The 54,777-nt window shown below is 53.1% G+C and overlaps 3 protein-coding genes across 3 annotated transcripts; 1 reads left to right on the top strand and 2 right to left on the bottom strand.

Moving 5' to 3' along the window:
* Window positions 1-5,796: 5,796 nt before the first annotated feature.
* CLCN6 (chloride voltage-gated channel 6) lies at window positions 5,797-39,591 on the top strand. Its single transcript, XM_081087924.1, has 23 exons — window positions 5,797-5,896; window positions 6,683-6,742; window positions 8,481-8,546; window positions 8,865-8,930; window positions 11,903-11,969; window positions 20,317-20,423; window positions 20,908-21,034; window positions 21,882-21,949; window positions 22,970-23,028; window positions 25,336-25,468; window positions 26,010-26,123; window positions 26,696-26,862; window positions 27,399-27,519; window positions 30,066-30,192; window positions 30,433-30,586; window positions 30,711-30,870; window positions 30,959-31,065; window positions 32,205-32,391; window positions 33,397-33,554; window positions 33,741-33,897; window positions 35,730-35,837; window positions 35,956-36,081; window positions 36,781-39,591. Exons 1-23 carry the CDS (start codon window positions 5,810-5,812, stop codon window positions 36,859-36,861), a joined length of 2,607 nt encoding a protein of 868 aa, XP_080944050.1. The 5' UTR covers window positions 5,797-5,809; the 3' UTR covers window positions 36,862-39,591.
* Window positions 39,592-43,393: 3,802 nt separating this feature from the next.
* On the bottom strand, window positions 43,394-45,113 carry NPPA (natriuretic peptide A). The gene is made up of 3 exons (XM_081086698.1): window positions 44,805-45,113; window positions 44,389-44,715; window positions 43,394-43,880 (listed from the first exon to the last, which is right to left on the bottom strand). Exons 1-3 carry the CDS (start codon window positions 44,925-44,927, stop codon window positions 43,869-43,871), a joined length of 462 nt encoding a protein of 153 aa, XP_080942824.1. The 5' UTR covers window positions 44,928-45,113; the 3' UTR covers window positions 43,394-43,868.
* A 6,601-nt stretch (window positions 45,114-51,714) lies between these two features.
* On the bottom strand, window positions 51,715-53,169 carry NPPB (natriuretic peptide B). Its single transcript, XM_081085771.1, has 3 exons — window positions 52,950-53,169; window positions 52,495-52,732; window positions 51,715-51,920 (listed from the first exon to the last, which is right to left on the bottom strand). Exons 1-3 carry the CDS (start codon window positions 53,079-53,081, stop codon window positions 51,904-51,906), a joined length of 387 nt encoding a protein of 128 aa, XP_080941897.1. The 5' UTR covers window positions 53,082-53,169; the 3' UTR covers window positions 51,715-51,903.
* Between the last annotated feature and the right edge of the window lie 1,608 nt (window positions 53,170-54,777).

Here is a 54,777-nt window from a genome sequence, read left to right as displayed (position 1 = left end):
GAGGGCTAAGGTTATGTCCAACTCAGAATAAAGGCTACCTGATGGAAAGAGACTTTGACTTGGGGTGATGAAGACACAATACAAAGTACAGATGATGTATTATAGAACTGTACACCTGAAACCTGTATAACTTTACCTGCCAATGGTTACCCCAATAAATTTTAAAAAGTTTTTTTAAAAAGAGCAAAGGCTGCCTTCCAGGTACACCCCCACTAACACACACCACTGAGGTCAGTTAAACTAATTATAGTGACTGCTCAGCCACACATCCCAAGCCCTGAGCCACGGCAACCACAGGCAGGCCAGCAAAGGACATGGTGCCAGTGAGCAGTTTAGTGGGAAAAATAAGTCAAATACTTAAAAACAAAACACTACTCTTGCACAACTATGTACAAATAGTCCTTAAAATCAGAGGAACAATCAGGCCAAGTTCATTCCTTTCAGGGCACATCCACAGCTAAGCTGGTGTTCTTTTTTTTCTAATCCTATATAATAAAGAGGTAATATGCAAATTAAGCCTCACACCCTCACAAGATGGCTGCCTACAACCAGGCCAGCAGGGGGTTAGTGAGAGATGACCAAATGACTGAACAAGCAGGCTGTGTGGGGCAACCAGGCTGGTGGGGTGGGGGGGGCAGTTTGGGGCGACCGGGCCAGCAGGGGGGCAGTTGGGGGTGACCAGGCCAGCAGGGGGGGGCAATTAGGGGCAACCAGGCCAGCAGAGGGGGGCAGTTAGGGGCAACCAGGCCGGCGGGGGGCGGGGGGCAGTAAGAGGTGAACAAGCCAGCGGGGGGAAGGGGCAGTTAGGGGCAACCAGGCCAGCGGGGGAGGCAGTTGGGGGTGACCAGGCCAGCAGATAGGGCAGCTGGGGGCGATCAGGCCGGGAGGGGGGGCAACTAGGGGCAATTAGGCCGGCAGCAGGGGCAGTTGGGGGTGACCAGGTTGGCGGGGGGGCAGCTGGGGGCAACCAGGCCGGCAGGGGGGGCAGGTGGGAGCAACCAGGTTGGCGGGGGGGGGGGCAGTTGGGGGTGACCTGGCCGGCAGCAGGGGGGCAGTTAGGGGCGACCAGGCTAGCAGGGGGGGCAATAAGGGGTGACCAGGCCAGCAGGTGTGGGGGACAGTTAGGAGCGACCAGGCTGGCAGGGAGTGGGCAGCTGGAGGTGACCTGACCAGGAGCAGTGGCAGTTAGGGGTGATCAGGTCGGCACGCAGAGGCAGTGAGGGGCAATCAGGCCAGCAGAGGGGGGCAGTTAGGGGCAACCAGGCAGGCAGGCAGGTGAGCAATTAGGAGCCAGTGGTCCAGTATTGTGAGAGGGATGTCCAACTGCCAGTTTAGGCTCGATGATCAGGCCTAAACTGGCAGTCATACATTCCCCAAGGGGTCCCGGATTGTAGAGAGTGCAGGCTTGGCTGAGGGGACCTACCCCCCCCCCCCCGCACAAATTTTGTGCACTGGGCCTCTAGTACTATATAATAAAACCCTAATGTGCAAATCAACCAAATGGCAGACCAACCAGTCACTATGACGCACACTGACCACCAGGGGGCAGACGCTCAATGCAGGAGCTGCCTCCTGGTGGTCAGTGCGCTCCCACAGGGGGAGCGCCGCTTAGCCAGAAGCCAGTCCCCACGGGGGACATCTCCAGAGGGGTTCCCAGACTGCGAGAGGGTGCAGGCTGGGCTGAGGGACTCCCCCTTCCCCCACTGCACGAAATTCGTGCACGGGGCTTGGCCCTCGCAGCCGCAGTGTCTGCCTTGGCCCTCACTGCCTTGGCTTCATCTGGAAAGTCGTCCAGAAGGTCGTTCGGCTGTCTGGCCTAATTAGCATATTACGCTTTTATTATTATAGATTAGAGGCCCGGTGCACAAAAATTTGTGCACTCGGGGGGGAGAGGGGTCCATCAGCCCAGCCTGTGCCCTCTCGTAGTCTGGGACCCCTCGGGAGAGAACCACCTGCTGGCTTAGGCCTGCTCCCGGGTGGCAGAGGGCAAGCCCAATCCCTAGGTGCAGCCCCTGGTCAGGCTCAGAGAAAGGCTGATTGGGGAGTTGGGGCATCGCCCCCTGTCATGCACACAGCAGGGCGGATCGGGAGGTTGTGATGCCACCCACAGTCACGCTCAGGGTAGGGCCGATTGGGGGGTTGAGGCACCGCCCCCTGTCACATTCAAGGCAGGGTCGATGGGGAGGTTGCGGTGCCACCGCCTGTCATGCACAGAGCAGGGCCAATCAGGGGGATTGGGGCTCTGTACCCTGTCATGCACAGAGCAGGGTCAATCAGGGGGTTGGGGAGCTCCCCCCGTCACGCACAGAGCAGGGCCAATCAGGGGGTTGAAGAGCTCCACCCTGTCACTCACACAGTAGGGCCGATAGGGGAGTTGGGGCACCGCCCCCTGTCACACACAGAGCAGGGCAGATCAGGGGGTTGGGGCACCGCACCCTGTCACACTCAGGGCAGGGCAGATCAGGGGGTTGGGGCACCGCACCCTGTCACACTCAGGGCAGGGCCGATGGGGAGGTTATGGCTCTACCCCGTCACACACACAGCAGGGCCCGTGGGGGGGGGTGTGGGGGGGGGGGTTGGGGCGCCACACCCTGTCACACACAGAGCCACAGGGTGATCAGGGGATTGGGGAGCTCCCCCCTATCAGGCACAGAGCAGGGCTGATCAGGGGGTTGGGGCACCTTACCCTGTCACGAACAGAGCAGGGCAGATAGGGAGGTTGTGGCCCCGCCCCCTGTCACACACAGAACCGCAGGGCGATCAGGGGGTTTGGGCGCTGCCCCCTGTCATGCTGATCCCGGTGCCGGGAGGCATATTACCCTTTTACTATATAGGATAGAGGCCTGGTGCATGGGTGGGGGCCGGCTGGTTTGCCCTGAAGGGTGTCCTGGATCAGGGTGGGGGTCCCGCTTGGGTGCCTGGCCAACCTGGGTGAGGGGCTGATGGCTGTTTGCAGCTGGTCACACCCCCTTCAGGGTGGGGGTCCCCACTGGGGTGCCTGGCCAGTCTGGGTGAGGGGCTGAGGGCTGTTTTCAGGCTGGCGGGTGACTGAAGCTCCCAACTGCTCCTTTTTTTCTTTTTTTTTTTATTCTGGGTCAGCTTTAGCTCTGAGGCTTGGCTCCAGCTCTGAGGCCTCGGCTGCTGAAAGCAGGTATCTGGTTTGTTTGGGTTCTATAATTGAAACACTGTTTCAACTCCAGCTCTGAGATCCTGGCTGGCTGAAAGCAGATTTCTGGGGTTTTGTTTAGCTTCTATATTTGTAACAATGTTTCAAACTGCAAGCTCAGAGGCTGGCAGCAGCAGGCAGGGAACCGTTGGCTTCCTCCGTCACTGAAGCAAGCAAGCCTCATGTTCGCTTCAAGCTGCCTGGCTGCTGGCCGCCATCTTGGCTGGCAGTTAATTTGCATATCGCCCTGATTAGCCAATGGGAAGGGTAGCGGAGGTACGGCTAATTACCATGTTTCTCTTTTATTAGATAGGACTAGAGCAGGGGTCCTCAAACTTTTTAAACAGGGGCCAGTTCACTGTCCCTCAGACCGTTGGAGGGCCGGACTATAGTTTAAAAAAACAACTAGTCGGCTGCTAAGCAACAGGCAGCAGCGGCAAAAACACCCGGAGGGCCGGATAAATGTTTTTGGCGGGCTGCATGTGGCCCACGGGCCGTAGTTTGAGGACCCTTGGACTAGAGGCTCAGCGTGCACAAAATCGTGCGCAGTTAGAGTCCCTAGGCCTAGCCTGGCCTCCGTCACATGGCCTCTGCTGCCCAGTGACGCTACGTGAAGCTCCCTGCCCCGGGACACTCTGCGATGCTCATGGCCCCTCGACTGCTCCATGAGGCTCCCCCTGCCTCTTGATGGCTTCGCGAACCCCGCAACTGCTCTGCAAAGCTTGCTGCTGCCCCGCGAAGCTCGCTGCTGGACGCTCCATGAAACTCCCTCGCCCCGTGACTGCTTTGCGAAACTCACTGCCGCCCGGGTGACTGCTCCCCTAAGCCCACAGCCACCCCACGAAGTAGCCCGCCACCGCTGCTCAACAGGCCCCAGTCCCGCCCCACTGCCAGTCCCCCCTCATGGTGAGCGGCTTGGGGGCGGGGGAGGGGGTACCAAGAGGTGCTCCATGCACTTCATGGTGACCAGTCGCCCGTTCGGTCGTGACGGTACCTAGCTCTTTATATATATTAGGATATTTTTAAATGGATTTCAGAGAGGAAGAGAGGAGAGAGAGACATCAATGATGAGAATAATTAATCGGCTGCTTCCTGCACGCCACACTGGGGATTGAGCCTGTGACCAGGGTATGTGCCCTGATGAGAATTGAACTGTGACCTCCTGGTTCATAGGTCATTGCTCAACCACTGAGCCACACCAGCTGGGCTAAGCTGGTGTTCTTAACCACTCTGGGATCCTAGAGTCATGAGAAACTAATGAAATCCAGAGCTCCTCTCCCCTAAAACACAGAGGCGCCATCACCAGAAGTCAAGAAATCAAGTCCAGACTAAGAACACTTGCACCAACGTTTGCTCTCCCCAGGGATGCCCTGTTTTGGTTCTGACATAAAACTCCTGCTTCTCAGTGAGGGTGGCCATCGGGAGTGAGAAACAGGTAAGTGTGTCAAGATCTGCCTGGCTGGCCTTTCTGCTGGAACAAAATCAAGAGAGGGGGAGGAGACGGAACCACCTACAAATTACCTGCTCTTTCATTGGTTCCATAAAAACTTACTGCGTTCTTAGTACGTGCCAGGCACAGCCCTTTCCACCTTCTTTCTCGTGCCTCTACTTACCCATTTCAAGCTGCGCTCCCACAGCACCCTGGATTGTAATTGTGGGTTCACAGGTTTGTCTCCCCTCCTGCCGCTCCCCTGCCCCGCCCCCCAGTTCCAAGACCAGGGTGGGATCCTGCCTTTGACGGGTATCCTGATATTCCTGTGACTGGCACAAGGTAATGCGACAGCCAGCCCTGAGCGCCAACAGGCCGGGCTCTGTCGCTCTGATCTCAAAATAGCCTTCTGCCATTTACTAGACACTTAATCGGCGAGCGGTGGGGGCATATGGAGGCCAAAGCTGAGCGCAGCCGGACACGATGGGCCCGGGGTGGGGGGTGGGGTGCGGAGGACGCATGTGTGCCAGTGGCCCAGGGAGGGGAGGCAGGTTTAAAAGGCCAGAGCCGTAAAAACACCTCCCGCGCCCAGGGGGCTCCAGAGCCGCCTCCGCCTCTGGTGTCCGTCCAGGCCGGGACTAAAAGAGAGGGTTTGCTTCAGGACTGGGGGTGACAGCCTTTGGGGGTTACACTCGTCCCGCGAAAGAAGCTCACAGAGGTGGCGGGAGCCCCCGCCTAGAGGGGCAGACCGGCCTCACTGCCCCCCGCACAAAGGAAAGTCACGGCCCCAGCTGGTGGCCCCCGATGCCAGGTCTGTGTACCCCGCGCCACGCCGTCACTCACCCTCCCGTAGCGGGCGCCGCACAGCACGCGTGCCAACTAGGCTGCGAGGCCGCCGCGGAGTCGCTGCGAAGGGGGCGGGGCGCGCGGCCTTGGAGTCTGTTGCTAAGGGAGGCGGGGCCAGGGGGCGGAAACCACCCGGCGGGCGACAGGAAGCCCCGCCCCCAACATGGCCGCGCCCAGCGGGCCCGGGGGAAGCCGCTCCACCGCCGTCCTGTGACGCGGCCCGTCGCCCCACCCGTCTGCAGCCACTCCCCGTCTCGGCCGCCGAACTCGAGAGGGACACGTGACCCTGCGGGGGCCAGTCACGTGAGGCGCCGAGCGGGTGGGAGGGGGTTGGCACTGGGGGTCCGGAGCGGCAGCAGAAGAGGAAGATGGCGGGGTGCAGGGGGTCCTTGTGCTGCTGCTGCCGGTGGTGCTGCTGCTGCGGGGAGCGAGAAACCCGCACGCCCGAGGAGCTGGTAAGGCGCGGGCGCTGCGGGCTGGGCCGGGCAGTTGCTAAGGGACGGGAGAGGCGTCGCCGGAGGTGGGGCCGGGCGAGCTGGGCCCGCAGGTGGCAGCGTGTGCGGACGGGCACCGCATGCCGGGCTCTTGCAGAATCGGCCCTGCTTCCCGTGCCCAAGTCCGGAGGCTAATTCTCGTAACTCCTCCCGGGGATCTAAGAGAATCCGGGCCAGCTTCAGTGAATCCCATAGATTTCTTTTTTAAAATTTCCACCTGGAAGGAGTGTTGAGTGAAACGAGCATTTTCGGAATGAGCCCTTTCATTCTTGTCATGCCGCTGGCTTAGGTTCTCCAGCGCTTTTCTCACTCCGTCCCTAAGCCTGTCGGGGTCATTGACAAGCCAGCTTCCCCCTGCAAGGCATCCTGGGAAAACTGGAGGTGCTGTGTCCCCAAAGCTGACAGGTCCCTTCGGATTTCAGATTGGGCACCTTGTCAGACGGACCTGGATTTTTTCCCCGCTGAAGCTGGCAGTGGGCATCTTTGACGTGTCCGGAAGACAAGAGTGGTTATTTGGAGAATGTATCAATAGAGATGAAAGGCTCAGCTGGATCCCCACCCACATCACCCCCTATCCCAAAAGGATTTTGTGGGTTGTTTTTTGTGGGGTTTTTTTGCGATCTTGTTCCCATTGATGACAATGGTTCTAGACAATTTAGAAACCAGCAACAAAAGTCGGTAAACACTTCTGCCTCCTGTTCCTTTTAACCATTAAGAAGGTATCCCTTCTGTGGATCTGTTTTCTAGACCATCCTTGGAGAAACACAGGAGGAGGAGGATGAGATCCTGCCAAGGAAAGACTATGAGGTGAGCTTCTTAGCTGCTGTCTTGGTAACAAAAGCAGTGACTGACCTGGGCCCCTCAGAGGGGAGCTTTAGGATGCCAACCAAGGGAGTGGGTGAGAGGTAACTTCCCTCTAGGAAAGGGGCTGTTTAACAAGCCCCCTGCCGTTTTTAAATATAGTTTTATTGATTTTATTGTTTTCAGAGAGGAAGGGAGAAGGAGAGAAAGATAGAAAATTTTTAAGTTGTTATTCCCCCAAATCAAAGAGCAACATATACAGCAAAAATAAAAGGAAGTGAGTCATGGTAGAGAAGTGACAGCCCTGGCTGGTGCGTTTCAGTGGTTAGAGTGTCAGCTGGTGCACGGAAGGGTCTCGGGTTTGATTCCCGTCAAGGGCACAAATCTGGGTTGCAGGTTTGATCCCAGGACATGGTCAGGCATGTGCAGGAGGCAGCCAATCAATGTGTCTCTCTCACATTTCTTTTCTCTTTCTTTTCTCTTTCTTCTCTCTCTCTCTCTCTCTCTCTCTCTCTCTCTCTTCACCTCCCCGCTTCTCCTTCTCCCCTCTGCCCCTGCCCCCTCCCTTCCACTATCTGAAAATCAATGGAAAAAATATCCTTGGGTGAGGATTAACCAAAAAAAAAAAAAAGAGAGAGAGAGAAGTGACAATATCTGATTTTAATACAGACCATATGTAGTTCATTGATGTATATTTTACAAAGTGTTAGGCTCTCAGCTGATATATTTAAAAAAAAGAAAAGATTGATGTTCTGGCATTGCATTTGTTTCTAAATGCCCCTTTAGCTTTATTCAGGGTTAGGGCTAGTATATAATGCACATGCTATACAATTTACCTATTTAATGTGTACAACTCAGTGGTATGTTTAATATATTTAGAGTTGTGGAGCCCTCACCAAATCAATTTTAGAACATTTTTGTCACCTTGGAGAGAAACCCCGTACTCATTAGCAGAGTCACTGCCCATTGTCCTTGTCCCTGACCCTAGGCAACCACTGATCTACTTCCTGTTGCTATAGAGTTGCCTCTTCTGGGCATCTGAAAACCTTTTCATTGTTTGTGGAGTCATAGCATTATTAGGCAAAACCATCAAACAAGTAATTAACTGACCAGTCATTTCTATAAATATTTGGTATGAAGATTATTCATATTTTCAACATTTTAATTTTTTCCCCTGTTTGTTCCTAGAATGTGATGTCACTAACTTGATTAAAATATATATACACATATATAAATATATACTTGATCACTCATGGATGGGTCTGGTTTCTCAGCAGAATTTTTCGCTGTGTTTTATATATATCTCGATTTCAGAGAGGAAGGGAGAGGGAGAGAGACCGAAACGTCAATGATGAGAGAGAATCATTGATCAGCTGCCTCCTGCCGCCCCCTACTGGGGATCGAGCCCACAACCCATGTATGTGCCCTTGACCGGAATCGAACCCCAGACCTTTCTATCCACTGAGCCAAACCAGGTAGGGCTCTGTGGTGTGTTTTTTTGTAATCAGAAAAAAAAAAATTCTTTTTGCACATATAGAAAGTACCGTGTTTGCTGTGAAAATTTCAAACAATGCCCAGATACGAAGAACACCTCCTAAACTATCACCTCAGAGATAGCCATTATTAACAGTTTACCCAGATGCTTTTGCTTTATGTATGTTGACACAAAAAAATCTTAATTTTATTTACTCAAAATGGGATCGTGTACCATAGTATGACGTTTTTACTCCTGGCCCTCTTTCAGAGTTTGGATTATGATCGCTGTATCAATGACCCTTACCTGGAAGTTTTGGAGACCATGGATAATAAGGTGAGTCCCTTATTGATCTCTTGGGACTGAGGCGGTCTTACGATAGCTCCTTTACCTTTATCCCTTATCCTTTTAACCCTCATGAGGCAACAGCATTTATCCCTTAGACTGCTTCCTCCTGCCAACCCAAATACCCGCTGACCCACCCCCTTAGAGTCCATCATTCTTGCATTATAAAGCACCCTCCATATCAGGCATCATCTTTGACATTTTTGCTGTCCTTGTGAAATTCACTCTAAAACTGGTTGGCCAAGTTGTGTTCTTTCCCTGCTGCCAACATAATCCTGAAACTGAGTCATTTTTTTCCTGTGTGAACAGAAAGGTCGCAGGTATGAGGCGGTGAAGTGGATGGTGGTGTTTGCCATTGGAGTCTGCACGGGTTTGGTGAGCAGGCGGGGCATGAGGGGATGGCGGGCCAGAGGGCTGGAGCGGGTCAGAGGTCAAGCTCCAGCCTGACAAATAAGTTGTTTGTCATAACAGGGACTACCTTGTCTTTTTTCCTCTTTCTTTTCTTAATTAATAATCTGACACTTTTTTATATTTCTCTTTATGAAATGAAAGTAAGTCATACAACTTCGGTGTTCTTTAAAGCACTCGAAGGTTGGGTCAAGTTCTCTTACGATAAGCTATGGTCCTGTCAGGTGGACAACATGGAGGGGAGAGTACTCAGTGGATGTTGAGTCACTCTGTAGGGAAAAAGCAAAGTAATGGGAACAAAACTAACGCTTACGCCCTTGCCTGTAGCACAGCGTGCCAGTCACCAGGACACCGCTGATCTCAGTGACTGCTTTGTGCTGATCTGGGCTCTTCCCTGCACATTGCTCGTTTTTTCTAGAAGGTGGAGCTGGCCGGTTTGGGCAGAGGATTACACCTGAAAGCATAGGGCTCTGGGGTCAGCACATTCACACATGAATCATGGACAAGAAAAGATTATGAAACATTGCCAAAGATGATAGTAGCACAAGGTCTGGAACCATAGCTGCTGACTTACCATGGTAAAACCTGGCAGAGAAAACCTGAAAAAGGTAGCAGCCAGTCCAAACGAGACCGGTCCAATCTGATTCTCCATCATTGCTGTGTTAAATAGGGGGTTGTCTTGGTCCATTTGGGCTGCTATCACAAAAATACCATAGACTAGATGGCTTGAAACAGACATTTATTTCTCACAGTTCTGGGGGCTAGAAGTTCAAGATCAAGGGCCAACAGATTAGTGTCTGCTGAGGACCTGCTTTCCAGTTCAGAGATGACCATTTTTGCCCTGTCCTCACATGGCAAAAGGGAGCAAGAGAGCTCTCTGGCTGGGGTCTCTCTTTAATCATGATAAACTTAGTATATAAGATAATGCATATTTTAAGTATATTACATTATAATTCAACTAGAGGCCCGGTGCACGAAATTCATGCACTCGGGTTCCAATTGGACAACCAGACACTTAGCATATTAGGCTTTTATTATATAGGATATTTGTGTATACTACATAGTGTTTATTACTGTAAGTCTAGTAACCCTCTCACCATACAGTTGATCCCCTTCACCTATTCTGCACTCCCCCAGTCCCTTTTCCCTCTTGGGGTCTCTTTATAAGGGCACTAATCCTATTCATGAGGGCTCCACCCTCTTGGCCTTATCACCTCCTAAAGGCCCCCACCTCCAAATACCATCATATTGGGGGTTAGGCTTTCAACATGAATTTGGGGTGGGGGGCAAACACAAACATTCAGTCCATAATAAGGGAGATATATATATATTCCTAAGCAGCAGCCTATTTATCATCTTTCTCTAGAATTGACCACAAGTCTCATAATTAAGTATACATGATATACCCATAAAATGTAAACATGTTTTTAATATAATATAGCCACAAGGGCCGACCACAGTTTTTGTTTTCACGGCACTTGTCCAATTTTTACTGTAGTAAATTAGAGGTCAAGGAACATCTTAGTAGTTAAGACTAATGGCATTTAGAGGCCTCTTTGGTAACATTCTGATGGATACCAGTGTGGGGCAACTTGGGTGGATTTAATTGTTTTGTGGAAATTTCAGAGTGTGAATTTTGCTATATATGGTTCTGGTTGCAAATTTCCCTGTAATAGGCATAGTCATTAGCTATCTAGTTGTTAGTCTTTCTGCCACTTTCATATCAAACTCCTTTGAACTGCCATTTATCAATAGTAACAGCTTTACCTCCCACCTTCATGTTAAAGGCAGGCAGACCTGCCTTTATTTTTTTAAATATATTTTATTGATTTTTTACAGAGAGGAAGGGAGAGAGATAGAAAGTTAGAAACATCGATGAGAGAGAAACATCGATCAGCTGCCTCCTGCACATCTCCTACTGGGGATGTGCCTGCAACCCAGGTACATGCCCTTGACCAGAATCGAACCTGGGACCTTTCAGTCTGCAGGCCGACGCTCTAGCCACTAAGCCAAACCGGTTTCAGCCAGACCTGCCTTTATAACGTACTACCTGTTCCTCTTGCTACTGGCTCTCTTGTCCTTTGATCTGTCACCGCTTACTGCTTTAATGTTAAAAGCCTCAGCATTGGCTTGAGGGAAGTCTGAATCCTTTGATCCTGAATCTACAAAATCAGAAGTCTTTCCAGTTCTCCTTTAAGCCCAGAGCAGGGACTTATGAGAGTGGAAGAGTGGTTGATCAGGGTAATCACTGACTACATAAGACAGTTAAAAGTCAAAGTAGTGACTTATGTAAATAGAAATAACCAACTTGCAAAACCCATATACAGCTAAGTGAATGTCGTCATACAAAGTAATTTAAGCTAGCCCAGAGCAGATTGGCCCAGTGGGTTGGAGCATCATCCCATACACCTGAAGATGTTGAGTTCGATTCCCAGTCAGGGCACATACCCAGGTTGTGGGTTCAATCCCAGTCAGGGCCCATATGGGAGGCAGCTGATTGATATTTCTCACATCAGTGTTTCTCTCTCTCTAAAATCAACTTAAAAGTTTGCTGTTGATTTTCTCAAAGTAATCTAAGCTCTGTGCTTATATAGCTAAGCATCGCTAAAGACACAGTGGTCTTCCTTGGTCTCACATCTTTTTCTGCATAATTTTCTCTCTTTGTTTTACTTTGCTCCTCTCATAGCTGTACTCCATTCTTTTGTTCTTTAGTGGGCAGAGGGGCAAGGCTGGAGCGGGGCCCCTGCAGAGCCAGAGTGACTAACGAAAGCCCATCCACCCACTGCTGGCTGATAACGCAGGTGTGCGTGCGCAGCAGGCGTGCGTGCGCAGCAGGCGTGCGTGCACCGTGAATGCAGAGGGGAAAGCCTGTGCTTTTGAGGGCAGTGCCCGTAACACACCAGGAAGCTGTGTGACTGACGCTCCTTTGCTCTTCCCAGGTGGGTCTCTTTGTGGACTTCTTTGTGCGCCTCTTCACGCAGCTCAAGTTTGGAGTGGTACAGACATGTATCCTTTTCACGGTTTCTGATTGTGCTTTCTTGTCTAGAAATGAGTTGAACAGTAGACATGATCTGTGGAGAGCTATTATTAGCCATTCGGCTTTAAGGTGTTTATCATTGAAGGACACAGAACACTTTAATAAATCAAGAGATACGTTCATGGTTGGTAAGACATAAACCACCAAGATGCCTGCTTTCCCCAATCAGTCTATAAATTCAGTGTAGTTCCAATGAAAGTGCAATAGAATTGTTCATAGAACTTGAAAATTCTCTTCCTAAGTTTGTTTGGAAGAGTCAAGAGCCAAAGTAGTTGAAATAGTTTTGAATAAGCAGGAGACTTATATAATTTAAGATATAGTCATTGAAACAGTGTCACATTGGTGCAGAAACACCCAGACAATGGAGAATAGTGGAGAAGCAGAAACTGGCCTGTAGGGGTGTAGAAGTGCAGTGAATGACTGAGCCCGTGTGATAAATCAGTGAGGATAAAATGTTAATAAAAGATGCTGGAACATCGGTTAACCATCTGGAAAAACATATAATTAGATTCCTACTTTGTACTAAAAATTAATTCTAGATGGATTAAAGGTAAATAGGCAAAATGAAACTTTAAGAGACTGTATGATGTGAAGTAGGGAATCAGCTCTGGCTGGTGGTGCTTGGTGGTTAGAATGTTGACCCTAGCACTGAAGGGTCTCGGGTTCGATTCCCAGGCAAGGGCACGTGCCTGGGTTTCAGGTTCCACCTCTGGCCCCGGTAGGGGCTCAGGCTGGAGGCCACGAATCAATATGTCTTTCCCATCGGTGTTTTTCTCTCTCTCTCCTTCCTTCCCTCCTGTCTCTAAAAGTCAATGGAAAAAATATCCTCAAGTGAGAATTAACAAAATTTTTTTAAAAGGGTAGGGAATTATTTCTTAAAATGCCAGAAGACACACAGTGAAAGGGAAAAGATCAGAAAACTTAATCACATCAAAGTCAATATTCTATTTATACAAACAAATAAAACCCAAAACAATAATGTAAATGAAGTGAAAAGTCCACAGCCTCAACGAGGTTCTTCACTGTGCATTTAAGGAACATAATTTGTATCCAGAATAGAGAAGAACTGCAACCCTAAATAAAGCCCAACAGCCCAATAAATAAGCTGGCAAAGGTGTCAAACAGCCATTTTCAGGAGAGGAAACTGAACAGCCAATAAACCTGTGCAAAAGTGCTCCCTTCACCACTGGTTAGGGAACTGGAAATTAATAAACAGGACGCTGCTTCTTCCCATGACTCGTGAATGCCTCTCCCGGCTGTGGGCCTTAGACATGTACGAAGATGTGCACCGCAGCTTTGTGATTGCGAAAAGTTGGAATCACCCCAAATGGAAAAATTATGGTATTTTCATTTGATATAGAAGTTAAAATGACCAAACCAGAATTGTTTATCAACATGGCTAATTCTCAGAACAGGCATCAACTGAGAGAGAGGAAGTTGGAGTATATGCCTAAAATACAATACCATTTTTTTTATATATATTTTATTGATTTTTTACAGAGGAAGGGAGAAAGATAGAGAGTCAGAAACATCGATGAGAGAGAAACATCGATCAGCCGCCTCTTGCACATCTCCCACCGGGGGGATGTGCCCGCAACCCAGGTACATGCCCTTGACCGGAATCGAACCTGGGACCTTTCAGTCTGCAGGCCAACGCTCTATCCACTGAGCCAAACCGGTTTCGGCACAATACCATATTTTAATTTTGAAACAAAACAATAAGGATACATCTAAAAAACACAAGTGCTGCCGAAACCGGTTTGGCTCAGTGGATAGAGCGTCGGCCTGCGGACTGAAAGGTCCCAGGTTCGATTCCGGTCAAGGGCATGTACCTGGGTTGCGGGCACATCCCCAGTGGGAGATGTGCAGGAGGCAGCGGATCGATGTTTCTCTCTCATCGATGTTTCTAGCTCTCTATCTCTCTCCCTTCCTCTCTCTAAAAAGTCAATAAAATATAAAAAAATAAATAAATATAAATAAATAAATAAATAAATAAATAAATAAAAAACACAAGTGCTAACCTGAGACTAACAGGCCAAAGTGAAAGGCAACAAGCATTTATTCCAGGTTCAGAGAAGAGCTGTTTGGAAAGCCCTGATTCAGGCAGAAGCCCCAGTCGTGTTACTGTTGGGAGGTAAAGGCGAGGGGTGTATGAGAAAGGGAAGGGGGGCGATCACTTACATCAGTAGGAAGAAGTTTCTCTGGGTCCTGGTAAGCTAAGGAAGGGATGTCTTTAACGTGAATGATGCTCATGGTGTAATGTGTGCTTTCTTGTTATCTTTGTAAACAGTTGTTTGGAAACCTCTGCCTTAGGCCCAGTCCAAGAGTTAATTTGCCCGGTGGTAACATTCTTAGGGTTTGAGTAGTACAGCGGCAAGGCAGTTCCTCTGGGATTGCAGCTCCGACTCCACTTTAAAGTGATTCCATTTACATTTTCACAGAGGAAAGGATGCGCAATAATATCAGGGTAGTTAGTGTTATTTCCCAGAGGAGAGAGGGGCAGAAACATAAAGGTGTTTTTCTTAATGTTTTAATTTTTTTTTAATCATATGAGCATTTATTCCAATACTGCTGGCAGTACAGAAGAGCAGCAGGTCATCCACAAAAATCTGCTCTGCAGCCCCCATAAGCCAGCTGCTTATATAGGGCAGGACAGCAGCTTATACAGGGGGAAGCAGGGATTACAGGCATGGGGAAGTAGGAGGCTGGGGTGGGACTCCATTGTTTGTGCAACAAGGTTGTTAACCTTTCCGTGATAACAGGCAGTTCTTGAATGAGAATGGACCACATTCAAAGGTTGACTCCCAGTCCAAGGTTCACTCCCAGGTCCAAGGTTCACTCCCAGGTCCAAGGTTCACTCCCAGGTCCCGGAGGCACACAACTCCCAGCCAGGTCAGAATGTTCTTTCTTTAACCAACACAAGGCAGTCGTGGTTAACAGAGCGTGATTAATATTTCCCATAACCATAGCTAGTCCCCAATATTCTATCTTTGCCCCTAACACTTCCCCACTGCTATTTCTATCAGCTCATATCTATGAGATTAGTTTTAGATGAAAAGTCTCATTCTGCTGGAACTGCAGCTGCTTCTGCCTTGAAAGTAGTTCCCAGGGATGGGATACACGAAATAAATGAAGGATCTTGGATATGTTTTCTATAAACTGAGAATTGTCAGGAAGATTAAAAACAGCACATTCCTTTACATTCCTTACAACGTGGTTATGCTGCAGCAGCAAGTAATCTATTGCTGCCCGATTTTCTAGAACTGCCTCCCTGACCTGGTTCAGCTCTTGATTTATCCCATGTATAGCCCTGGAGGTGGCATTCAGGGCTTTTACCCTGCTGTAAGCCAGCTGGGCCACTTTTGCATTAAGGGAGCCTACCATTACCGGCATAACAAAAATGGTCAAAGCAATATAGGCAGCAGGCTCACAGGTGGAGACGGTCATTGCAGTCCGGTGCCTCGGGCTTGAGAAAGTCTCTTTTGGTTTAGACCCTGTGATGTTTCTGAGTCATAAAGACAGTCAGTCATCCTATGGAACAGGGCCCCCTGGTGCTGCTAACAGGGATAAATAGTTACCCACATATCAGAAACCCACCAGCCAGCATCTTAGTATGTCCATTACTATAAGGGAGGGTGAAATTATCAGAACAATTCATATTGTAGTTATTAGATACTTAAGGACAATAACTAGAACACCTGGTAAAAGTCAGACATTCACCACAGGGAATGACTGCAGTAACTTCTAGAGGAAACATCCCTGCATCCTTTTCCCAGACAGTGGGTCCCAACATATAAAGGTCCCCATCTGTGACTTTCTCCCCAAAATGAATAGTCTATATATTATCAGTAGGTGTCCCAGCTCCTCCTCAGCAAGATGTAAAGGTCAGATCTATATAGGTTCCTCCACTGCCAGCTTCAGAGCAGTTGGCGTGGTGAGGAGTACGCCTCAGGGTGTCGTCCATTTCTCCTCCAGTTGGCCCATCGTCCTTGCTCTGCTCAGGTCTGTCTAACTGCCTACCACATGCCCTCAAGGATCTTGGCTCCCAATTCTTCCAGAGAAAAGGGGCACAGGGTCTCTTCTGTAACTGCTGCATGCTGAGGAGGGGCGCAGTTTTTCCTTCAGAGCCAAGAGCTGCTTGCTCTCTGTCAGAGGGACAATGACGACTGGGCACGGAAGGAGGTGGCAGGGTGTCTAGAGGTGGTATTCCCTGAGTGTGAGTAGGGCTTGTCAGCTGGTGGAGTCAAACTGTGTTATAAAAATTAATATTACTGCGCAAAAGTTAGAATAGCAAGAATTACGTCAGTAGTCTGGTAAAAGGAAAAAACATTTCCTATTGAAACATAATTTTTCTCTTTAAATCACCCTCATTTTTACTAAAGAGCCAACTTGAAACCAATTTATTTACTGTATTAAGTCTAGTTACCATTTGGCTTGATTGTTTGCATGAACACAATAAGAATAACTGTTGATCACATAGGCTATTTTTTTTTTTAATATTTTTTATTGATTTTTTACAGAGAGGAAGGGAGAGAGATAAAGAGTTAGAAACATCGATGAGAGAGAAACATCGATCAGCCGCCTCCCGCACATCTCCCACTGGGGATATGCCCGCAACCCAGGCACATGCCCTTGACCGGAATCGAACCTGGGACCCCCCAGTCCGCAGGCCGACGCTCTATCCACTGAGCCAAACCACATAGGCTATTTTAAAAAGATACGCTTTCCTGAAATTTCATGATCAAGCTTTAAGTAGCCCCGCAGGGCAAAGTTGCTGAGCCACCTAGCTGCCATCGGGTTTGCCTGCAATACCTGTAGATATGGGTGACTTCCTCAAGTTGAGATCCCCAGTGATGAGGTTCCTTCTTTGCCATCTCTCAGGAAAGCAGCCTTTGTTCCTTACTTGGAAAGACTGCCATGAACCCTGTGACCAGGCAAGGTACCAGGCTTTCTCCAAGGTGCTCTTATTGGCTTCATTCCTTAAAGCTTTCTGGTGACATCCAGAGTCCAGGCATGTCTCTGCAGGCATGACACGCCAGTCAAAGTCTTGGTTAACAGCCACAATTGGAAACAGGTCTTACTGAATTCATGCAAAGAACGTATTGCCACTTACTAAGAATTGCCAAATTCTGGAGGGACAGGCAGGGAGAAAAATATATAATTTACCAAATTGCTTTAAAAATGCTACCTTATATCTGATAAACAAAAAGTTCAAGAATCAGCAATACTTTCAACAAAAGTTACAAAAACTGTATATTTTCCATTCATTCAGTCCCATAATCAAATTTTTGTTTCTCCTGATTTTTTCTGCCAGTACTTCTATAAATCCAGATACTTTAAAGTAATGTGAATGACATGGAATCTTGTCCTTTCTGCAAAACACAATATTCCAGGATAACAATTAGAGCTATAAATGGAAGCATAATATAGTTATTATTTGACAAAGCTTCCCATGTGCCTTAAGCAGAAAATTTTCCTTCATGAGAGAGAACAAATTCTTGAGGCATTTCAGGGCCAATTGGAATGACCTAAAGCCAATTCTAGGTCAAGAAAAGTTTCTTTAAAATTCAAACCTTGGAAAGATTGTCAAACTTATTTTACCAAAAGATCATATATCAAATTGACCAAAGGGTATTAGACACAACCATAGGCTAGCAAACTTTAGTTCCCATGATTAAGAAGATGACCTTTTTTTTTTTTAATGAAAAAAAGTGCCTAATTAATATAACACAACTATTTCAATAACTTATAGAACTTTTGCTTCCTGGGCAAAAGCAGGAAAGACCTTTTCCCTTTTAATAGACTAGAAAAGGACTAACTAACATGAGGTTTATTCTGTAACTTCATTTGTCCTTGGGTGTGGTCAGTAAATGGCACTGATTGGATTTCTGCTGTCTGTCTCCTGAGTAGGTTGATATTAGCTATTTACCCTCTGGTTAGGGAGGCAAAGTGCAAGTCATTTACTCTTAAGCATCTTTGGTTTAGGAAAGATAGGATTTACTAGATGGCTCCAAATTGTTGTTTGACCATCTCAGTTTCCCTATTCCACTACTACTCCTGGCTTATTGGCCTGTGTCATTTATATAACTTCCTTTCTTCACAAACCTTACAACTTTCAAAAATAACAACTTTAGAACCCACTTTCTTTTCCTTCAAAATGCATCTCCGTGCCGCATGCCTTCTATCACACCAAAACCATCATTTCTTTCCAATTAGTTAGAATTCTTAACCTTAGAAACCTTAATTTTCAGGTGACATGTAAGTAATTAACATTCCTCAGATTAGCAATACATTCACATTTTAAAGAGATATTTCAAATAAAATACAAGACTTATTCATTAACAGATTCAAATCCACCCTCTAGATTTTTCATGCGAGGCAAACTCAGATTAGTATCCTGATATTTCAAAATACCTAGATATTTAATAATTTTTACTCTTAACCCTGCAAACTCCCAAAGTTTTTAGTTACCAAAGACTTTGGAAAACTATGTTTAGGTATATATAATTATCACTTTTAAAAAAGCTTTATCATAAACCCTTCACTTTAGTTATTTCATTTTGTCTTAACAACTTAGAGATTTTAAAGCCAATTATTACCCAACGCATTTTCTAGACCATTTTTTTTAAACAGGGATAACTCACTAGCCTTAGGTGGCTTTAATGTGAAAGTACTATTTTACTTTATTTTATTTTATTTTTTCTTACAAAGATGGAAGTGGCCCTCCACTGCTATTTTTGTAATCTGCTCGGGGGCACTTCTGCAGATCTGATCCTCTTAGGAAAAGAACTTGTGGGGGGAGGGGGGCGTTCAGAATGTTTATCTCCCATATCTTTATTTCTGAGTAGACTGACAACATGAAATCTTGCATGTAAGAAGGTAGCTTTAAAAAAAAACAGAAACAAACAAGCAAACAAAAACCCCTACAGTGAATAGATGAACATTCTGAAAAGGGTGGACTGGGACATTAGCCTTAGACTCTTCTCTCACACTAACCCAGCACAGCACATGGGTTCTGAGCGGCACAAAGCCCAAACAGCAGCAGACAGAGGATTCCTTATGTTCATAAACCGGCGAAGAGCAAAGTAAGTCCCCCAAAGATAAGAAAGCCAGCAAAGAACATCAGAAACCCAGTTCCATCACAGACAAGAACTTGCCCCAGCTTAGAGTTTCCAGCGGCTGATGCCTTGAGAGAGAGAGCAAGAAGGGTCCCCAAGATTAAGAACTCTTGGCAGCTGCTGGGAAGTTCCTGCAATCCCTGCCACGAGCAGCGGGAGCCCCTAGCAAAATAGGATATGCCCCATCTTTAGACAAATTAAACCAAAGACACAAAACAACAATCAGCGGAGACACTCTATTACAATATGTACAGGTGGGCCCAACCCACAGGCAAGAGCGTCACACCATGCTCCTTGTCTGTCCAGCCACAGACGCCTCAGAATGCCCTGCGTTTAAAACTGACTGAAGCAGAGCAATGTCTCATGCCAGAGTGGGTCAGACTAAGGGCTCGGAGACCAGGCAAGGACACTGGAGGTCCTTACCATCAGGAACTGACCAGGCTCGTCCAGACGGGAGGCAGTAAAATGCCTCCTGTGCCATACACAGTGCATACATCCTTACAAAGAAGCCCAGACAAGAGGCAGCCACTGCTCATGCCACACAAAACGCTTGATTCCGCCTACAAAAACGCTTGATTCAACTTAGGTCTCAGGTGAGATGACAGAGATTGCTGAGGCTGCGCCTGGAACTCAAAATGAACATTCCTGACAACGCTGCAAATAGAAGCCCAGGCCTCAGCCCCAGGAACCCCCAGTCCAGGCAGCAAGCACACTCACTCCAGGGGAGTCTCACTTACGTCCCTTCCTGGTCTCCAGAATATGTAACCGGACAATCAGTGGGTCTGGGCTGCCTGTCACTACTTGAGCCAATTAAGCAGAGAGGGTTGAATCATATATGAGCGTTTATTCCAGTACTGCCAGCAGCACGGGAGAGCAGCAGGTCAGCCACAAAAATGGGCTCTCTTAACGTTTTAATTTTTAAAAGTATCGAGCAAATATGCTACCACCCTGAGATGTATTAAAGGTAGGGCCGGGAAGGTACGGGTGAGGGTTACTCTTGGCAATGTTTGAAGCATTTCATAATGAGAAACGGTGCCTAGTGTAGATGACATCTCAGGCAGTATTCTTGTTCAGACGCGGAGACGCGGAGAGCAGGGAGAGGCGCAGTAAGCACTCCCCAGAGGAGGCGCTGCCCCAGGTCGGCTGTTGGCAGGAGAGGCCTTGGTGTGGCGCCACGGTTCCTTAACTCACTCTCTAGCGGTGGAGGAGTGCAGCCGGAAAGGGTGCCTCGCCTTGTCCCTCCTTGAACTCCTGGGTTTCAACTTGACCTTTGTCTTCTTAGGGAGCCTTCTTGTCCTAATTGAGGTAAGAGGCCTTTTTGTTGTCAAGACTTTGGGTCCTACACTCCTCGTCTCCATCGCCATGACGGGGAGCTGAGAGGGCTGAGTTCGCCTTGGAGTATAGATTCCTGCAGAAAGTGGCCTCGCGTTCACTCAGAAATGTTTCTGAAAGTCAGGCGTTAGCCTGTGGTGAGATGAAAGAGCAAACATCCAGGTGAGGAGGGTGGCTCTCCACCTTGGGGAGCACATCAGGGTAGGATCGCCTGGAGAACTTTAAAAATGATTGGCCCCCGGGCCCCAGCTCACGTGAGTGAGCGCAGGATCTCCGGGAGCGGGGTGCCTGCATGGATTGTTGAAGGCTCCGCAGGGGATGCTGAATCACTGAACGTTTCAGACGTGCACGTCCTCCCATCCCCCCTCAGGCCTGCTGAGTCGGAAACCCAGGCCAGCAGGTCGTCCCTCTGGGGCGGTCGATGGGTTTGAGTGTACGGGTGTGCCTCCTCTTCCAGCCAGTGGCAGCAGGTTCTGGAATACCCGAGATCAAGTGCTATCTGAATGGGGTGAAGGTGCCCGGAATCGTCCGTCTCCGGACCCTGGTCTGCAAAGTCTTCGGGGTGCTGTTCAGTGTAGCTGGAGGTAAGGGGGGGTCTTTCTGACTGTTCCCTTCTTTTCTTCAAAGGGTGACGAGGACAAGAAACATTCTGTGTGTAAATGAAGTAGATTTGGATTGGAGGGCCTGCCCTTAACAGATCTCTCTACTTTCTGTCCATGGCTTCGTTTTTTAAATGCAGACCTGTTAGTTACCATTCAGAGCTCTCTGAGTAACACATTAGGTTTTAAAGTAGACCCACCATCCAGTTGGTTTATGGAGTTGGCTTTTAGCAAAGTCAGTGAGCTTTTTGTGTAAACAGCTAGATAGTCAATGTTTTAGGTTTGTGGACCAAAGAGACAAAATTGAAAGTATTATTTAGGTGCTTAAACTTACATAACCATTTAAAACATATCCAGGTGAGAATGGAAAAATGATCCTCAGCTCTCCAGCTGTACAAAAACAGCGAGCCGTTTGGCCCACAGGCTATAGTTTGCTGATGCCCAATTGAGAGTTTAAAGAGTATTTTCTCTTATTCGATGGGAATTTGACTCTTTCTTTTAGACCAGTGGTTCTCAACCCTCTGGCCCTTTAAATACACTTCCTCATGTGGTGACCCAACCATAAAATTATTTTCGTTGCTACTTCATAACTGTAATGTTGCTACTGTTATGAATCGTCATGTAAATATCTGATATGCAGGATGGTCTTAGGCAACCCCTGTGAAAGGGTCGTTCGACCGCCAAAGGGGTCGCGGCCCACAGGTTGAGAACCGCTGTTTTAGACAGCCACAGGAGCATCTCTGTTTTATCGAGAGGAAGGTTTACACAGCAGAGGTCTCCCGAGCTACAGTGGCTCTGTGCTGACTGATGGTCCTTCTCCACCTGCTCCCAGGGCTCTTTGTGGGGAAGGAAGGCCCCATGATCCACAGTGGAGCCGTGGTGGGCGCTGGCCTCCCTCAGGTAAGCCTGCTGGTTGGGAAGGTGAGTCCCTTGCAGTGGCCTCCCAGGCGCTTCTGTGAGTCAGTCTGGAAGAACATCATCGGCAGCACCTGGCATGGCTTTGGAGTCTGACGTCAGTTTGGGTTGGTGTAAAAACTATGTGGCCTGTCTCCTGGGCGAGGGGGTAACTGGTACCCCAGAGATTTAACTAGGTCCTAGGAACAGGAATGGCACATAGAGAAAGTCTGTTCAAATGAAGTCACCTGTTGCTCCCACAGCCATTGCCCGGCGCTTCCACGGAAGGTGGCTCCGTGGGTCAGCTCAGCGCTGCCCTATCCCAAGATGCTAGAAGCACGTCTGAGGTGGTTCCAGGCACGGCTGTGCTGAGTGCACCCGAGGTAGCACAGGACTAGTAACACGGGGTGAGGAGCTAGCTCAGGACGGCGAAGCTCCCATCCTTACGGGCTATCCGATTCGGGCTGCAGGCTGGAGACACCTCGGTTCCTTGTGGTCCGTCTCTTGTGGGCATGCTCCTCTCGTGCGGAGAGGAGGGAATGATGCTAGTGAGTGGTCAAAGCCAAGGAGAGAAGACTTGCCCAGAGCCCGTCTTCTGCTCTCTCTGCTGCCTCACCCTCCCAGCTGGCCCCGGCCTCCCAGAAGGGGGCAGGGACGGTGGCAGTGTGAGCATGTGGGGGACAGGTGAAGGTGGTGCTTGGGCCCTTCCTTACTGCCACCCCTGAGCAGGGCTCACGGTATCTTCTGCAGCAGCTTTCATTTCCTCCCAGCCCTTGGCTCAGCTGCTTCCTTCCCCATTTTCTTTCTGACTTGTTGATTATGAACAAAATGCAATTTCGGAAGAGCATAGGAATTTAGGGGCAGGAAAGGAAGTTTCTCCCAGAGACAGCTTCTTTTTCCCAGGCTGCTCTTCTGGACTCTCCCTTCTGCAGCACATCTGCCCGCTGTGCTCAAGGCGGGGGCTCCCGCGGGGTTCCTGCAGGTGGCCTGTGGGCCCCCCTCTGACTTGGTTTTCTCTTGTTTTAGTTTCAGAGCATCTCCTTTCGGAAGATCCAGTTTAACTTCCCCTATTTCCGAAGTGACAGGTATGGAAAGGTTAGGAATTGGATTTTCTTTTCTTTAAGTTAAATTTATTGGGGTGACATTGGGTAATAAGATTATATAGGTTTCAAGTATAGATTTCTAGGCTACATGATCTGTATATTGCATTGTTTTACCATCACCCAAAGTGAAATCATCTTCTGTCACCATACATTTGGCTCCCTTTCCCTTTACTACCTCCCACCCCCTTCCGTCTGGTAACCACCATATTGTTGTCTGTGTCTGAGTTTCAGTTTTATATCCTACAGATGAGTGAAATCATGTAGTTCTTAGTTTTTCCTGACTGACTTACTTTGCTTGGCATAATCTGAAGTCCATCCATGTCACAAGTGGCAGTATTTCATTTCTTACGGCCGAGTAGTATTCTTTTGTGTATACACTAGAGGCCGGTGCATGAAGATTCGTGCACTCGGGGGCGAGGGGGCCCTCAGCCCAGCCTGCGCCCGCTCGCAGTCTGGGACCCCTCGGGGGATGTCCACCTGCCAGCTTAGGCCCACAGCCCAGGAGCCCTCAGGGGATGTCCGTAGTCGGATATCCTTAGCGCTGCTGAGAAGGCGAGAGAGGCTCCCGCCACCGCCGCTGCACTTGCAGCTGTCAGCCCAGCTTGTGGCTGAGCGGAGCTCCCCCTGTGGGAGCACACTGACCACCAGGGGCAGTTCCTGCGTTGAGCATCTGCCCCCTGGTGGTCAGTGTGCATCATAGCAACCGGTTGTTCCGCCCTTAGGATCAATTTGCATATTACCCTTTTATTGTATAGAATACCACATCTTCTTTATCCAGTTGTCCACTGAAGGACACTTTGGTTGTGTCCATGTCTTTTGCCACTGTGAATAATGCTGCAGTGAATATAGGGGTGCATAAATCTTTGCCAATAAATGTTTTCAAATTTTTCGGTTAAAAACTACCGAGAAGAAGGATTGCTGGGTGGTGTAGGAACTCTTCTCTTAATGTTTTGAGGCACCTCCATACTGTTTTCCACAGAGGCTGCACCAGTTTACATTCCCTCCAGCAGTGATGAGGGTTCCGTTTTCTCCCCAACCTCCCCACCACTTATTACTCGTCTTGTTGATAATAGGAATTGGAGTTTCTTTTTTTCTTTTTTTAAAGGTGTTTTGTGTGTGTGTGTGTGTGTGTGTGTGTTTTGTTTTGTTTTTGGGAGAGGGAGAGAGAAAGTTCATTGGCTGCTTCCTGCCCACAACCTGGGCATGTGCCCTGACCCGGAATCAAACAGGCAGCCTTTTGGTGCATGGACAACACCCAACCATTGAGCCACACTGGCCAGGGCAGAATTGGATTCTCTTGAAAAAAATGAACTGTCCATTTACTACCTCTCAGACCCCATGCTTGCTCTAGCTGTCTTATTGCCTCCCCTGCTGGGCAGGCTGCGTGCAAAACCCAGTGTCAGAAAGAAGGTGGGCTTTGAGCTACTGTCCTGAGAATAAGCAGCCAGGGCCCGGCTGGTCTCGTGGCTGCCACCGTGTCATGACCTAAGGCCTGGAAGCACCTCAGGCCGTGGCGGTGAAAAGCACGAGACAGTCCACAGCATACTCGCAAGAGCATCGTCCATATTGCAGAGCAGTGTGCTGGGTCGCCGCCCTTCTGGGTGGGCAGGTGCTCTTCTCGGAACTTTTGCCCTGTGGGATCTGTGTGTGTGAAACTGGCCCGCGCACGAGGCCCTTGGAATCGGCCCCGGGTCCGAGCTGTGGTCTACCTTCCCGCCTTGGTGCTCCGCATGTCATTGTCACCTGCTCCTCCACATGTCACAGCACTTCGGCCTTTTCATGACGCTGTGCCCTTTGGAAGGAAGATCTGGGGAGAGTGTAGCTCAGCGGGGACTGAGCTGGGGCTGAAATTCCATCTTCAGAGGAGACTGGTGTGAGGGGACCTCTCCCCCCGGAGGAACTCGGGCTGCGGAGTGGATCTGGCTCTCAGGTGAACCTATGCGTTGCCCAGTTGGCCTGCTTCAAACCCTGACTTCATGGCTCCTTCATGAGATAAAATGTTGGCAGATAAGGCCCTGGCCGGTGTGGCTCAGTTGGTTGGGCGTCATCCATGCACCAAGAAGTTGATTCTTTGATTCCCGGTCAGCGCACACGCCCAGGTTGCAGGCTTAATCCCCACTTGGGGTGTGCAGGAGGTAGCTGATCGATGTTTCATTCACATCAACATTTCTCTCTCTCAAAATCAATTTAAAAAACACACACAAACGTTGGCAAATAAGGCAGGGAAAACCGGCTTTTGTGGCCCGAGGGCTCTTTGTCCAATAAAGCGACTGTCTCTTCTCTCCTCAGAGACAAGCGGGACTTTGTATCAGCAGGTGCAGCTGCTGGCGTCGCGGCAGCCTTCGGGGCTCCCATTGGGGGGACCCTGTTCAGTCTGGAGGAGGGCTCGTCCTTCTGGAACCAAGGGCTCACGTGGAAAGTGGTGAGGAGACTTCCAAGGAAACCTCCCGGACGTAACCACCCCCTTTTAAGCTGTAGTTCTGACGAGCCCAGTCCTTTGCTTTAGATGCCCGTAACTGCCAAACTGTGGGCTTTCCCGTGCTTCCCGTATGCACACGCCCATCCCCCACATCAGACTGCCAGGATCGTCTCTTGTTGATGAGCCACCTGGCGTGAAGGCGTGGGACTGGTCATCAGGCGGCAGCAGAGCCCAGACTTGAACCCCGACTCCTAAGAGTAGCGCGTTCTTTCTCTCATGTTCACTCTTTCTCTTGGCACAGAAGTCAGTGTGTATCTGGCTCTAAGTAAATAGATCTCACAACAGGCTGTTGAAATGAAAGCTTCTTGTGGCCTGTGGTCCAGCTGTCCACATGGGGTGCCTTTCTTGCCATGGTTACCGGACACCTGTACCGGGCCTGGCGTCGGCAGGTTTCTGTGTAGAGCAGCAGGTTTGATGAGGAGGGTCAGGGAGGAAGTAGGACTTGTTGCTATTAAATGTTCTTGTTTTTGTCACCTGTCCCTAGCTCTTCTGCTCCATGTCTGCCACCTTCACCCTCAACTTCTTTCGTTCTGGGATTCAGTTTGGAAGTTGGGGCTCCTTCCAGCTCCCTGGATTGCTGAACTTCGGCGAGTTCAAGGTATGCTTCGTCCTTTTCCCCTAGAATTTCTTTTTTTTTTTTTTTAAATAAGATGAAATTACAAAATTTTTTAATATATATATATATATATATATATATATATATATATACATTTTTATTGATTTCAGAGAGGAAGGGAGAGGGAGAGAGGGATCAATGATAAGAGGAAATCATTGATTGGCTGCCTCCTGTATACCCCCTATTGGGGATTGAGCCTGCAACCCGGGCATGTGCCCTTGACTGGAATCGAACCTGGGACCCTTCAGCCCGCAGGCCGACGCTCTATCCACTGAGCCAAACCAGCTAGGGCCCCCAGAATTTCTTGCTTGACCAGTGACAATTGCTCTAAGTGATGTACCAGGTAGAAGCAATCAGGGGCAGCTTCTGGCGGGGCTCTCTGCCCCTGTAGCCTCCTGTGGGTGCCTCTGCCCGGTGTGGGCAGGCCCAGCACTGTGTTGGCTCTTGAAGAGAGAAGGCAGCTTCCCCTCCTGTGTCTGTCTGCTCTGCCTCCACCCCTTCCTGTTCTCATGGGCACCATGGTTTTTCTCTCCCTTTCCTGCCCCTTCTCTCAGTGCTCTGACTCTGATAAAAAATGTCACCTCTGGACAGCTGTGGATTTGGGTTTCTTCGTCCTGATGGGGGTCATTGGGGGCCTCCTGGGAGCCACATTCAACTGTCTGAACAAGAGGCTTGCAAAGTACCGGATGCGAAACGTGCACCCGAAGCCTAAGCTTGTCAGGTACCTGTGCAGCCGCCTCCCCCAGCCTGCGGGGCTCCCCAAGCTCCGTGTGGATGGGCCGTCTCCCCGAGGGAGGCGATGGTGTGAACAGACCCTGCATCCCACACCAGCTCTGATTCCACAACTGAGACAGAATGTACCAGGGGTCATGTCCACTGTATTTGTCAGGCCTAAAGGCTGAGTCTGAGCTTCATTTATATCAGAGTGGCTGGTTGCCTCCCCGCCCCACCTGACTTCCACTAGGATGCATGACAGTCAGAAAGGTCAGTGCGATTCTCACCCCTGGGACCTAAAATGAAAGGCACTCTGTTCCGCAGAGAGATGATGTGGACGCAGCAGCCTTGTCCCTGGCCGCCCACTGTTTACATAGGAATGGCTGAACGCGGCATGTCGCTGACAGATTCTGCGCGTGCTGACTGGCGGGGGCTCCTCCACATGCTCTTTGGGGAGAGGGTTAGGGGTAGGCGGGGTTGTGTCTTTGAGTTCCCAAGACTGGGGTGTCTTATTACCTCTAACAGCCGTCCTTTGCTTCCTAGAGTCTTAGAGAGCCTCCTGGTGTCTCTGGTAACCACCGTGGTGGTGTTTGTAGCCTCGATGGTGTTAGGAGAATGCCGACAGATGTCAAGTCAAATCGGGAATGACTCGCTCCTGCTCCAGGTAACCCCGTGCACCTGCTCCCTCTGTCCTGCCTCCGCAACGAGGGTCCAGAAGTGGGTGCGTGCCGCTTGGAGCTCAGGAGTGTGTGGGTTCATGGTTCCCACCTGATCAGATTGCGGAGAGGGATGTGCAGTCGCCTTTTCCCAGGAGAGAGGATGTGCACCTCCGTCTGTTTCATGTGTGTGGATGATCCGGTTATCATAGGGGGACTGCTCTCTGTCTCTGTCTATCTGTCTGTCTGTCTGTCTCTCTGTTGAACAACACTAATCGGAAACAGAAGCTCGGGAAGTGGACCATCTGCTTCTTCTCCGGCCCCAGTTTTTCCCTTCTCGCTCTCCACACCTGAATGTGCTACAGCCCCTCCGCGCCCCCCTGTGAGAGTCGCTCTAGGCTGGGAGGAAGGAGCGCCTGCCCAGGAGAACAGCAGCCCTGCTTCCTCACAGCTCCGAGGCACTGACTGGCACACGTCCTGTCGCATGTCTCCTTTCCCTTCTTAGGAGGATGGTCTTTTTCAGAACCTTCCTCCGAAAGAGCAGGTCCGTGAGGTAGGATTGGAGCTTACTCTACCTGCGTTTTTGGATCGAACCTGGATGTGGGTCTGAGCTGGACTGTGGTCGGTCAGCTGTGTGGTCTGGACTGCAGGGGGAGCCGGGGGAGTGCTAGGTACCTGTCACCGTACAGTCCCTGGACGGGACTCCGTGCCTCAGAGCCCCTTTGGAGCCTTTGTCTTGGCTGCTGCTTTAGTGTCCCCAGGGTCGGTCCAGGTGCAGCTAGACCATATCAGATCAGAGATGGGCAAACTATAGCTCACAGGCCAGATCTGGCCCTGCGCACCTGCTTGTTTCTGTGGAACCCCCAAGCTAAGAATGGTTTTTACATTTTTAAAGAGCTGGGAAAGATGGAGAAGATGGGCCATCGCCTGCAAAGGCTAAAATATTTACTATCTGGCTCTTTACGGAAAAATGTGGCTGACCCATTACTAGTTACCAGACCACATTTCTAAAATGTGTTCCAAGGAACATTGATTTATATTATTTAGAAACAAATGGAAAAGGATTCTGTGGTCAAATGAGTTAACCAGAATTAAGTAAGTTTCTTTAATGCCAGACTTTCTAAGGCCCTTAAAATTTCAGGGAGAGTTATGAACAGTTGGAATGTTTATTGTGCCAGATATTCCACCAAGCTCTTTACATACATGATCATATAATCCTTACCACTACCAGGTTGGCTGATGTTATTATTCCCATTTTCCAGATGGGAAAATGGAGGCAAAGTGAGGTCTTGACAAAGATCACTCAGCTAGTAAAATAGAGCATGAGGTGGGAATTATTCCCAATTTATAGATGAGAAAGCTGAAGCATCACAAAATGAAGTATCTTTGCTAAGGTCACCAGAGTGTCCATCCCTCTGGTTATGGACCCTGCGCTCTGCTTTTAGTGGAAACTCTGATTTCCAACAGGTGCTCTGGGGCTTCTCAGTGCATTGGCTGCAGGACTTTCCAGAGAGCCTTCAGGACTGGTGTTCCTCCAGACGTAGTTTGGGAACCACTGCCTGTGTGTCTTCTCGGCTCGCTCAGGGGTTACTGTTCTAAACACGTTTCTCCTTTGCCAGCTCTTCCTGTAATGTTCCACCACTAGGGGGGCACTGTCCTATTTCCTAGGCAGCCTTCGTCTAACTGTGTTGGCCAGCCAAGTTCACCTGGTGGGTTTATCCAAACCCACCACCCGGTCCACCTAGTATTGTTACAGTGTTCACCTAAGGGCATCTCTACAGTGTTATCCGTAGAATGGAGTCCAGGAAAAGTCCATATCCTTACTGAGCTTTGTAACAACACTTATATTATTGGACACTATCAAATAGAAAACAAGAACTTTCATAATCCAAATTCCCTTACCCTCTAATGAGCAAAGAAGTACCGGAATTTCATCTTCCTACACAAAATGATAGAGAGAGTGGGAGGTCTGAAATGTGAAGTAATCTCTTCCCATCGGGGTTTTGTTCAGCCAGGTGGAGCCTGCGGGCGGCAGCCAGGAGCATGGTGTCTGCACCGTGTGGAAGTGGTTTAGCTTCTGCAGCAAATTCAGGGCGGAGGCTTTTTCCATTTGGAACCAAAGTTGGGGCATTAGGTCAGGCCGTACCCTGGAAGCTCCTCTGAAAAGCTGTCAGCTCCCAACCACTGGTCTGTCACCTGCCTCATCTTCCCCTAGTCCGTGCGGTTTCCAGCCAGGCTTCCAGGAGTGTCACACACAAAGTGAGCCCTGGGAGAAGAGACGGCGGATTCCCTGGTGAATCATCGTAGTTACAGTGTCATTATGAGTGGATGAATGAGGGCCCACATCTTGGTTCATTCATTCTCAAAATGCAAGGAACACAGTATCAGTTGGCCGCTCTTGGGTCTAAATCTGTTTTTGCTATCGGTTTAATTCACAGGAAAAGCATGGATGCCAGACTCTTTTGACCTAGGTGGGGCCCTCCCACTTGAAGATTCAAGTGCCCTGGTCAGGTGCTGACCTTGTACTGACCTTGTACTGATTTCTGTTTCTTAGGTCACATCAGAAGATGTGAATTCAAGTATCAAGACCTTTTTCTGTCCCAATGAGACCTACAATGACATGGCCACCCTCTTCTTCAATCCCCAGGAGTCTGCTATCCTTCAGCTCTTCCACCAGGACGGTGAGCTCCAGTGCGCCTCCCCATCCTGTGCTCCTCTGTTGGCCCTCAGATACAGCCAGGCTTACCCTTCATTCTGAGCAAAAAACAGGACTTTGTCCTTGTAATTCCAGCCCAGACAAGGTTAGCCTTCTGCCTCCAGTGTGGGAGGTGACCTGGTTGGTGTGCAGAAGGACCTGTGGGGACCAAGGCGGGCCATGGCGGGCACCTGGCAGTGGGGCTCAGTCTGTCCTTGCCTTGCAGGTACCTTCAGCCCCATCACTTTGGCTTTGTTCTTCGTCCTTTATTTCTTGCTTGCGTGTTGGACTTACGGCATTTCTGTCCCAAGTGGCCTCTTTGTGCCTTCTCTGCTGTGTGGAGCTGCTTTTGGACGTTTAGTTGCCAATGTCCTCAAAAGGTACAGTGTGTGTACGTGTGTGCATGAGCGTGCGCGTGTGTACATGTGCAAGTGCTCGAACCGTAGCGCTGCCCCTCCACCCAGCATGATTCCAAGGCACATTCTTGTTTTCTCTCTTCACCAGCTACATTGGATTGGGCCATGTCTATTCGGGGACCTTTGCCCTGATTGGTGCCGCGGCTTTCCTGGGCGGGGTCGTCCGTATGACCATCAGTCTCACGGTCATCCTGATCGAATCCACCAATGAGATCACTTACGGGCTTCCCATTATGATCACTCTGATGGTGAGCACTCCCTTCTAGTCCACTTTAGGGTTCAGGGCCAAGTTCGCCCCACAGCAGCCTCTTTTCAGGTCTTTACTTTGTGTTTCAGGTGGCCAAGTGGACAGGGGACATTTTCAATAAGGGCATTTACGACATCCACGTGGGCCTGCGAGGAGTGCCGCTTCTGGAGTGGGAGACAGAGGCGGAAATGGACAGGTGAGGCTGTGAGGTCTCATCACATCCCAGGGCCCAAGGAATGTTTCTATCAGGGTAGGAAATGGTTATTTAGATTCTTGGGTGAGAGTGAAGTGAAATGGGGTCATTAAAAGAGCAAGTATGTTTGGGAGCATTGAGCAGGTCCTGTGGCTGGGAGCTGGGAGCCGGGAGCTGGGGCAGGGCGTGGAGGGCAGGGCCGATGCATGGCTTTGCTTGGGTCCTGTGTTCTGGTTCAATAGGAAGTGAGGGCTGTGCATAAAGTCTGTGTTAGGATTGAATGTCTAAACTACAGGCGTGCTAGCCCTGGCTGGCTTTTCTCAGTGGTTAGGGTGCCCGAGGACCGAAGGGTTGCGGGTTCAATTCCTAGTCGTACCTCGGTTGCGGGTTTGCTCCCCACCCCAGTCAGGACGTGTGCAGGAGGCAACCAGTCGATGTGTCTCCCTCACATCAATGTTTCTCTCTATCTCCCCTCCTCCTCCTCCTTCCCTTTCACTCTAAAAATCAATGGAAAAAATATCCTCAGGTGAGGATTAAGCTAAGGGTCTGCTAGCCCTGTTTGAGAACTAGCCTGCCTCCCGTGTGCCTAACAAAATCTCGTATTATAATCACCAAATTACCCATCAGCCCACAAATGGTTGGCCTCCTGCGTCTGGCACCACACAAGTCCCTGTGGCCTAGCGTAGGGCGTTCCAGCCTCTGTAAAGGGCAGAGTCGGTGTTGTCAGCTCTGCAGGCACGTGGTCTCCGCCCTGCTGGTGCAGAGGCAGCGTCGACGGCATGTGGACAAGACAGGCAGGGACTTGCCCTGTGGCTGCAGCTGCCATCCTGGTCTGAAGGGACACCAGACTTTTTTTAAAAAATTCCAATAGTGTAATTACCAACTCAGTGCGATACGAGGAATGTGCCATGGGGTGCTGAGGAGGGGGTGGCCGGTCGGTCCCCTGGGCAAGCAGAGGGGTTTGTGGTGAGGGGACTCTTCATGTTGGGCCGAGGGATGAGTCCAGGCCCACACAAAGCGGGGAAGGACGTTTCAGGCCTGGGGAAGGGCATGTGCAGCAGAAGAGCCAGTGCAGCCCATCGCACTTGCCCCCGGGTGCCGTGGGCTCAGGCGTGGGGCTGATGGCTTCCCTCCCTCCACAGACTGAGAGCCAGTGACATCATGGAGCCCAACCTGACCTACGTCTACCCGCATACCCGCATCCAGTCTCTAGTCAGCATCCTACGCACCACTGTCCACCACGCCTTCCCCGTGGTCACCGAGAACCGGGGCAACGAGAAGGAGTTCATGAAGGGCAACCAGCTCATCAGTAACAACATCAAGTTCAAGGTGAGAAAACAGCCGAGAGGTGCTCACACTGACTGGTGCTCGTCACACCCCACAGGTGGGTGGCTCTTAGGAGAAATCAGCACCCCATTATGTGCGACAGTGAGTGTAGACTCGACAGCGAGTGTGGTCTCCGTTAGGCCATCAGGGCGTGTCCATTCTCCCAGTAAGCGCGGGCACAGTTTGTTTTGTTCTGTTTTTAAGTGTATTTTTATTGATTTCAGAGAAGGGGGAGAGGGATAGACACATCAATGATGAGGGAGAATCATTGATCAGCTGTCTCCTGCACGCCCCACAATGGGGATGGGAGCCTGCAACCCAGGAATCGAACTGTGACCTCCTAGTTCATAGGTCAATGCTCACTGCTGAGCCACACCAGCTGGGTGGGACAGATTTGTTTTTAATCAGCAGCCTTCGGGATTCCTGCAAGTTGGATCGGCGAGGATTCTAGAGTTGCCAACCACAGAAATGGACTTTGCCCTACACAAGAGAGGAAAAGAAGTCAGTTGTTGGAAGCGGCAGGACCGACAGGAAGTGAAGAAGCCAGAGCGGAGTGCTCGGGCGTGCAGACGGCGAGGGGACCCTCTGGGAGACGGGGCCTCGGAGCCGCTGTTCTCTGTCCTTGGGCTGCTCCCGGTTTGAAATCCAGGCAGAGGGAGAGTCCCGTTGCCTCACCTGGGTCTTGTGCCCACCCCTGGGCTTGCTGGGAGAGAGGGTTTGTTCCCCACTGGACAATTGAGGTGCTTTTCCAAATCCAAGGAGCAAGGATGTTGGGCCGGCAGAAACCACAGGGTCTGCAACAAGCCCTGCGGAGCCCAGAGGCTCCTGTGAACCGGCCCCTGAGCCACTGCCAGTATTTCCTGCAGTTCCTGTCGGCATGTGCTTTAGATCCCCACTGCCCCCCAAATCCTTACGCTCAGTAGGTGCTGTGTTGGTGTGCCTGCACATGCAGCAGTCCAGGGCCTCTCTGGTGGATACCTCTGCCATTGCCACCCCTCCCACCCACAGAAATCCAGCATCCTCACCCGAGCCGGCGAGCAGCGCAGGCGCAGCCAGTCCATGAAGTCCTACCCGTCGAGTGAGCTGCGGAACATGTGTGACGAGCACGTGACCTCAGAGGAGCCGGCCGAGAAGGAGGACCTCCTGCAGCAGATGCTCGAGCGAAGGTAAGTGCACAGTCCTCCCCCCGCGCAGGCACCGGCCCCTACGGGGTTCAGGATGGGCCGGCCCTCTGCTCCGGCCCTGTTAGGTAGCTCCCGGGTTTTTTGGGAATTTGGGGGGTGGGTTGGGACGTGGGTGAAACGCGATCCTGCTGAGGGTATACTAGGCAGCGTCTGGTTTTTATATAACAGATACACTCCCTACCCCAACCTATACCCTGACCAGTCCCCAAGTGAAGACTGGACCATGGAGGAACGCTTCCGCCCTCTGACCTTCCACGGCCTGATCCTGCGGTCGCAGCTTGTCACCCTGCTCGTCCGAGGAGTTTGCTATTCCGAAAGCCAGTCGGTAAGTGTCTCTTGCCTGCACCGCATTCCGGAGGCAGGAGGGTAGGAGCACACTTCCGCCTCAGGAGAAGGGGAGACAGGGAGTCATGTGCCAGCAGCTGCTTAGGGGGCGCATGCTGCCCCGCTTCCCTCTGCTGCAGTCGGTGTCCTCCCGGGTCACCAGGCGGGGGGTGAGTCCCCCCATTCTCCACGCAGTCTCCGCACCTGTGTCAGGTGTCCTGCCAGCCTGCAGGCTTTTCATAGTCTCTACATTTTATTTTATTTTATTTTATTGGTTTTTTTACAGAGAGGAAGGGAGAGGGATAGAGAGTTAGAAACATCGATCAGCTGCCTCCTGCACACCCCCTACTGGGGATGTGCCCGCAACCAAGGTACATGCCCTTGACCGGAATCGAACCTGGGACTCTTTAGTCCGCAGGCCGACGCTCTATCCACTGAGCCAAACCGGTTACGGCTATAGTGTCTACATTTTAGTTTCTGGTGTGCACGAACCTTCTTACATGTGTTACCAGAAGACGTCCCATTCTTCCGTGAGTCCCCTGCCATTTCTTTTTCTCTTTTGCTTGGTTTTTGTAGAGAGAAGCAGGGGTGGGTGGGGGTGTTGTTCAGAGTGGTCCCGCTCACTGACACCCGCTCACTCACACTCATCCTGAGAAAGGAGCCTGAAGACGTTGCCTAGAGACCTGGTTTCCAAACTGGCGCTCCTGGTTCGGGCCTTGTCCGTAGGGGTCAGCCTCCGGTCCCTCGTGGCCCAAGTGGCTAACGGGGCAGGGCAGGGCAGGGAGGGCCGTGGGGCAGAGCCTGGGCCCTGAGCGTGTGGTCTGTGGGGAGGACCCGCCTGGCTGGGAGTGGGGCACAGGGGTCAGGGAAGTGGAGGCATGAAGCCAGATGACAGAGGCCTCGCCTGCAGGCAGGAACCAGCCAGAGCCGGCCGGCGCAGCACTGGGAGGCAGTGGTGCGCGGAGAAAGCTGTGTCAGAGTGGAGTTAGGGGAGGAAGATGGGGACAGAGCAGTGACCAGTACGTGTGGTCACTTGTGGTCCAGGTGCCCAGTGACAGCAGCAGTGAGGCTCGGGATGGAGGGAAGTAGCAGCCGTTGTCTGAGTTTGCTGTGGCTGCTGCGTCCAGTTGCCACTAACAGATGGCTTCACACAAGTTTGCTGTTCATAGCTCTCAAGGCCAGAGCACAGAGCCCAGGTGTCGCGGGGCCACACTCTCTGGCGGCTCCAGGGGAGATCCTCTCTCGCCCTCCTGGTCTGTGGCGGTGCCAGCGGTCCTTGACATTCCTGACTGCAGACCGATCACCCCCCTTCCTCCTCATCACGTGGTCTTCTCCTTGTGTCTCCTCTTTGTATACGGACAGCAGTCATGGGATCTAAGGCCCTCCCCAATCCAATATGACCTCGTCTGACCTTGATCACATCTGCAGAGACCTGGTTTCCAATAAGGCCACATTCACAGGCACTGGGGTTGGACTTGGACATCTCTTTTGAGGGCACACAAGTCAACCCACACAGCTACTACGAGTTAGCACTTTTCTCCTTTAAACTTCACTGGTCCATGTCCATTTTACAGGTGCAGGAAAGGAAAGTTTGGGGGGATTAGGAGGCTTGCCTGGGGGACACAGCGGGGAGCAGGCTGGGAACTGGCTCTGGATCACTGTGTCTCACTCCAAAGCACGTGTTCCAGCCACGGCCCCGCCCCCCCTCACTCTGGGGGACCATGGCTGGGCGGATACAGACCGGTCGGGGGGGGGGGGGGGGGGGAGGGCTCTACACGTGACCCTACCTGTTGCTGCACTCGCTGCAAGGACAGTGTCTTGTTGGGTTTGCAGAGCGCCAGCCAGCCGCGCCTTTCCTACGCGGAGATGGCCGAGGATTACCCACGGTACCCTGACATCCACGACCTGGACCTGACGCTGCTGAACCCGCGGATGATAGTGGTGAGCGGCTGTGCCCCAGGACGGGCCGGGAAAGGACCTCTCTGGTCGGTGCTGGTTGGCGTCCCATCCTGGTCAGGGCAGAGCCGGCCGCAGGAAACCAGTTGTCTTTCCTCCGCAGGACGTCACCCCGTACATGAACCCGTCACCCTTCACCGTGTCACCTAACAGCAGCGTCTCCCAAGTTTTCAACCTGTTCCGAACAATGGGGCTGCGGCACTTGCCGGTGGTGAATGCCGTGGGAGAGGTGAGAGTTCCGGGGGGGAAGGGAGCACCCACGGCCTGTAGCAGCCTGGCCTCGCCCCCCCCCACCCCCTCCCCCACCACCACCACCTTCAGGAAAGGACCCTCCAACCACAGAATCCAGCAGGGAGGTCTCTAGACTAAAACCTCCTCTGAAACTCCCACCAGGAGTGAGGAGGGCGTGGACACGTGGAGCCTGGGATAACTTCACACACCTTCCCCCTTTGCCTTCGGTTTCTTATCTGCAATCTCCAGCGTGGCCAGCAGATGTCGCCAGTGGCACCGTGGACTAGAAAAGTTTAGGGCCTGTCCCTTCACCCAAGACCTGGCAGCACCTGGGGGGATGGGGTGAGGTGTCGGTTCCCCAGCTGTTACGGGCACTGTAACGTTAAATGAGAGACTTTCAAGCCAAATACTGGGGAGCGTGTGCCCTGTCTGCACAGGTGCACACATTCAGCTTGTCACCGGCCGGACTACAGCCCATTGGCCTCCCTTTAGGAGCCCTAGTTATCTGTGTATCCTGTTCCATAGAGATCAGGTGACCTTTGACGTGGGGGTCATGGTGTCGTGTCTGTGCTGCACCATCCAGGACCCTGTCTGCCCTCCACTCCTCCTGACAGACTGGGCCAGCTCCGTCCGCTCGGGTCTTGCCCCGCTGCGTTTGACTCGGCAGGTGACTTGGGTCTTTTTCTCCTCATTCTAGATCGTTGGGATCATCACCCGACACAACCTGACGTACGAATTCCTGCAGGCCCGGCTGCGGCAGCACTACCAGACCCTCTGAGGCTCGCCGTATCCACAGGCCAGCGCCCTCCGGCCTCCGGGAGGCAGCTCTGCTCCGCCTCGGTTAGCGGGGCTGCCCCAGGGCACGGCAGAGCCCCGTCACCCCTCGCTCGGAAAGCCTGCAGTCATCGGGCGCTTGCTGGTCTACATCCTGGGGATGGTTTGACCCGTCAGAGTTTGGACTTGTCTGACTTTCTCAGCAAGTACCTTCCTGTTCCCTGCTCCCGAGCTCCTTCCATCCAGGTCGGCACAGGCCCCAGCCCCTGCCCCAGGAATGCCGGGACCCGCGAGAGGGGCCAGGCTCACCACTGGAGAGTGACACCCAGAGCAGGTTCCTGCCCCTCCGCTGCTTTCCTGGGGGACCCAGCTCTGCCTTAAGCCACGAGGGAGGGATGTGGCCTCAGCAAACCCCGGGGAAGCGCCAGTTGCAAAGTGAAGGGACTTTACTGGCTCGGGAGCTGGGCGCTGAGAGGACGGCCACGTTCAGGGAGGCCTTCCTCTGCGGCCCCTCAGTCTGCAGCTTCACTGGGGGGATGCGCTGCTGCCGGGGGGAGCTGAGCTCTGGCCCCCATGGTTTCAGTCTCCTTAGAACCACCACCCCCAAGAAGCACAAAGCATTAACCCCACTAATCCCTGAGCAGTGGATCTGACAATGGGGCCAGCTTTCCATGTGCCCTGGTTTTAACATTTCAGCTTTCTCTCCATTTCCCGTGACCCACGGTCCCCTGGTGACTCATTTTTACCCCATTCGTTCCTGCTCCTTTTCACCTCCACTGAATCACTAAACTTTCCCCACGTTTGCCTGCATCTTCCTGGTAAAGTCCCGAGGATCTTGGTGCCCCCCCCCCAAGTTAACTAAGAGCAGGCCCCCCACAATTTAACTAAGATCAGGGCCCCTAGATAAACCGCTTGGCTCTGGAGAACGGTAAGGTTACTTCCAAATGGGAAAGAGTGAGTCTGAGCCAGCGACCACCACAAGGTTCGAGATGCTGCTTGAAAGGCCTGAGTGTGGCGACGAAGTAGATTCGTGTTCGAGGACGCGGGGGGGTGCTAGGAGGGAGGACTGTGCGCTCACCTGTCACTTCCCGCTGCCACCCCCCTACCGGCTGAGGGGCTCAGCGATGAAACTCAGGATGCTTCCTGCTAGGACATGCCCCAAGACTTTAGCATCGAACCCAGGAAGCCTCCCTCTGTCCCAGTAACTCAGCTTCTCCAGGCTGGTCCTCTGCACAGGCCCCGAGTGGGCCTTTGGGCGTCGGCATTTGCTCTCACTGGCCTCCGCTCTCTACAGGATCATCAGCATCCTGGGCCCTTCAGGAAACCCTGGGCAGGTGGGCCGTGCACTCGAGGTGGTGTTCATTGGCGTTTCGTTTCCTCATGTTTTAATCTGGGGGTTGCCTGAGGGCGTCTGGGCCTGACCCTGGCAGCACTTCTCGCCCTCTGCCTCGACTTCGATGGGAAGACCCTTTCCAGGGGTGGGTGTCAGCCTTTGCTCTGCCCGCCCACGTCTTGGCTCAACACACTCCAGTGAACAGTCCCACTTAGTGAGGGGCCTTTGCAGCAGATGGTGGCCCTCCGCCTCATCTTATCTCTTCGACCAAAAGTACTTCGAGGTCTGAGTGTGCCAGCTTCCTGGAGGCACTTGATTTGTGAAACGTGATGAAACCCCCAGTGCATCGTGGGGGAATCACAAGGAGCGAAGAGGCCAGCCCTTCGCACGTGGTGAGCCAGCCGCCTCTTCGCTTTAAAGACTGTTCACAGCTTGACTGCCTTCTTTCCTCCTTTCGTGAAGAAGGGGACCAGGAGCATGGTGTGACCCCCCACGGGAACTTGACCTCTTCCCAGCCCTCCCTGAGATGGGCCAGGCCAGCTTCTGCAGGGGGTCAGGGAGCCTCTTGTCCTGGGCTGGGTCACCAGGAAATTGCCCCTCGTGCACATTGCATTGCTTTTAAGTCACCAGGCATTGGTTCCCTTCGGTGTGGCCCAGAGGTAGACGACAGAACGCAGATGCCTTCCCCCCGGAGCTGGCCGGATGGCCGCCAGGGAGGCCCAGGCCCCTCGTGAAAGGCGCTTCCTGTCCCCTGTGACAGCCGTCCTCTCCTGGTGCCCAAAGACAGCCAGCCCACTCGCAGCAGATACTGGAAGCCCGCTCCTCGGAAGCCTGCTGGAAACCTGCATCCAGCCCTCCTGGTGCCAGCAGCCCTGGTCTCCGAGGCCCTGGTCCCTCCACAGAGGATGGCACAGGCTCGGGCTTGGCCGGTGGTGGCTGTTTGGTCTCAGCGTGGTGGTTCGTGGTCCCCGGCTGTGGTCGGGGAGATGGGGGTAGAGTCCCCACGGCTGGAGGACTTGCACCTGAGAGGTGATTTGCTCATGACCTTGCTTAACGAGTGGCTCCGGCTGGAATGGACATGGCCTGACCCAGCCGGCCACGTGGCATGTCCGATGTGAGGTTGCACACACCGCCCTGGGTGTCGGGAAAGGCCGGGAGCGGCCGGCCCGTGACATTCGTGTGCGGATTGCACGCCTCCTGTGGGCCTTGGCCATTGGGACAGCAGGAGCTTCCTTTTTGTGTTTGCACTGTTGGTATATATGTAACCTTAGCTAATTCCACTGTGTATATAAATTGTATTTTTTTAATTTGTAAAATCCTATTTTTATTTGAACTTTTAGAACTTGGAAGTTCTTGTTATAACCTTATCATGTCGGAATAAACGTCTCCATCGTCTCCTGCAGCTCGTCTCCACGCTGTTCTTTAAAGTGGTGTTTTGTCTCACACCCTCGTCCTGACCTGTAAGGTGGCAGGCTAGGAAGTAGCTTCATAGTCTCAGCTCTGCCTCAGTTTCCCGCGGGCTCTCCGCTCACAGGGTCCACTCACTGCCTTGGAAACCAGGCGAGTCCCGTGGGTCCTGGCAGACAAGTCACCCTCCTCCCAGTCTCCCTTCCCGCTGACACTGTCAGACCTCATTACCGATGCTCTCCTGTAAACGGCCTGTCCCTTCCCACAGCGGTCACGGGGAGCCCCCAGCGATAGCGGGGAGCCCACAGCGGTCACGGGGAGCCCCCAGCGATAGCGGGGAGCCCACAGAGATAACGGGGAGCCCCCAGCGATAGCGGGGAGCCCACAGCGGTAGCGGGGAGCCCACAGCAGTCACGGAGAGCCCGCAGCGATAGCAGGGAGCCCACAGCGATAGCGGGGAGCCCACAGCGATAGCGGGGAGCCCACAGCGGTCACGGGGAGCCCCCAGCGATAGCGGGGAGCCCACAGAGATAACGGGGAGCCCACAGCGGTCACGGGGAGCCCGCAGCGATAGCGGGGAGCCCACAGCGATAGCGGGGAGCCCACAGAGATAACGGGGAGCCCACAGCGGTCACGGGGAGCCCGCAGCGATAGCGGGGAGCCCACAGAGATAACGGGGAGCCCACAGCGGTCACGGGGAGCCCGCAGCGATAGCGGGGAGCCCACAGAGATAACGGGGAGCCCACAGCGGTCACGGGGAGCCCGCAGCGATAGCGGGGAGCCCACAGCGATAGCGGGGAGCCCACAGCGGTCACGGGGAGCCCACAGCGATAGCGGGGAGCCCACAGCGATAGCGGGGAGCCCACAGTGGTCACGGGGAGCCCACAGCGATAGTGGGGAGCCCACAGCGGTCACGGGGAGCCCACAGCGATAGCGGGGAGCCCACAGCGGTCACGGAGAGCCCGCAGCGATAGCGGGGAGCCCACAGCGGTCACGGGGAGCCCCCAGTGATAGCGGGGAGCCCACAGAGATAGCGGGGAGCCCACAGCGGTCACGGGGAGCCCACAGCGATAGCGGGGAGCCCACAGCGGTCACGGGGAGCCCACAGCGATAGCGGGGAGCCCACAGAGATAACGGGGAGCCCACAGCGGTCACGGGGAGCCCACAGCGGTAGCGGGGAGCCCACAGCGGTCACGGGGAGCCCACAGCGATAGCGGGGAGCCCACAGCGATAGCGGGGAGCCCACAGCGGTCACGGGGAGCCCCCAGCGATAGCGGGGAGCCCACAGAGATAGCGGGGAGCCCACAGCGGTCACGGAGAGCCCGCAGCGATAGCGGGGAGCCCACAGCGGTCACGGGGAGCCCCCAGCGATAGCGGGGAGCCCACAGAGATAGCGGGGAGCCCACAGCGGTCATGGAGAGCCCCCAGCAATAGCGGGGAGCCCACAGCGGTCACGAGGAGCCCACAGCGATAGCGGGGAGCCCACAGCGATAGCGGAAGCCCACAGCGATAGCGGGGAGCCCACAGAGCGGGGAGCCCATTTATATTCCTGACAGTGTTGTGTTTAGGAATTTGCCCCACAAACAGATTCCCCTGAGGACCAACCAGAGGAAGTGAAGTCGATGCTGAGCCCGTAGAGGCCTGGCCTGCGGCAGCTTCTGCCAGTACCGTGTGCCGTTGCTGTGTGTTCACTTCGGGTCTGGCCAGAAACGTGCCTTTTCCTCTAGCTGATCTGCTTCCAGCTGCCATTCCAGCAGCGGTGGGATGCTCTCATGCGGTCCCCTTCACCTACCCCCACGCTTCCTGTTTCTGGAGCATTTTCTGTGCATTTGGCACTTTGAGGCGACCCACTGTGTCACGGTGGCACCTTGGGAGTATGGCCCGCTCCCCTCCCTCCCTCCTAGCACCTCCCGCTGCCCAGGGCCAGACCTCCAGGGCCAGGTGTGGGCAGGCGCTGCTTCCGTCTCCCCTTGTCCTTGTCAGTCTGCTTCTCCGGTTGTCTGCCCGCCTGTGCGTGAAGTCCACACAAGGGCCGTCTTCAGTGCAAGTGGTGAGGTTAGAGGTCTTTCCTCGTCTCCGCTCCCTACATCATTCACTTCTGGCTTCCCCGTCCCTCGACAGGGAGCCAGTGGCTACTTTATTACCCCTTTTCCCAATTTCCACACAAGACCAAGACAAGTGGACTGATACTTACTGAGCGTTGACTGCATGTGCTGCTGGGAGTAAATGCCCGAAAGGGGCGGTTACCCTCAGAGAGCTTGCAACCCAGGGGCAGACACAATTGCTACCAAGACAAACTGTCCTATTATAATAGTTATACAGCCTGGCCAGTGTGGCTCAGTGGTTGAGCATCAGCCTATGAATCAGGAGGTCACGGTTCAATTCCCAGTTAGGGCACATGCCCGGGGTTGCGGGTTCAATCCCCAGTAGGGGGCGTGCAGGAGGCAGCTGATCAGTGATTCTCTCTCATTGATGTTTCTATCTCTCCCTCTCCCTTCCTCCCTGAAATCAATACAAATGTGTGTGTGTGTGTCTGTGTGTGTGTGTGTGTGTGTGTGTAAAATAGTTATACACAAAACACTGCCAGTGAAGTTTAATTTATACCGGGCATGTGGTATCAGGGAAGGCTTCAGGGAGGAGGTGGCATTTGCGATGAGCCTTGAGGAAGACTGAGTAGCTGTTCCCTGGATAAAGGGTGTTCTGGGTGGAAGGAACAGCATGTATCAGGGCCCAGAGAAGCTGTCGTGTAGATGTAGGGGGAGTGTCGCAGAAGCTGATCAGAGAGAGGCACAGGGAGGCGATGGTGGGAAATGGGTGTGAGAGCTACTCCCTGTTGCAGGCGAGCTTAGTGGCTGGTGGTTTCTGCTTAGGACACCTTTTCAGAAGCAAATACAACGGAACTGTCTTCTCCAGGGGCTCCCGCCTCAGTAAAGTCTACAAGTCCAGGCACCTTGGCCTGAATTAGTGAAAGGCAATGGCTATTTTTTAAACACATGTTAGCACCCAAAAGGTGCATGAGCTTGCAGTTTGTCAGCATAGCAAACATTTCTTTCTTCACTTAGCTCAGCTTTTAAACCCATTCTTTGCCTACTCTTCTTAAAACAGTAAGTGCAACTCTCACGGCAGCAGCTGTCTCAGATGGATCAGAAAATGTAGTGCCTTCCTTCTATGAATGTGCCTTTGTTACGAAGCTGTAACCAAAAGGTACTAGGGGTGCAACACGTCTATTGCATACAAGCTACATTGGGTGTAACCGGGGAAAGGAAAGCGTAGATGCTTAAGTTTTCTTTTTCATAGAAAAGGATCCTGAATAAGAGCAAATCTGAAAAATAAATGCCCTGTCAGTCTCTTGGGGGCTTTTTCAGTATCTGTGCTGAGGCTGGAGTGAGAGAGCAGGTTCAGAACTGCAGCTTAAATCCAACCCCCCACCCCAAAAATAATAGAGGGAAGGAGGGAGGGAAGGAGGGAAGGAAGGAAGGGAAGGAGGGAGGGAGGGAGGGAAGGAGGGAAGGAAGGAAGGAAGGAAGGAAGGAAGGAAGGAAGGAAGGAAGGAAGGAAGGAAGGAAGACACAATTTGTCCAAATCCGCCGAATGTACACCACCAAGAATGAACTCTGTGTAAACTATGGAATTGGGTGACAATGACGTGTCAGTGCAGGTTCATCAGCTAACGAATGCATCCCCCAGTGGAGGGTGTCGATGATGGATGGGGGAGGTGGAGCATGTGAGAGCAAGGGGTCCCTGGGAAATTGGGAAATGTGTCCTTTCTGCTCAATTTCGCTGTGAACCTAAAATTGCTCTAGAAACAAAGTTTATTAATTATTTTTAAAAGGAGGGCGGGAGGCACTGCGCATTCTTCATTCTGACAAAAGGTAAGAGGATAAGGAATACCAGGCTGCGCTCTTTTGCCGCGTCCCCGCCCTCACCCCCACCCCCGCCCCGCAAACAGAAGGAAACACACCCACACCGGCGCTCTCGGCTTCTGTCCGAGGTGCTGAAGTTTATTCATTTCCAAACCTCTTTCAGTAACAGGTGAGGAGTTACCCTAAAACTCAATGCACGGGGTGGGCGAGGCGGGGAAGCCACGGGGAAGCCATCTTATCTACATTTAGCGTAAAATGTGAGACATGTCGACAGGCAGCTTGAATAGGGTGCTCGTCACAACTCCACTTGCCGGCAACGAGATGGGACCGAGAGGCGTGGGAGACCGGGGGTGGGGTCTGCCGGAGTCCGGAGTCCGGAGCCCGAGGCCCGGCCAGTGTCCTCGGCCACTATCTTCGGTACTACAAAGAAAACACAGGCCTGCTTAGCGTGGCGGCCTGGCTCTGCTGGGAAAGCCGGCTGCAGGACTGCGCTCACCTCCCACCAGCCCCCCGTCAGCCGGACGATGACCCTCTGAGTTGCACGAGCCAACAAACAAGTTCCCCACTGGACGCTCAGAAGGCCAATCAGTTCCAATTGACCTTTGGGATCTGACAGTTCCGGGGAGGAACACCGCCTGCCAACCAGCAGTCTGACGGCGACTTGGTCCCCTGAGCACGTTAAGTACCCGATGCTCCAGGCAGTAACGTTTTTTCTCAGCAAACTGTAGCTGAGGATGATGCCACGGTCCCTAGATTCATGGGACTGCCCCCCCCCCCCCGTTGGGGCAGACATTTCCAAGGGAGTAGCGCCCATGCTGGTCCCTCTCCTGTGGAAGGCGTCCCCGTGGTGGCTGCTAAGACGAGGCGCTCTCCACGGAACCATACCTGCCTTCCTCCCCACCCCGTTCCCATCCCCAGTTCCTCTTACCCGGAAGCTGTTGCAGCCCAGGCCGCTCTGGGCTCCAATCCTGTCCATCCTGCCCCCGAAGCAGCTGGACCTCCGCAGGCTGCGAGGGGCCGCGAGCAGGGCCCTCAGCTTGTTTTTCAGGAGGGCGGACCTGTCGGAGGAGTCCCAGGGACCCCGCCCAAGGACACCCCCCTCTCGCGGGGCTGGGTTGACCTCCCCCGTCCAGGGAGACATCTCAGGGAGGGGGCTGAGCACTGCCCCAGCTTCCTCGTTCTGCTCGCTTAGTACTTGTGGGGGCATGACCTCGTCTTCTAACGGCATCTTGTCCTCCAAATGGTCCAGCAAATTCTTTACGAGGGGAAAACACAGGAGACGGATTAGGTCTCACTGACCGGCAGAGTCTCCCCAAGCCCCCTGGCTCCAGACCAAGCCCCTACCTTGAAATCCATCAGATCGGCGTTGGCCACGGAGCTGTACACGGGGTTGGCTCTGGTCTGCCCTGGGAGCTGGACCGCCAGGAGGAGGAGGAAGCTGGCGGTGATGGTGGAGAAGGAGCCCATGCTGGCGGCGGTCAGGGAGTGGTCTGCTGCTGGCTGCCTTCTCTCTCTCCTCTCCGGTTCCCTTCTGCTGACCTTCGCTCAGCTCCGTCTCCCGGCTGCTCTGTGCCTCCTCTTTTTATAGCCCCCCCCGGCCCTCCGAGAGCGCCAGGGGGACAGAACCCTCCCCATTCTGTCACTTGCCGCGATAAAGCCGCTGCGTGAGGAGCCAGCAGAAGATGCCCTTTTAAAGTTATCGGCCCAGCCGAGCTCTCCACAGCCCCTCCGCCTTGAGCAGCCCCAGCTACCTCCGGGAACCTCGGCGGCGGCAAGAGCCACATTCTTGTTGATTTGCCTCAAGAGGTTCCCACTTCAAAGGTGTGAGAAGAGCAAAAAAGAGTCCTTGGTTATCTCACAGCCATGTGCTGCCTCTGCCTCGGCTGCTCTCTCCCGGGCAACGGGACCGGTGCCGGGAATCGCCCCGATGGTTTGCGGCTCAGCTGTCAGGGCCTCCAAATAAGGGTGGGAGAGGAGGAAGTGGCGGGCAGCCGGCTGCAGGGACAAATTAGTCCAGATGCTCGCGCGCCGGCCTCACACCTGACTCATCAGCGCCCAGGGCAGAGCCTCGCCCTCCACGGGGCTGCCCTCCCTGTTGGCAGCTGCTGTCAGCGGTCAGGGGAAGCAGGGGTGAGTTTTCTGAGTCCTAACTCAGCCGGGGACCAAAGGTGATGAACGCCCCAAGAATTCAGCTCCCAAATATGAGCACCAAGAAAAGTTTGGGGAGCACAGTGATTCCCCTGCCGAGCTCCGCCCCCTGCACCCCCACGGCCCCTCCAAGGTGCCGAGGAGACAGACATGGAGCCAATGCCCCTTTTCATTCTGCTGCCTGGAGGAGCTCAGATTCTTTGAGTCTGAAGCTTGTCATACTCCCAGGAGGCGGATGGTATGGTTCCGTGGACTGAAGGACAGAACTGAGATTGAGAACTTAGGTCCCTTGCCCAAGGTCATAAGCAGCAGAACCAGGACTTGAACACCAGGTCTGACAGCAACGCCCATGTTCTTAAGCCATTTCATGGAGATTGTGGCTCCTTAGCACGTTGGCTCCTTGCAAGCCCTTTGGTGCAGTCCCTGGTAACATGCACCCTGTTCCCATCTCTCAGGCTGCCTCTGAGCGGCACCTCACCTTCCCCCTGTCCAGGGGCTGCAGCTGTGCGTTTGTGGCAGGTGTGTGTGTGTGTGTGTGTGTGTGGATTGTCTCAAGGACAGCGCCACATCCGACCTCCTTGACCTCATTAACACACCGAACACGTCCGCACAGGAGCTCAGGAAGTGTGTGTTGGTGACCAGCTCCCTCCCAGCCTGACCCTCCCCAGCTGTGCTCACTCCTCTCCTCGGCTCTCGGGCAGCGCAGCGAGAGCAGGATGCGGCGGTGGTTTCATTCTGAGACAGGAGAAAGGAGCCTCTTCAGTCACTGGTTTGGGTCGGCCAGACTCAGCTTGTAATCAAAAGGGGTGTCATCCTGAGTAGAAGCTCTGGGGGCAAAGAACCATCGCATCCTGATGAGCCCCTGGGATGTGCCCAGAGCTTAATTGCTCGGTTGGCAGGGTTATTATTAGCCAAGAGGACTCAGCGAGCAGCCATGCCGGGAGGAACCGGGCTCCGGCTGCGTGCGTCACACGGCGTCTCCTGGAGATGCCCTTTAACACAGGCCTTTGATGCTGGCGAGGACCTCTGGGAGGGCATCGATCGATCGTGGGGGGTGGCCGCTGAGGGCCCACACTGCCTTCCGTCCTGAGCCACTTCTGGAGTCTGCAGGAGGCCCGAGGAGGAGGAGGAAGTCCTGTTCAAGGTTCCAGAAAGAGAACTCAGAATTCACCCACTTTCTTTTACTCAAGTGGGGTTCCCTCTCCCAGAGTGGAGCTGGAACGGGCATCCAGTGTCAGCCGCTGAGTGTCTGGTGAGCCAGGCTTTGTCTGTTTGTTCACAGAAGGGACTGGGAGAAAAAGAACATTTTTGCTGCACTGAGGACTTTGTATAGAACCAACACCACCTCCTGCACTAACGGGCCCCCGATAAAACACAGGCAATTCCCAAATACACGTGTTCCCCCAGATCCCAGGAAATCCAGGGGCTTGCGCCTGAAACGGACTTGACGTTAAGCTTCTCTTCCTTTCCATGCTCCTGCTCAGTTTGGGGGGGAGGGGGTGTATGGAGGGCAAATATGCAATGGGGTGTTTAGGGACCAGCCTGTAAGAGTGAGAGAAGAAGAGTAAAAGGCACAGAAAACCAAATCCACCCCCACCTTTCCCACTGGCTGCCAAACCAAAGCCTTTAGTTCCTTACCACTGGGAAGAAGCCACATTGGTCATCTATCAAATGAACATTGCAAATGGGTGGGAGAGTCCAGAATCGGGGTGTCTCCATAGGGATGCTGTGGGCAGCTTTGGGGAGCCCTAGGGTCCAGGGGTGTCACACGTGCATAACTGGTATGAGAAGCCCACCCTATTCATGGCACGAGTCTGTCAGACCCAAGTGGTCTAAAGCAGAAGGCCCCGTCGGGAGAAATGGGTAGGATGCTGTTGCATATGTAGGGATGGTTGTTTCTGGCTTTGAACATGATGTTCTGTTCCTTTGGTACAATGTGGAGGTTCCTGGGATGGGAAGCGGGAACGGGTCCCCTAGAAAACAAAGCCCAAGGGAAAATCCATTTGCATAAAGCATTATGGGGGTTCTGGTCCAAGGAAGCAAGAGCGAGGGGGAAAGGGAAGTGAGGTAGTGTATCTGTCAACCATTGCTGTGTAACAAATTACCCCGAACTTACCAACATCAAACAGCACACCCTGGCGGGTGCGGCTCAGTTAGTTGGGTGTCACCCCGTGCACCGAAAGAGATTAAGCAGCTCTGAGGCTGTGCATGGCTCAGCTGGATCCCAGCACCCAGCACCCAGCACCCAGCACCCAGCACCCAGCACAGAGCCGGCACATGCTGCTGCTTTAGCAAAGCATCCACTCATTTTCTAAATGATTGGATAAGTGAGCTTGCCTTCAGTGCCTCTTGTACACGACCTGCCCCGCGTACATACGGGCACCTGGCCCTCCCTGGGGGCCTCACGGGGAAGGGGAGTCGCCCTCCGGCTGAAGCATGAAGGTTCTGCTCTCTCCCTGGTGAGGGAAGGACCCGACCAGGAACCGGGGACGAGAGGCCAGTGAGGAAGCTGCACAAGCGGTGAGGGTCTAAGCCAGGGCGGCAGCGCAGGACAAGGTACATGAGATGCCCAGGAGGGAGGGGGTGGCCACGGTGCCTGCCTGGGTGGTTCAGCCGAGAAGGGAGCCCAGGAAGGTCCCAGGGCTCTCATCATTGAGGGCGGGGCCGGGGCGAAGGTGGGGTCACCCTCCAGTGTCTCCTGAATCCAGACAAGGATTCCAGCAAAAGTCGTTTATTTTGGAGAAAATGCCAGGAAACACCAGGAGAGTGGGGGAGGGACGAGGATAGGAAGGAAATCAGTGACCACCTGGGGCGATTGGAGCTTCACCCTCCCTCCCCGCAGGGAACTCTGGGAACCAGGCTCAGATGGGTCCCACCTGGGAATCCAGGGCGCTGGGCTATGTAAGCGCCAACTCCTGCCGGATGCTGGTCGAGTGCACCGCCTGCCCGCCCCAGGGGAGCCCATGGGCTCTGGCAGCCAGCGGAAAGTGGGAACTGCTGGCCCTGGCTGGTGTTGCTCAGTGGAAAGAGCGTCGGCCCAAGGACTGAAGGGTCCCGGGTTCGATTCCGGTCAAGAGCACGTGCCTCAGTTTCAGGCTCGATCCAGCCCTGGTCGGGGCGCACTGGAAGGTAACCAATCCATGTCTCTCTCTCTCTCTCTCTCTCTCCCCCTTCCTCCCACTCTCCCTAAAAATCGATGAGAAAATATCCATGGGTGAAGATTAACAAAAAAATAATAAAATAAAATGGGGGCGGGGGTGGGGGAGAAAGTGCGAACTGCTGAATGGAATTACACCAGGTGCCCTGAGGCTGAAAGGGCAGGGACAGTGCCCAGCAGAGGGGAGAGCACTCCAGGCTCAGGGCTGGGAGCCCAGGTCCCAGGACAGGCACCTTGTTTGGGCTCAGAAATGCCTGGGGCTGGCTCCTGACCCCACGGGAGAAACAGGCCACTCGGTAGAATCAAACTGATCCTTAAAGCTGTGCGTGAAAAATCCGATGGACCCAGGGACAGAGGCTGAGAACCACACCCTGGACAAAGACAAATGGCCAAGTTCGTGGTTTTGTTTAGCTCTGGCTCTGCAGGAAGAGAAATGCCTTTTTTTTTTTTTTCTTGCTCAGAAGGGTCAAAGTTGCCCCAGGGAGGAGCGGTCTGAGCACACCTGGAGACGGTCACAGGTGCAGGCTCAGCGACCGGATGAAGCTCCCAGGCCTGAGGCTGTCCTGGTTCTTAACATTTGCGGCCCAGCACAGCCTGTCTGCCCCCCCACCCCACCCCGAACCTCCCCCCAGCTCCGAAGGCAGCACGGGCCAGCCCTCCCTGGGTGCGTTTCCACCAACACATCTTTCTGGGAAGATTCAAGGGACAAGCATCCCTGGAGATGTGACGTCCGGCAGCTTCTTTATGGGACGAGGTTGGCAATAGGGCAGTCGGGGAGGTATGGCCACCGTTAGAGCTACGAGGGGGGACAGGTTAAGGAGGCTGGTTTATGGAGCATCACAGATCATGTGTGGGCCGCCATGCTGCCCACAAACACCAAACAGAGGGCGCTCCGTGAGCGAGCGGTCAGTTCATTGGGGACCTCAGACCCGCCCCTCCCCGCCCCCGCCCATCACATGTGGCTCCTTCACACTTGCTCAGGGTCCTCTTTCCTGGAACCCCCCCAATGATGGGTCTGTATCGTACAGACGCCACCCCCGGAGCCCTGCTGATGGGAGAGCAGGCCCACCTGGAAGGACTGTGAAGGCCTGGCTGGGTGTTCTGGGAGGGGCTTATCTTCATCACCTGCGCAGGGAGGCAAGGGAGCAGTGGCACCAAATGAAACTTCCATCCCCCCAGCAAGCCTGGTTCACTGGCATGGGGGAGGCCGGGTGGTGCCGTGGTTAGGGGCCTGGGGGCCAGGACGAGGCTGGGAGGGCTGGAATCCTGTCTCGGCCACTCACTCACTTTGTGACTCTGAGCAAATTCCATCACCTCTCTGTGCCTCGGTTTCCCCATCTGTAAAGTAGGAGGTCACTAGAATTCTTCCTAGAGCTGTTGTCAGGAACATAGGGGAAGCTGGCTCACCGTTTTATCGGCAAGTAAGTTGCTCCTAAGGCCTCATTTTATAGCTCTCAGTAGGTCTCATTAGGTAGCCGTGATCTCTGGTGCACAGCGGGTCACAGTGAGAAGCAGCACAAAGACCCACTCCTTCCCTTTCTCTCAAAGACACGTCGGTGAGACGAGCAGAATGACGGTGCGAGTGCGGTTCGAGGCCAGAGCTCCAAGAGAGAGCAAGGCGGACGAGTCCCTAGGGTCTGCGCTCAACTCTCAGCACGGGCACTGAGCGGCTGCATGCTGACGGTAGGACAGCTTCCTTTTTCCGGGTCTCAGTGTCCTCATCTGTAAAATGGGGTTATAACAGTCTGCCTCCTTTGCTGAGTTGGGTCATAAGCAGAATGGCCCCCGGAACCTGAAGAGCAGGTGCAGGTTCAGCAGCGTGGCCTGGGATGCCTAGAATGCAGGGTGCGGGGGGAGGGGTACCCCCAATGACAGGGCCGGGACCCCCCGCTGACCGAGGCAGCACAGGATTCTGGTGCTTGTCTTCTCATCTGCCTGAAAATGAGGGGCTTCTCTCTCTGGGGCAGCGAGGCAGTGATGCCGCAGGGCCCAGGGGAGGGGCACTCTGAAAGGCTGGGCCTCTTGTTCGACTCTGCGAAGCTGGTGGGTTTGGGAAATGAAAATACTGTAAAACTCGGGGTTTTGAAGGCATCTTTCAGATGATGTCATGAATTGGAGGCGTGAAGCTGGGGTTTGGGGGAGGATGGAGGGCTCACCCCTGTTCAGGAGTGCAAATGAGATGTGTCTTGGCCCCTTTGCACAGGCTCACACGCACACACACACACACACACATACACGCACACACACACACATACACGCACACACACACATACACGCACACACACACATGCACACTCCGCCCCCAGTCTCAGAGGTGTTAGCTTAGACCTTCTGGAAACGGCAGGCACCAGGGAGAGGGCCTCTGAGGGAACCGCAGGCAGAGGAGAGACCAGTGGGACACACCCTCAGGCTGCACGTAAGCACCAGGGCCCCTGCTGCTCTTTGACAGACAGTCTCTGGGAAGTGTCCCAGTTGCTTGAGGTATTTCTAGACATTTCAGAGCGTGAAGACTCTTAAAGGAGAAAACAGCCTCCCCGCCTGGCGGCGTGGCTCAGTGATTGAGTGAGCGTCCACCTATGAACCAGGAGGTCACGGTTTGATTCCCGGTCAGGGCACATGCTTGAGTTGCAGTCTCAATCCCCAGTATCGGGTGTGCAGGAGGCAGCCGATCAATGATTCTCCTCATTGATGTTTCTCTCTCTCTCACTCCCTCTCCCTTCCTCTCTGAAACCAATAAAAAATATATTTTAAAAATAAATAAAATAAAACAGAAAAGACAAGAAAGCCTCCCCAACCCCCCCCCCTTGCTTGCCCAGCGCTTGAGGCTGTGTCCCCACCAGTAAGACACCGTTGGGACCTCCAAGCAAACACGAAGTTTGGGGGTTGTTGTTGTTGTTCGGTGCTTTTGGTTGTTTTATGGTGAATTATTCTGAATACACAGAGACAAGTCGGTTTCCAAAGAAAAAGCTTTAATGTTGACTTTACCTCATCATGGAAAACTAGGGCTCAAAGGTCAGAACCGTCTTATATAAAACAATCCAATAAATTAAGAAATAATAAATAAATAGGAGTTGCTTCAAAGGGGACCAGGGGGTCGATGGTGAGTCGGGCGTAGATCTCTGCGGCCAGGACTTGCTCCTAATGCCTCTTCAGCACTGTGGGGAGAGAGGGTGGTGATGGTGTTGGCGAGGGAGACAGGCGGATCCGAGCTTCTCCCCCAGCGCCATCCCTGCCACCACCATGTCCCGCCCCATCCTCAGCCGATCTGAATATTTGAGGCTTTGGAATAATCCATCTCTTGGATGCTCAGTTTCCTATCTGTAAATGGGATTGTGGCCGCCCTGGTGACCCCGCCCTCAGTCTTTACAGCTATAAACAGGTGAGGGGAAGCCAGGAGGAAAATATTTAGGGCTCTCTCTGCTCCAAGGAGGGGCTGTCAGGTAGGACTGAACTCCACCTGGAACCATTTCTGTGCTTGTGATAACAGAGGCAGGTGGTGGGTGCAAGGTGGGTGAGTCTCATGGGCTTGGTCATGACTGGTGTCCACAGGGATGTAGTCCCAGAAAGGCCCCCCTTGGCCCTGAGGACCGTCAGCAAGAGGGAGTAATGTCCAGGTGGCCCTTTCTCAGGGTGTGGTCCCAAGAGACAACATACCCAGGTGTGACTGTATTGGTGGAACCCATGGGAATGGGGGTGGGGGGTGCCCGGGGTGGCTGGGAGGGAGCTCACCATTGCAGCCCAGGCCAGTGGAGGTGCCGATCCGGTCCATCCTGCCCCCGAAGCAGCCCGAGTCACGCATCCTCTTGGGGCTCTGGAGGACATGGTCACGGGGCCCAAGGCCAGCAGCAGAAGCTGCCTGCCTGGCCGCCCCGGCTGCTTTAGAACTGCGTCCTTGCTGGAGGGGCCCCGGGGCGGTCTGCTCCTCCTGCCGCTCCCCAGCTGTGCCCGGAAGATGGTCCCGCAGCTCCTGCAATGGATGGGGAGAGCCCGAGCCTCAGGAACCCTCACCTGAGCCCAACCACCCTCGATGGTGCCCAAGTGAACCGACCACTTGGGTACAGGGTCCTGGCTCCCAATCTTGCCATTTTCTGGTTCCCAAGGTGACCTCTGTGACGGTAGGCGGAGACCTGCTCGTTTCAGCCGCCCAGTATCCAGTCCTGATGCCTGTATGCAGCCCTGCTCACCTGGACTCTGGACAGTTCCAAGTGGGGGCCTGGGCTAGGGCCACCCAGCGGATGCGAACGACCTCCTAGCGGCATCAGGTGCAAGAACAGAAGGAGCAAGAGCGCCCTGGACAGCCCCGTCTGCGGGTCCATGTTGCTGGAGAAGCGGGCAGAAGCTGCTGCTGCTGCTCTGTCCGGGTTTTACCGGCTCACCTCCCGTTCCGCGGGCGGGCACTCTCCTGGATCCTCCCGCATCCAGGGCCTTTTATCCCGAGCCTGGGTGCCCACAGGCCCTGCCCTCTGGGGTTATCTCTGATTTATCAGTCACATTCCCACCCGCTGAGCTCAGGGCTGGGGAATGCACCCCTCAGTGCCTGGGACACGACTCGCCAGGGCTGGAGGCAGAGGAGAGCAGGCCTTGTATAGAAATGGGCCTTGCTGGGGAGGGGAAGGCAGGAGCACCGGGCAGGTGGGGGCGGGGGGCCGGGGCGGTATCTCACCTCCCCTTTCATTTCCCGGCAAAAATCCCAAGACCTTAGCGTGAGGATTTCCTGTTCCTTCCCCACCCCCAACCATTCCTGGAAAGGGAAGGGAGGACGCCAGCTTATGGGAGCCCTACACAAGTGAGGGTGCAGGGGTGACTCAGAGCGAGAATAGCCCCAGCAACACCCCACCGCTGCAGCGCATCTTCCCTGCTGCTGCCAGTTCCTTTGCTCTGATCTCCCGCCGGTGGGTCTCCCCTGCGCCCTGATCGCTGTCCGTGGTGCTGATCTCACTGAGCCAATTCAACGCGCGAGGTTTTCCTCCAGCAACGCAGGTGTAGCCAGAAAGACAAGTGTGGGGCAGGGACAAGACACCCCGCCACCCCCCGCCTCCCACAGCCCTCTGCACTAGGATGCTAACTCTCCAATGTCACCTCAGTGAAAGCCTGGGTGTGACAAGGAACTTCTGGAATGCTGACCCTGCTTCCAACCCTTAAAGGGTAGAGCTGATTTGGCTGGAATTTTGAGAGGCAAGGCCCAGAGATGAAGTCATCCAGAAATGACTCCCGGTGCCAACACGTCTTCTCCGTCACCAAGCCAACGTATAACGGAAAAGGCAGGGATAACGGGGGATGGTTATCTGTTGGGTGGGTCCTGGAGGTGTGAGGACTGCCCTCCCTCGTGCCTCCCGGGGCTGCTCATCTGTGGTCTAATTCCCGTTAGCAGCCGGTCAGGACCTCTCATCTGCGATTACAAATGAGGCTGCGAAGAAAGGCGGCCCTCGGAAGAGACACAGAAGATTAACCCCCTGAAAGTATGGGGGTCACCACCCCTTCCAGATGACCTCCCTTAACAAGCGGCAGGCTGAGGGGGCCGGGTCGCCCAGGAAGGCAGGTGGCTTGTGACAGAAGTGGAGAGAGGGCGTCACGGGGCAGACACTGTGGCTTCCAAGCAAATCTTGCCTTAAAAAAAAAAAAATAGCGCCTGCCAGGTACAGAGTGACAAAACTGCTATTGTTCCTCCTCTTTCAGATGAAGACACTGAGCTCAGGGGAGTTCATTTAAATACACACACACACACCACAGAACGACTGTGCAGAGGTGACGTGGCAGCGAGAGAGACGAAAGCCCAGCCACGTGCGAAGCGGAGTCCGAGGCATGGGGGCCGTCGAGGATGGAGAGAGGCCCCGCAGGGGGCTACGTGGGAGAACGGCCTGCCTCTATGCAGAGGGCAGGAGTGACGGCCACTCCAGCTGCGGGTCGAGTCCTTCCAGAAGCGCTGCTGTACTGAGGCTGCCAGCTCTAACCTACTCCCTTCGAACCTCCTTCCCTGGAGCTGGTGCGGGGAACGGCCAAGCCCCAGGTCTG

Source organism: Myotis nattereri, assembly GCF_964212035.1.
Source record: "Myotis nattereri genome assembly, chromosome: 3".
NCBI lineage: Eukaryota > Metazoa > Chordata > Mammalia > Chiroptera > Vespertilionidae > Myotis > Myotis nattereri.
The sequence above is the reverse complement of the archived record's forward strand: the minus strand, read 5'-3'. Positions and strand labels throughout refer to the sequence as shown.

Excerpts from the sequence above, each read along its gene's own strand:
- CLCN6 (XM_081087924.1), top strand. The coding sequence starts at position 5,810 with ATGGCGGGGTGCAGGGGGTCCTTGTGCTGCTGCTGCCGGTGGTGCTGC. Across the intron at positions 8,547-8,864 it reads TGGAGACCATGGATAATAAG|AAAGGTCGCAGGTATGAGGC; the intron begins GTGAGTCCCTTA and ends CTGTGTGAACAG. Across the intron at positions 27,520-30,065 it reads ATGACTCGCTCCTGCTCCAG|GTCACATCAGAAGATGTGAA; the intron begins GTAACCCCGTGC and ends TCTGTTTCTTAG.
- NPPA (XM_081086698.1), bottom strand. The coding sequence starts at position 44,927 with ATGGGCTCCTTCTCCACCATCACCGCCAGCTTCCTCCTCCTCCTGGCG. Across the intron at positions 44,716-44,804 it reads CCGATCTGATGGATTTCAAG|AATTTGCTGGACCATTTGGA; the intron begins GTAGGGGCTTGG and ends CCCCTCGTAAAG.
- NPPB (XM_081085771.1), bottom strand. The coding sequence starts at position 53,081 with ATGGACCCGCAGACGGGGCTGTCCAGGGCGCTCTTGCTCCTTCTGTTC. Across the intron at positions 52,733-52,949 it reads TGGAACTGTCCAGAGTCCAG|GAGCTGCGGGACCATCTTCC; the intron begins GTGAGCAGGGCT and ends CATCCATTGCAG.